Here is a 70,973-nt window from a genome sequence, read left to right on the forward strand (position 1 = left end):
TTGAAAATATATAAAAATAATATTTTTTTTATTTTTTAAAAATTATTTTTGACATCAGTATATTAAAATGGTTTAAAAACACAAAAAAAATATTAATTTAAAGCAAAGAAAAAAATAAAAATTTTAAATTTTTTTAAAAATACTTTTAAAATATAAAAACAAACTGGATTACAGGTGGTACAAATATTGATCTAGCACTACCGGTCAGCAATTTAATCTTGATTTTTTTGGTTCATTTTAAGCTTGGTCGTGAGAGAGATATATGATGAGGGGTCGCTTGTCATTGGCCACCACATCTCTCTATCTATATAAATGTCGGCCTAGCTTATTTTCGTTGTTTATTTAATTATTCAGAATTTTTTGCCGACCAAATTATTATAGAGTAATTAAAAAAGTAGAATATTTTAATTACTCTTAACAATTGAAACATGGTTGTGAAACCATCCAGTGATTCTAATTTTTTTTATATAAAAAAAATTAAAATAATATGTTTTGTCTAAATAAAATTAAAATTAACAAGGTAAGAATTATGTTTTGATTGACACAAATCTAGATCGATCAAGTCAATCCGAGTTTATATCCGGATTATCCGAGTTTATATCCGAGTTCAGATTACAGATCGACTCGTCAAACCAATTCAAGTTTTACAACTATGATTGAAATATTGTTTTGTTATTACAAAAATAATTTAGCTATAGTTTTACCAAATTGGTTTATAGCTATGGCTTTATGACTAAATAAAAACACCGTAATTTATATATAAAACCTTAAGTATTTTTTTTAAATCCATTATTGGTTATTTTTATTTAATAATTCAAATGTTTTTTATTGGATTGCATAGAAAAGTTGATTGCATGGCATTGATAAATAGAGCCAAAGCATTTAATTGAAATTAAGTTTTTTCTTTGTACGTTGGATGCATTGACATACTATATATTGATGATGTCTTTTTCATCAAATCTAAACTTTTGGTTGGTATTCTGTAATTTTCTTCAGATGAAAAAAAGTACTTAGTCGTCCATTAGACGAACCCGGTTCAATAGCTTTTAGAAGACATGGTTGTATATATCATCATCTCAGGAAAAAAAGAAAAGAAGGAGGAACAGAGCATATACATACATACATACATACAAACATATATATATATATATATATAGATAGAGAGAGAGAGAGAGAGAGAGAGAGAGAGAGAGTAAAAGACATGGATGATGAGCACTTGCACAGAAAAGAAATTAAGCATGTGCAAGGATGACGAGTTTGAAGCATTCTGATTAATCAACAGGTAGTTTGAAATCTGAAGAGGCATCAATTGAAATGTCCTTGAACAAAGAAGAGGTAGCCTCAGACTTCATTATCTTCAATCCATCTCTTTCCAAAAAGGATGACAAGAAAGATCAACTATCCCTTTGGGATAATGGGATTAGACGTTATGCTAATTAGTTCTCGTTAAATTGGCAAATTATTTCGTATCTGCAACTGGACAGCTTTCTATCACTAAGGCTGCTTGTTATTGTAACTTTGATGATAGCTAGCGGCCCAGAATCAATCCACCCGATGACCCACTCTCTTTTGTAGCGGCATGCCACGTTCCTTCTGGAGTGCTGAAAGGCCTAAGCACTGAGAGTTAGAGAAGGAGTGTCTATTCAAGATATGACCCTAATGTATCCCTCGTCGATAGGCCCATAAACATTGGAGGCAGGCAACATGAGCACATGCATCTGTATCGTGTATTTTTCTTAAGCCCTCCCATTACTGCCTTCAATCATGCTAATAGGAGGAAACAAATCCGACGTCTCTTTCGTTAAGAGACAGTGTTTATGTTCAAACCACAATAATTAAGTGAAACACTTTTGATGATCTTTTGAGTCGGTCGATTATGTGGAGTAGAGTGTACCTGCTCAATCCAATAAAGCACAGCTGCCGAAGATAAAATTAAAGATCAGAATTATAATAGCAATTTGACTTTAATGAGAACGAAGACAGCAATTACAGGGAGGATTGAACACCATTAAACCCCTCGATTATCCAAAAGATTTATCAAATAAAGCTTGGTTTGCCCCCCCCCCCCCCCCCCCCCCCCCCCCCTGGCTTCGAGTATATGCAACTCCCCTTTTACTCATAGTGGGGAATGATGGTCGATTTCCATTAATTGCCCGTAGCATCATTGACCTCGATTAAGGGGATAATTAGTCCTTAATTAACGAAGCATAATTACAAAGTCTCTCTTTTGTACACTGTGAGATTTGATCCGGCTAATGAGTTGGGTCTAATCAATCCAGTATTCGCTCTTTAATACTTCAAGATATTATTGGAGGGTGTTTAACAGATCTCCTAATCAACCAGTTATAAATCTACATAATTCGTGTACCTACAAAATAATTGATTTTCGACAGAATAATCTGAAACAGACTTCACTTTAAGATTATCTTAATCTGGCTTTTGCTTTTGAATGGAAAGGAATAAAAATACGTTGTTAGAGTAAATTGTAATTTAAACCAAATGGTACCTTGCGATTTTGGTCGAAATCTTGCTCTTAATTTATTGATTGGGAATTATACAAACTTGATTATTCAAAGAAACATACTTAAATTATTTTTGTCATGAATTATTTATAAATATGACTCAATAGTTTTATATATATATATATATATATAGCTCTTGTCAAATGCAATTTAAATATAGGCGATATATATCCATTGATTATGTGGAATTTTTTTTCATTGACTTTTTTTCTTTTATTTTTTTTTCGTATTTGATTGATTTTTAATTACTCTTCATGATATATTTCAATTTGATTTTTGTAGAATTATTGCGATCTTATATGAATAGTCTTTTATTGGTGCTCAATTTTTTTATCATTTATATCTGTTGTAATATAATTAAATAAAAAACATTATTTATAAAAAAATTATTAGATCCAATGAGATTTATGGCACAGATTGATGGTTTTGGCCCTTTTTTATTAATGTAATATCTTTTTCAATTTCATTTCTCAACATCGGGTTAGAGGAATTAACCTTCACAATTTTTTTATTTGCTTTATACAATGTTATCACGGTCTTATGATCTAGATCACAAGCTAGGTAGGTTACCTCGACTGATATATATAATGTGTTTTCATCTTAATATTTTTTTAAAACTATCATCTAATATGTAACATTCTCGATAGTTAAAAAAGATGTCGTTAATATGCATCAATTTTTAATTCATGTTTTCAATTTTTGTTCTTTTTATAAAACATGTTAGCAATAGCTATATATTTTTTTATGTTGAAAGAAGAATTTGATCTAACCCGTTGCGTAATGCAGACAAGCGATCTAGTTTAATTTTAAACTTGTTGCTAGTTAGAACTAGTTGTAGTAGTTCAAAATAGTATTGTTAAGCTTGACTGATAACTTATCGACCTGACTCCTGACTGCGATCAGGTTTCAAATTAAATCGATTGGGAGTTGACTTGATATAACTTAGTTAAAAGCATAATTTGACTCTTTTTTTCAAAACAATATCATTTTAATTTAAAAAAAAAATCTTGAAATAATATATGTTTGGTTTGATCCAAGTTAACTCATCTTCCTTATAGATGAGATTATGTACTTTACTAAGTTTAATAAAAAAAAATTAAAAAAAAAATGTTGTGATTTCAACTCAAATCTTTTAATGTTTTTTTTTAGTAATGTGATTAATGATTATCATATAAAAAAGAAAATGCAGGATGGAAAATTGAGATAATAACGTATAATGCTACCTTTTCTAAATAATTGTTTTACGCGAATTACTAATGTTCGTGAATATTTTTTGCTCTACAAGCCGGGGAGAATGTGCATTTCGTGTACAACAGGAGTACATGAATAGAAGGGCTCGCGAAGCTGCCTGAAAATAAGAAGATAAAGAAAAAATCATCCAATCAACTCGAAAGCTAAGCAATAGGCTAAACACCACATCAAGATCATTTCAGTCAGATTAGGAATTGTTACCATATATTATATGAAAGCAATTTTAAATGGCAGTGGCAGTGGCAGGAGATAACGACGTCTGTTAGGAGACAGTTCAAGATTCGAAAATGAGATTTCATTAGTCCACCACGCCCACCGATTCATAAAATTAAATCTATCCACTTCTCGAGTCCTAGCCAGTTCGATTCTTGGTGCAAGTACATGGAGCATATTGACAACAACACTCGAATCATTATGGCTTGATATTTTAGCTTCAGGTGCTAGTTCAACCCTGGCTGGCACAATTTTCATTGTCCCTGGTCAGTCAGATGTGAAGCCTCTGGTCCCTTTTCCTCGTGTAACTCTTGAATTTCTACAAGGCCATTTCCATTAAAAAAAGGTGTGTCCTTGTTGACTTCAATATTGAACCTTCATAATCTTACTACAATGGACCGTTGTTCTTGACACATGTCTTTTCGAAATAGCCTTTTCTATTTTTATTTTTTTTTAACTTGTCAAACCATGACGATTCTATAACAAACCGTTTAAATCAGGATTGATATGGTTGCATCAGTCCAGAAACTCTATATAAACATGAAAATGGTCCAAGTTAATAAATTGGAGGTGGTCTCTCTTGACCAGCAAAAAAGAACGTCTTGCACTCCTCTATGATTTCATCCATGTTCAACTTGGGACTATCTTCGCTGCCAGTAGATTGTAAGGATTCAACCATTAAACCAAGAACATCATATCCATAACAATCTTTTGAACTTATTTCAACTTGGGATTTCGTTCTACTTTCTATGACCTGCCTTAGCGTATTCTTCACTTTCCTGTCTCGCTTCCACACCTGAATGTTTGACGGGGTAGGAAGATATCTGAAAGGAACAAAGAAGAGATAGAGTATGATTAAATAAACAATGAAAAAAACAGACTAATCACTTGTCTCAAGGAAGTGGCAAAATTTAACAAAATGAGCATCTGGGATAAGAGAATTATTATTTGAGAAGGGAAATTACAGGCTGCCAGGGATAAAAATGTGTGTCCTTAAAGCAACACAACATTTTTGAAGTTCTTTTTGTGCTCTAGAGGCTCATTTCCCTTGAACACAGCTACTGCCAAAGGCAGTATGGGCTATTATATCAGCAGTAAGCGTTTGAAATTGCTCATTCATGTCTATCTTTATATATTCATCCTTGGTGATTACACTCCGGTTTTTCCACTTGTCGGTCTACACGCTGCCATTCTCCCTATCATAACCAGCCAGGTCCAGAAACAAAAGGCATGAAAACTAATTATATTTAGTAGTTTATGAGAATTTAAGAAAAAAGGGCATGGCATGGCCGAGTTTATAAAACCTTTCCTTTTTTCCAGAATGACACTGAAAATCAAATTCATCAAACTCAGTTCAAAGAAGAAGAAGAAGAAGAAAAGCAATACCTTGAGCTTGTCCATGGAAAAGCCGTTATTAAGGATTGTTCTGTGTCTAGCCCAGTCCAGTGCATTAAGTAGAACCAATCCTTTACCCAGGAGTGTGTCTATTGGGTATCTCATACTGGGCTTGATGTAGAGACCTAATTTATTTGATAGTACTTGCCTGGCTAGCTCGGGGTCTGCAATGGTGATAATCGGAAACGGCCCATACCAAAACAAAAGCGTCTCTCCTGTAGTGTGAAAGAGTTAACAACTAAAAATGGTACGAATTAAACTGAATATAACCCCTTTTTTTAGGAAAAAAAGAAGAAGAAAAACACAAACTTGTTGTTCAGAGCTAGCCATGATCTTGATGCAAATCAAGATTTTGAAAACTACCACTCGATGGATCCCAAAAGACTCCGTAGCTAGAACTAAAACCAACGGGAGGAAAAGCGAAAAAATGATTAACTAGCCGTATTGAGATGACCATTTGTGATAGTGTGGGAGAACTTTCTGGGTTCATGTCATTAGATTTTGTATCTAAAGACAATATCATCCGCCACTTTCTTCAGCTTCTTTATTTTCCCAAGAAACACGAAAAGGACCGAGCAGGGTGGTGGTCCTTTAATCCCCTGTTTTTTTAAAGCTTTTGGTCAAGGAATATGGCCTCCACAAGACGAACCTACATATTTGCAAAATCTTTGTAAATAGAACAACTCCCAAAGCAACCACAGCAACGCCTAGATAACCCATCTGAGAAGTTGGCTAGGGAGTGTTAAATGAGTTCAGGGTATTATATACAAAACCTTTCTCTCTTTTTCTAATTTTGTGGTTAAAAATGTATAGGATGAATCTTCAGCTGATGCATCATGCACGAGTTCTGAATGCATCATATCAATATAAAAAATATGTCCTTAACAATACCGAAGAAAGGATTTAATTTTCATTAATATACAATTTACTGTTAAATAAAAAAACCTTTTATTACATAATTACAAATAAAATACTAGTCTCGCTAAAACTTTATAAACGGGGTGATTTTCTATTAACATTTTATGAGTCGAGATTCTTTTATATTCTTCTCTTTTACATAACATATTAGTTTACATTTCAGTGTTATATTACCAGTCGAATCAAGTTTCTTTTTAACATAATAAAAAAATATTTAGGTTATTAAATATTATTTGATATTATTATTAAACTTGATTTACCGAATTAACATTGAAATTTCCTGTATTTAGTTCAAATTTAAAATTATATTGTGTAAGAGTTGTTCAGACATGACTCAGTTAATTTAGTCAATCTAAAAGCAACCCGACCTATAAAAACAAGTTTGAGAATGAAATTTAAAAAAAATTAAATTAACTGAAAAAACATCTTGTCCTGACTCCTTATTTAATCCACATTTAAAATTAAATTATGTAAAAATTATTCTGATATGATTCAATTGATTTTATCGTTTCAAAAACAATCTGGATGATTATTAAAAAAGTCTAATTATAAAATTAAGAAAAAAAAGGATAGAATTAAAAAAAAAAGAGAGAGAGAATGAAAAAAAAGAAAAAGAAAAAGAAATGGGTGAAATAAATAAATAAATAAACCGCCAAGAAATCCTAATTTATTTAGCATAAAAGGTAATTTATTAAATCCAAAATTGAAATTACGAAGTGGAGGCGGTTGCATCAAACGGCGTCGTTTTCTTTAAAATCCTTTTAGCCGCGGTCCAACTTAGGCAGAAAATTACCGTTCACCACATCATCCAGACCAGACCCGGAGTTTTGATATTTCGGATCCTCGCCCACCTTTAAAATTCCAATTCTCTCCCTCAAAACCAAACCCACAAACAATTTCACTGGGAGAAGTGGGAATTGAATTGAGTAGAAACAGATTCAGTGTCATCAGTGAAGGAATTCTTAAGAAAAGAAGTCCCCGATTAGGACGACGAAATAATGGCAACAGCCCGATACAAGGCATTTAGTGGGCAAAGATCAGACTGGGAACCCAAATTCTTGTTCTGGAGAGATTTAATCATCAAAATAACAATATCCCTTATTGCCCAATAAAAAAAAAAATACAAAAAAGTCTTAACGCATCACCACAGAATATCTGCACGCGACTTTTGGGTGTCGATTGCGGGCTTTTCTGGCAGACAAACACTACAATCTACGGTGGCGTTGGGAGCCTCTCACCAAGATTTTTATGATGGATGGACGTGTGTCGGCGGAAAACATGAGGTGTGGCTCCGGATGTGTTTTTTTTTATCTCTCCTTTTACTTTCATAAAATATAAAAATATCTTTTTATATTTAATTTAGTTTTGATTCTTTTGATTTTTTTTATTTTTTTATTAATTTTTTTTAATTTAGGTCCTCATAATTTTATTTTATTTTTATATCAATTTTAGTTTTTATATTTTAATTATTATTTATGTATATTTTTTTAAAAAATTCATCTTCAATTTCATCTTTATTCTTTTGATTGTTATTTGATTTTATTTTTATCTTTTTTTTTATTTTTTCTTCAATTTAGTCCCTCATTATTTAGTTTCATTTTATTTTTGTAACAAATTGAGTCTACGGCTTTTAATTGTTATTTATCCTTTTTTTCTAATTGAGTTGTGTTTTCAATTCCATCCCTTAATGTTGGATTTTGATTTATTTTTGTTGGATTTTTTTATTTTTTTAATTGCTATTTATTTTATTTTAGATCCTTTTTTATTGTTTCTTTCTTCTAATTTCATCCTTTGGTATTTCTCTTTACTTCATTATTTTTTAGGGTTTCTTTTCTATAGCGTTAGTCTTGAGCTCATGACAAAAGTCGTGAGTTTCAGTAATTAACATGGGTTGATTTTATTTTTTTAGATTCTTTTTTATTGTTTCTTTCTTCTAATTTCATCCTTTGGTATTTCTCTTTACTTCATTATTTTTTAGGGTTTCTTTTCTATAGCGTTAGTCTTGAGCTCATGACAAAAGTCGTGAGTTTCAGTAATTAACATGGGTTGATTTTATTTTTTTAGATTCTTTTCAAAAAAAAAAATTTCAATCTTATATTTCAATGTTTGATTCACTTAGAATTGATTTTCGTACTTTTTTTTCTTTCCTATCTACGAGCTTATCCTAATCATTATGCCCATGGTCATAGGATTAATAGGTTAACCTGAGATAATTTAGACAAATTTTTTTCTGTTGCTTTTTTTAATATATTATTTTAATTTTTTCTTTCGACATTGAATTGTTTGATAATTGAGTTTCATTGTTTTATTTAATTTGCTTTCAACAGGGTTGCCCTGGTATTACAATTGCATCATAAATTTAGCATGCTAACCTGGTTGGGCTCTAATTTTTTTTTAATCTTTTTTTTTTCAATTTTTTTATCGGTTTGTTTTATTATCATTTCATTTTTTATTAATCAAATCATATAATCTTATTAAATCTAGTCAAGTCGATGACTTGAATATCGGTTTTTTCTTTTGGAATCATTTACATTGCCTTAACATCTTTTTTTGTAGTGAAAAAAATTCAGGCTAGCCCGCAACGTAACACAAATCACTTATCTAGTAAGAACTAATTGATGAGAGAAAATCATTGCTCCCCTCCTCACATCTAATGAACGTACAATAACCATTTTTCTTTTTTCTCTTTTTCTTTTTTTCTTTTTTCTTCCATATTTAAACATTGAGTATATTGAGAATTGAACTTTTTTATTTATTTTGGTTTTTTTTATATGGGATTATCATAGTTTTGGAAAAACATTCCGGCATTGGGTTGGTGCTCAGTTTTACGATCATCAATTTTTTCTATCATATTATTAAATAAAAAAAAAGATCTATCTATCATGTTGTTAAATAAAAAATGGTTTTGAAAAAAATATAATTATTATGAATTGAGTTTTATGATTTATTTAGAATTACCTTTTATGAGATTATCATAATCTTAAAAAAATGTACTGATTTGGGTTGAAGCTCGGTTTTCAAGCATCTATTTTTTTATCATATTATTAAATAAAAACTGATCCCATAAAAAAATATAATTTATTGAGAATTAAACTTCATGATTTATTTTGATTTATTTTTTTTTGGATTATCGTGGTCTCAGAAAAACATCATAGTATTGAGTTGGTGCTTAGTTTAACAAGTATCTATTTTTTTATCATATAATTAAATAAAAATAGTTTAAAAAAAAAATATTAAACTCAATGGAGTTCATGATCCAGGTTGCGGGTTTGGTAGGTTGACCCGGGTTGATTCAACGTGTCGTCATCTTAATAATTTTTTTAAAAAAAATATCATCTTAAAAATATTTTTTAAAGTCAAACCATGTTTTTACCGGTTGTCCGAGTTTGCTTTAATCGGTCAAGTTTATTACGTCACGCCAGGGTAACTCCTATACAATTTAATTTGAGACTTGAGTTAGGTAAAGATTATAGTTGAGAGGTTTCAAGTTTAATTTGTTGAGTTAGGTTTAATGACATTGTCAAAGAGTTTTTTATGGTTTGGGCATTTATTTTTTACATGTAATGAAATTTTAATCTCACTGCAACATAGCGCAGGGAATCATCTAATCTCTATTTAAGCATGCTAAACTATGCAAGTTTATATATAAAACCACACTGGATTCTTATTGAATTGGTTAAAAACCATCATGATAACATGACATAGCAAGGCTAGTGGAAATTAAATGTTTTGCGCATTCAGATGGAGATATGTCATAAGCAAATTATGTGAATGACATAGCAAATGCTTTTGTAGACTAGCAAAACAAGTTTAAATCCAAAAGAAGATGTTTGGTTGCGTTAGATCAGAGTAGTGACTAAAAAAGACCATAACATAATATTCAACTATTGGATCAGGATGAATTTTTTACAAGAGATTCTTGAGACCCAGTTCATAGGTGACCAATATTTTTTGTTATCTACTATCTAAATATTTTGAAATTAGATTCAAAAGATCCTATTTGAGCTAATTTTGTTGTTTTTCTTTGACATTTTAAGATTTATTATTTTATTTTGGATATTATATGATTTTTCTTTATGCTTTCAAATTTTGATTTTGTTTCCTAGAAGAGATAGATTTTTTGGTCTATTTAAAAGACCCGTAAATCTTTTTATGATGTGAACTACTAAATTTATTTTCAGAGAATAAAAATATAAATTTAGAATTTATACTTGCAACTTTTTTACTTATTAAAATTTTATTTTTCTATGATTATTTATTTGTCTTTTTAGCTTTTTCTCGCATCACAACAATCATCCGAATAACAACAATAATGTGATTACATGAGCAACCATGCATTTAATTATATAAGAGCATTAAATTAAGAAATTCAATTTCATTAGAAAATTAAAATCAATTGAGATTATCATTTTTCATTAAATAAAAAAAAACATTTTAAGTTCAAAATTAATATTTAAGCCATCTATTTGATTAAAATAACCTTATTCGGAGGTGGCATGAAGGATAATCTTGACCGAGGTTAACAAGACAATAATAATACAAATGCCATTAATAAAAGGATATAATATATATATAAAAAGGCAATTTGGAACTATAAAGATGTATATGTTAATCCACAGTTGATGCCATTAATTCATTTCCTCCAATAATGAAACTGAAAGCACGTCAAGCCTGAACTCGATGCTTGTACAATCCAAACTAGCTAGAAGCTAGGCCTCCATTGCTTATCATTTGCGAGCTGATGTATTGGAGTGAATAATATCCTTTGAACTTGGAAAGACAGCTGAGCGCATAAATTCCAGAGGAGTACTGGCCACTCCAGACATGGCCGGCATCGGAACAGATGAGTGTGTGGAATGCCCTCCGATATTCAAAGGAAAGAATGGCGCTTGTGATACCGACATGGGTAGCATCTGACCAGCTGGTAGCCCAAACATGCCTGAAGCTGGGAATGTTGCTGGACTGCATCCAACACCCATTTGCATTAATCTCGTATCCATCCCCACACCCATAGGAGAAAATTGAGCTAATAGTGGTGCATGTATATGTTGCATTCCTGTTGGTAACATCATTAGAGGCATACAAAGCCTAGTTCCCATCGACATCATCTGCCCCAAGACACACAGTTAGGATTACAACTACATATATGTGTAAGATTGTTAAGATCATGTGCATGTCTCATGTGTGTGTCAAAAACTGAAAGTAAGGAAATATATACCTGTACTTGAAGCTGAAGGGATTTTAGGTAGTCTATTGCCTCACCAAGCATAGAAGCTTTATCCACCTGACAACCACAGGTAGAAGAGCAAAACCAAAAAAAAAAAAAAATTTCAGAAAAAGATTATGAAAGAGAACATATATATTTATTAAGTTTCGGATGAAAATAGTGCCAACCTTATTTGAATTGGGTATTAGATCTTGTAATGCACGCATCTTCTTGTTGATCCTATCTCTTCTCTTCTGCACGTACGCACACATAAATGCATAACAGCTAATTAGATTTGTCAAAGGATATCAGCTTATTGATTTAATTATCAAATCAATGACATCACTAACCCTTTCAGACAGATTATGGATTTCTGTTGCTCGCCTTCTCTTGGAACCTGCACTCCCTCGAGCAGGTACTTGTTCTTCTTCCTCAAGATCCTGGGTCATTTGTCAAACATGAATTTTGTAAGAATAAGAAGGAAATGAAACACGGAAAGGTAGACAAGTTTTACTAATTCGTACATCGCTTGAATACGCTGTCCCCTCTGTGTCTTCATATTGCCTTTCTAGAGAAGATGTTGGATCATTTGAAGCTCCTCGTGAGCATATTGAACTAGTTGCAGTCAGTTGATCTATAGACTTTCCTCTATCAGGCTTCCCCTTTATTTTTTTTTCTGCGGAGCCTGAGGTTGAACCGAAAACCCGATCGCAGCACCTCTTACTGGTAGTGGCATAGTTATGGAGAACAGCTTCAGATTGCTCATCTGGGGGTGACGCTTCTGCAGACCTGTCAATTGGTCCAATAGGAACTATCTGGCTTGCCATTAGATATTGTTGGTCATTGAAATATTTAAAAACTTTTGAAGCATAAGTCGGCACCATCTGTCCCGACTCAACAAGATTTCTACAACCTGCTGGAGGCTCGTCAGTGTTGCTTTTCAGTTGCTGGAGTCTTGATGATCCAGGACCGCTTGTCGGTCTTGTTGCATTACTGCCATGACTAGGTTTAGGAAGAGCTGGCCTTAAAATGCGGGACAAGTTCTGCAACCTCGAGTGGTTGTCAGATCCAGAATCCACCTGCTGCAGCTTTGAAGTGGGCAATCCATGGAATAGTGGAGCTGAAGCTTTGTGTTGCTCCAAGAAAGACTGATATAGCTGACCATTACTAGCTGTTGTAAGCTGAGGAACTTCAGCTGCAAACTCGGACGCCTTCCCCGGTCGCCAATTTGCATCTTTATACCCCGGAACAACATGGGCGTCCGTGATATTCTTCTCATAAATGTTATTTTCATTATTTTCCAAGAGCATATTGAGATTAGTTTCACATAATTCAGAGAATAACTCTGGATGGTGATCGTCTTGCGAAGATTTGTCACGCTTGGCGAGTTCTCTATCATCTATCAAAGGAAAGTCGCCCAAGATAGAATCCCCAGTTCCTAACCTTGGCCTCTTTGTAGTGTAGCCATCACTATTATTCTCGACTTCACTAACATTTTTTTTAGGATGAGGAGTGTAACTGGTGCATGAGCTACTAGTACTGGGCAATACTCGCATAAGAACCTGACCATTTTCCCACACCAATTCCATATGCCCGCGATCATCCCTGCATTTAAATTAAAATAACCTGTCAAACAACGCATCCAAGAAAAAATGTCTCCAAGAAACAGGATGTACCAAGTTGGTTTAAAGAATAGCATACATGGAAGCTAAACTAGCCAAGCGGGTCGTCCAGAACAGGATTGATTCTGGTCAGGTGTCTCTTATGATACTGGCTGAAGGTAAAACTTTATGGAGAGGACAGACTCAACAACGAGGACATCAAAGCAGTATTACTTTTATAGAGTTATTCGTTCTTTCTCTCTTTCTTTTTTATATTTTTGAAGAGAGTATCAAGAAAAAAACAACAACGACGGTGGACAAGAAGATCTCGAGCAGACTCTGTGATGGGATATCTTGAGATTAATCAACCGAAAGGATAACTCCACATGGTCCAATTTCAATTTATACACTGGACTGCGTTATCCCTGGTAGCAGCTGGTCCATCTTCAACCACTTGAATCATGAAAGTCGATCGAGAGTTACTGTGAAGGGGAAAAAAAAACATCAAAATCATGGTCTCAATTTAAAACAGAAACTACGACAACACCCATCTTGATGGAAGATTCTTTGGTGGCCAAGTGAGATTCTAGCATTCACAGAAAACATGTGTACATAATCTAACCACGTCTCCAATGGACTATGGTGTGGAAGGTCAGCGTCCACGACCAGAAGCTGGACCCACTTGCTGCTCTAAATACAAAGTACCTCCTAATTTGTTAGCTCGTGTGAGCCAAGAAGTTAACTGGGGCTGTGGGATTTGGAGCCATATTTTTTTTTTTATCTGTTCACATGATCAGGACTCGAGACTTTCTAACTGTACCAGCTCTAAAATATCAGGACCAGTTTCCTTCTCACCTCATGAAGATATTCGCACCGAGGTTTTCTAGATGAATTAGGGGGTGTTGGGCTGGGAGATGAGGGTGGTTTTTTTATAAATTCATAAAAAAAAATACTATATAAATATTATATATAGTATTTATTTAATTACTATATTTATTTAATTTCTAAAACTAGTTTTTATTTAATTAAAATAAATATTCAAAAGAATTTCAACGATTAAAATTATAAATAAAAAGTATTTATTTAGTCAAAAAAAATTTTAGTTTTGGACGAAACATTTTCTTTATTAAGAACATGTTTTTTGGATCTCTAAAACCTAAATTTCAACTTATTTTAACCAAAACAAATCCTAAAAATACCATATAAATCTCAATAATTCCATCTTCAACCACAAAACAATCTTTAATCAATTTAAAAGTAAAAAATCAAAAAAAAATAATAATAATAAATTTATGGACCCTAATCTACTTTTTCAACATGGTCAAAGGGCAAATTCATCATTATTGAACCCCCCCATCTCTTAACGAACCTTCATTGACACCAATATGTATTTTTTGTGATTGGAATGTGGTGAACCCATTCTCTCTCTCTCTCATCTCTTTTTTCAATGACTTTATCTTTCTACGCTCAATAATCAAGTACTAAAATGTGAAGGAAATGAAGTTTTAGAATCAAAATGTAAAAATCTATAACTACTGGGACTGAAAATGTAAAAATAGAAACTTTAAGGGTGAAATTGAACTTTTGCGAAAACTTCAAGGACTAAATTGAACTTTTTCTCAACATTTATGGACATGGAGAGAAAAATTAAGTTTTATGGCTAAAATAAACATATTAAACTATAGGGGATGGAAATAAAATTTTTTTGAAGATTTAGGGATGTGATTGAACTTTTTATCATTGTATGTATTTTCAAAAAAGAGTCATTGCTCTCATTTAATGAAAAATATAGAAATACCACCATTCATTGTTATTTAAAGAAGGATACCTATATTTTAGCTACAATCCCAAATCTTAAGAAGCAATAAAGAACACAATTTCACCACACTTTCGGCCAAAGTTTCAAGAGTCAGAATACACAAGATTTAACAATATGTTTAAGACAAATGTCTAGAAATTAAAAAATAAACCCATAATTTTCACCATAATTTTAGCATTCAAACCTGTCAAACCACACTACCCAAATTCCACCCAACAACATTACCTAATCACCAAGACAACAAAAATCATAGCCAACACACTATCAAATTTGACCAATAAACACTCACTAACAACATTAACATTTCATCATCTACATCAACTACTATTACACTTTCACCTTGGTTCTAGCTCTCTATAGTAGTATTAAAGGTTAGTTTAATACCAAACTTATCTTTAAAAATGGTATCGAGTTCTTTAATTGATATATTTAGATCAACACTCATTCTGGTTAGTTAAAGGTTGGTTTCTATCTTTTTTATATTATTTTTATATGTTTCAGTTAGTATTAAAGTTCAATAATTTCCAGTTGTTAGTTATTGTATGTTATTAAATAATAATGGTTGGAAGAGATGGTCACAAAACAAGATGTGTTTAGGTAGGAGGGGATGGGGAGGTCCCCCTTCAAAGAAAAAACATTTTAGAAATTCATGAAAGATGACATGAAGAGACAAATCACAGAATTGACCTGATAGTTGGTGGAGAAAATGAGCCTAAAAAATTGTGATGAGAGTGATTACTGATATATGGCTAACTTTGAAAACCCATTTTAGAGGTGAGAGCATAGAAGGCATCCTCTTGATCGAGATGAGTATCATAAAGATTTATGATTTTGTATAAAGATTTATGAGTTCACGGATTCCTTACAAACAGAGAAGTTTATCAATTAATTGAATGAAATTGAGAAGATTTTTGAGTACATGGAAGTTCTAGGATAGATAAGGTTAAAGCTAATTACCATTAGATTAAAAAAGCAAGATTTTGTTTGGTGAGAGAGATTGAAAAGGTCTCGAGAGAAATAGAAAAAACAAAATATTAATGATTGAGAGAAGATGAATAAGCACTTTTTTTTTTCCATTTGGATAAACTCAAACTTTGTAATGACCCCATACTTTAAGACAATGTAGAAGAAATTTTAATGAATGCATTGATAAATTCTACTAGAATGATTGTTAGAAATGAAAGAATTGTTGTTACTAAGCACCTATATGGATTGCAGCGGTCCATCAAAGATGTATTGTATTTGCGATTCTTATCGATATTTTTAGAAGTCTATCAAAAGACTTTGAGTATAGAGAAATAATATTTTACTAAGATAACTAATAGAGGTTTTTTTTAGTTTAACCAGAATAATAAAGAAGTATGTGTCAGTGAATAAAAATCATACGTTCAACCTGAATCGGTAGGTAAACAAACTGCAAAGTTAGGATTCAAGTTTTAGATTTAAAGAGAAACATATAATAATGGCACTTAAAAAAGATGGGGTGGTTGTTGAAATTAAGAATAAAAATATATTGTTTTTAAAAAAAAGGAAGAAGAGTGTATATAAACACCCCTTAAATTATATATAAGCTACCTCCATTCACACGTCTTGAATAATTTTTTTTCCAACCCAAAAACTGTACCGTGATGTATTTGGCAATAAAACATGAGTTGCATATTTTTTTATAAAATGTTAAGAAATCATAAAAAAACTGATGAAAATATCATTCTCCATTAATATTACAATAAAAATATATTTTGCAATTTGATTGTAATATAAAAAAACTATTTATTTATTTTGCAATCCGATCAAAATATCATTTTTTTTTTGTTTAAAAATATTTGTAGCGTCTTGACGTGAATGACTTGTGTGGTTTTTTTTTTTTTTAAGAAGTGAAAAGTGTCAGCATATAATTGAAGAACACCTACTTCAATTTTCATTTTCTAAATGAAAGCCGAGGAGGAGACTTCGCCAAAGTCTTTATATTGGTTGTTCGAACAGTCACTTTCATCATCCCTTGCTTGAATTGGAGGAAGCGCAATGTTTGCAAGGAAACTTCGATAATGAAAACGACACCACTAGAACCACGACATGTGCCCACTCCAGGAATTTAAGATGTCCTCGTGGAGCAAGGGTCCTCTTACGAGAATAGGCATTTTCACGAGCGACCCCATAGGGCCCATACCCAACATCCACTTCAAGTGGGACCTACTACCCCTCATTCTCGATCAACGTTCTTTCAAGTTTGACAAAAGAGAAAAAAAGAAGGCAGATTAAAATTAAAAAAAGTTTGCACTTCACGTGCACCCGCGTGCCCATTCACGTGCATCGTTGTTTTTCTGTCTGGGGTCCGTACCTTTTCCCCTCCCTAAGCACCGACTGATTGGCGACGAAACAAAATCAGAGCCAATCCAATCCAACAATCAGATAAGGATTGCTTGCCAATAAAAACACAGATTACATGCAATAATAATGAGAGCATGCAGCAGCCCCCACCATCAAAGCATTGAGCGGTGCACATAGCAACACCACCCATTTCTCTCTCTTTCATTCTTCGATCGCCAAATCTCAAAAATATCCTTAATTAAATCCATGTCTTTTGTTTTGTTTTGTTTTTGTGAAAACTATATCCATCTCTTTACTGGGTTCTAAAATGTCAAAATGACAATCCTCATCCTCCACGTTCTGTCATATCAGACACCTTATAGCCATGGAATTTCATGGCTGCTAGAATGGCTATGCGTGAAATACCTATAGAATTGTGGTTCATCCCAGCAAGGCATGTCAATTCTGTCTTGAAGCTCATTTTGCACAAGACATGGCTTGCTGGTCAGTTGAATGTTGGATAATTGAGGGTGTCTCCCAGAAGCCAATCCATTGAATCTCTTGTAACGGACCGCCGATCTTTCACAAGTTTTTTAATTTCTTTTTCTTTTTTTCCCTTTCTAGAAGGCACTGTGGAAAGATAAAGAGGCTATTATGAACTCTGCTTGTAATAAGTGCATATGTAAGCAAATTGACAAGAAAGACTAGCAGGGGCCTCCTAGAGCAACTTATAGCAACATTGTCATGTTCATTTCTAGTGAAACATGTTCTATGCATGCAGTGACATAGACTGTAAACTTGGACTCGCCTTGATTCGTTCCCATGCACTACTATGCTCTATCTTCTCAGGAATGAAAATACTGGAACAGTGAAACATGCTTTTACCATGATGGACTGCTTTAACTCATCAGAAGGCAGCTCAAGGAAGAAAGGCATATCAAACTATCTAATCTGTTGTTGGCTATTAAATGAATAATCTCACTATTGTTTACTATAAAGCCAAACTGCAACACCGTGGACACGTGACTCAAAATTACATGCCACAAGGAGTTGGCTGTAACGACATTTAAGGCATGATCCCAGCGCAGTTATGAAATGAATGACTGATTCCACAGAATGATGTGCAGTTTTGTAACCTGGGAAAAGGTAACGAGCTCAACCTCTAGGAGACTCTATCATAAAAGTCCTCAGCCTCTTCATAACACTGGTCTCCGTGCAAAGTCTCCATCTCTTTAGCCATCATGAACGTCAACTTAGACCACCCTCATTCAAGCCCTTGCCTACAACATACTTCAACTGGAGCATTTTTTCCCTTGCTGACTGCAATGAATGAATGACAGGAAATGTTCAAATTAGCTTCATAAGCTTTCTTTTCAATTATTGACTACAACAAACTGTTTTTTTTTTTTTTTTTTGCCTTTTTAACGGGCATAACCCTAGATGCATAAAGGCATAACCTTCAATAGGCCAAAACTTGAGAAATCTCTAGTTGTAATTATGAACTTTAAAGGTTCAAGCACTAATAGATTAATGGTGCATGACAAACACTAGTTCATAAGCTTTTGGATGGGCTGGACGGGCAAGCGCACCCAAGAATGTGAATTCTCTTGCCACCATCTCAAAATTAAATGCCATACCAACAGATGCGACAGAACAGCCATATCTACACGGGCAAAGGCCGCTGAGCATGCAATACAGTTATCATGAAAAATAAACCCAGAATCCAGATGGTAGGAAATGCTGGCAATCATATTTCCTTAAATAGAAGCAGACTTGCCTTGTGCACAGCTGTGATTCTTCTTTGTGCATCATCTAGCTGTGTCTTCACTGTTTCTTCCGCTTGCATCAGAAGCTTCTGGTGTGATGCTTCTGCAATATATGGACATATTCAATGAATAAAAAACTGAGTATTTCAGAGTTTGCATACACGATAGTTGATACATCTTAATCCAACTCTGTTTCCGTTGTTACCAGACTGGGATCCATTAGTGTATCATAGAAAGACTTAGATCAAGCTAAATGGCATTTAGATACTTCCATGTTGTGTCAAAACTAAAGTCATACAGCCACAACAAATAAAAGCGTTGCAGATAAAGTAGCTTTATCAATTCAAAATGATAAATCGATATTGTGGGCACTTATTTACTTTCCTGTCGAGGTCTAAAGCGCAAAAGAGATAGTGCATATGACTGTCGTTAATCTTCCACTTACATACCACTACCTAGATGGTCGAGCACGTCAATCAAATTAATTGCCCTGAGATGTTTCTATCCCCAAATCATTTACACCAAATGAAAACTATGCAAGCCAACAATTAATTTATGTCGGATATACAAGTAACCAATTAAAAACTTTTATGTAATGTTAAAGACGTCAGTTAAAAAAGTTTTGAAGTTGTGATCAACTTGAAACTTATCAGAGACCCAGTACAAGCATCATGACGTCCAAACTCGCATGCTTGTATATGTACCTCAGAAGTTAAAAGTATTAATAAAAACGAAGGAATAGTGTGAAAGCAATCAAACACATTCAATACCGTATTTATTAATAAATTTACTCGCTATAACATATGCTGCCATACTTTGCTTTTTCACGGTTCCTTTGAAGTCAATCTGGTGCAATTCTAGTCCTTCAAGAGTGATTTTACACTCCTGGAGATGCTGGTAAATATCTTGTTTGAATTTATCGTGTATCAATTTTAGCTGCTCTTGTTGTTCTGCGCACAGAAAAAAAAATTGTAATTAGAACACCAGCTATTCAAGCTTCAGCAAGAAGAAAAATCTAAGACAAGGAATTGATCCAACATAACAGCTTGACGACCCTTGAAAAGTTAAGGCACAGTGAGACTGGTTAGAATTTATCAAATCCACAGAACCTTTATTTAAAGAAACATGCATGCCTGGTATGGATCTGCATGTGTTGCCAAAACCTATATTTATAAACTACCAATTCATAAACAGTGATAAGGGGAACTGAGATACAAAAGATTTCATGAGAAACAATACAAAGTCATTAATACAGAAATGAAGAAACGGGTGGTGCTAAGCAAGGTTTGAATACTATTAAAAGGGATTATTGGATATTATAAAATGCGTATTTACACTGCAGAATAGATGGCTAATGGCAGTTCAAAAATGTGTTAGGTCAACCATAAAGAAGAAAAAAATACACCATCATATTCAATAATCAAAAGGGAAAGATATGCTTGACTGCAATGACATTTTGATAAATTAAAATAGCAGTAGATAGTCAAGAAAGTTCATGGAGCCATTCGGTAGCGATAAAATTCATTACCTTCAAATCTAGACTCCAGCCGTTTTCTTTTTGATTTACTAACACTTGACAGCTTCCCCCTGAAATATTATCAAGATTAGACCTAATAACTGACTTTCACAATTAGAAAACCAATTAATTTCAAAAAACGCACAGATCTGTTTGGATTTGTGACTCAATATTCTGCAACTGTAGATGCATCTTCTCTGAGACAGACACCAAAATATCAGAGGATTTCTTTCCAGTCTCCAACTTCATTTTCTTTCGGAAGTTTTCTAAAGCCATGACAAATAGCAAGATGACCCTGAAACATGATTAAGTCCAAAATCAAGCAAATATTATAACGTAACGGTATTTAATAGTTCGGATCCAAACTAGAAATTTCTCATTTCTGTCTTAAGTATAGAAAGGAATACCTTTCTAGTTCATCCCCTTGGTTTTGTTCTGAAATCTCAGGAGTCAACTCAGTTTCAACAATGCCTAAGAATTTATTTTACAGAGAGAAAACGAATTAAAAAGGCAGATGATGGCAGTAACTCTGTGGACATGAAACAGCAAGTGTTACTAAGTTATAGGCAGTGCCTGTTGGAGAGGGCGAGGTGGGACTAAATACTCTCACTTTTTCACCTTTGTGGTTGCAGAACCTTTTAGTTGGATGAAGCATGAACTTTGATTTTTCAGCTGTTGCAGTTTCTGTAGAGCAGTTTTCTTCTTCCCTACGACCTGCGCATCATGATTAAGGGGGTGATAAAAAAAGGAAAAATAAAGAAAATAATGTGTGGGAACAACACAGAATGATAGTACTTGTTGAACATTCTATGACAAGTATAGAAGAGCAATAAAATAGTCGTTACCCTTAACAAGAGGTGAACCATCTTCGGAGCTCTCAGAGTATCCACATTCAGGAGATGATTCAGAAAGACCACCTTCCACATCTCTTTTCCCCTTAACAGGTAATGTTTTGTTGGGTGGGGAATCCATAAGTTCTGCTGCAATATCCTGAAGTCCAATAAGGAAATGCAAAGGCAAAATGAAACAAAACTTGACTAGGCATCAGGAACCTGATAGTAAGCTACCGTATTGAAGTGCTCAAAATACTTAAGGATACAGGTGATTCTGTTTGACTATTTGAGGCAAAACAACCTGCATTTGAATTCCTGAGAGTCCAGAAGCTATGGATTTTTCCCACAGTAAAGCTTCTCATTGCTTGTTCAGGGCTGGCAAAAACCTGCTTTCTCTGATCAGATTTTGGCATTGAGCTTGGGAAGGAACTTAAGGTAGGGGAATTGATTTTGAATGTTGGACTCTGGAAATCATCCTGTGGGTTGACAGTACTATTTGAGGAGGGAGTATCAAAGTTTTCTTGTTGATCCCCATGTTCAGGTGCTGCTGGGCTGTTAAAATCCTTCTGTTGATCAGTCATGTGTGTCCACGGGGACTGATGGGAATCTTCCCTTCCAGATTGATGGGAATATCGTTCTTGGTTTCTATTCTTCAGTTCGAGGTGCTCTCTCTTGTTCCTAGGAGAATCATGAAAATTTCCCATTTTATTGCTAAGTGAAAATGTTTTCTCAGCGGAGAACGATGCTTCCCTTGCAGATTGATTGGAATCTCTTTCTTTGTTTCCGTTCTTTGGTTCACGGCACTCTCTCTTATTCTGAAGAGAACAGTGAATACTTCCCTTTTTATTGCTAAGAGAAGATGTTTTCTCAGCAGGGAGTGATCTTTCACTCTTGTGAATTCCTTCCTGAATCTTATCTGCATTGTAGTCTTCACTGACGTGAGTCTTACATGGTTCGATGCCGCAACTCTTTATCTGGCCCTTCTTCATTGTAGACATTGAGGAGCCACCATTGACAGCAACATTTTGTTTTCCAGGCAATCGTTCTTCAAAGGAGAAGACATTCTTCTCTTTAAGTTTTTGTCTGTAACTGGAGGATGGACCAACTTTATTTTTCTCTGGTTTCTGTTTGGTTGAAGCTCTCTTTCGGGTCAAAGAACGAGTCACTGGTCTCTTCATAGTATGATTGGGACTTTCAGAATCAGTTTCTATGGTATCTGGGCTCTGTCTAGGCTTGACAACCACATCATCTGCTTGGTTAAGAATTTGCTCCGGATTTAAATTATTGGCACCAATCTGATGAGCCTGAGAATTAGATGGCTGAATTTTTTGTGAAGAAACGTTTCCCAATATCTCCCATAGTTTCATTTTCAAAGTTTCAGTTCTCTCTTCCGTTTTATCATCTGTTGCCACTTTATCCAGCATAGAGCCTTCTTGTGCAGTTGCAAATGTAAATTCCTCTCCTGGCTGTGAGTTTCTATCCTCTCCTCCCTTCCTTTTGTATGTGAATCCACCAAACTTCTCCTTTCCATCACCAGAATGTGAATTTGATGTATGTTTGGCAAAAAACTCTACTGAATGTGTTACAGGCACATTCTTTGCTGTGCTAATCCTGTTCCTCCTCCCAGTAGAGCGTGGTAAGCTGGAAGTTCCTACAGCGTGAAGAACACCCTCAGAAATTGGTGATTTTTGGTGAAAGGATCTTGTAGTAGTCCAAGGGGAAGGGACCCGCCCAGGAGTTTCAGTTTGTTTCCCTTTAGTGGTAGCATCAATGGCACCTTTTCCCTTTTTTTTGCTTTCAACTGAACTTTCTTTCTTAGAATTTACCCTTTCTATGTTTGGTACTGCAGCTTCATCTTCCTTCGTGCCTCCGGATCTTTTCTTTGGCAATGAGTCAATCAGAATTCCAATCGAAATCTTTCTAGATTGGCTAGATGGATGATAATTGCTGCCAAAACTGCGACAGTCGCTCATTTGATCCTGAAATGTGCATTTATAAGACGTCAAATATCTAATTTTCACGAGACTTCATCAAGTTGCAATGGGTGACATCAACTAATTCGAATTCCATCCCCTGAATATCATTTATGGAGTTAAATATAATTCAAGGGTAATCCATGACCTAATAAAATTTCACCAAGGTGCACGCCACAGAGATCCAAATGAAATCTAGCCATGACCAGCGACATGCAGCTGAAAATGCCAAATAATGCAAAATTAAAATATTCATCTTATAAGACTTTATGATCAGATAACTCCATCGGTGTCATAAAACAATCACTCAGCTATCACTCCAACAAATAATAAAGTGCACTATAAACATAGACAAAAGGCTTTAGCTAATTAGCAGAAATCATGTTGAAACCCTTTCCATTAGCAGTATATCCTAAGAATCACGTATTCAGCACTTACATCTTGTAATTTATGTCCCGTATCAACCTCCATCATGTTGCTTCAGCCAAGCAGGTATGAAATGTATACCACAAGAAATCTGCAGCCAAAATAACAAGAAAATCATTCAAACAGAGAAATAACTTCAGGACCATGAAAAGAAAATTCATAAAGCTAAGTTTAATCTGTGAAACCCGAAAAAATAAATAAGAACTGGAGCAGTAAAATTTATGCAAAATCCACATAATCCTCCACTCAGATCAGCATTTTATTTGATATGAAAAATAAATACATTACTCCGCACAAGATTGTAAGCTCCGGTTTCCTCGTCAACAAAAGAGGGTGAAAATCAAAAGTGAAAAGAAAACAGTTCAGGAAATTTTCGAAGTGACAAATTCACTTCACTGTTGATACAAGCAGATCTAAAACCAACACAAATTTCGGGGAATGAGCACTTAAGATCAAATATCACTAAACCCTAATAATCTACTATTCAAATTCACTTTAAAATGTAATAAATTACATAATTCAATTTCAAGCGCACGAAACCTCGAAAGAATTAATCACTAAATGTAAACAGATTAAGACAGTGAAATTCGAGAAAAAAAGAAAACAGGTATAATTAATCGTATATTTAGAACTCCGTACAGTAAAAGCAGATCATCAAGTTGATATAATTAAAAGAGAAACTAAGAAAGATTGAACAGGACGGGAGAGCTGGATTTAAGCTTTTGAATTGAAATTTTACTAGAGTAATAAGAGGAATCGCTTACAGATTATTTGGCGGTGATGATCTCTGGGCTCAATTTTATTTTATTTTAAAAAAAACAGGAGAATCGCGGAGAAGTGAGATACAGTGAAGAGACAGTTTGAGAGAAAATTTTAAATTTTGGTGATTTCGAAATAACTATGTTGCTTGTACGAGGCGGGAAATGAAAAGGTGTCTTGATGAATCTTAAACGGCCTGCTCATTCTAAATTGTTTGGGATGCGTATCGCGCACATATGTTGGTCAATAGACAATAATGCCCCTATATAGTATTATTATCAAAACAAAGCTACACTCGTAAAATATTATTTGTTTTTTCTGTGTTTTTTCTTCAATATTATATTATTTTTAGAATTATGAATTATAATTTTTTTTATTTTTTTATTAAATTATATATCCATCTCATTAGATTTAGTTTTTTCTTCTCGATTTTAACTTGCAATATTAAATTTATTAGAAGTGAAACTTCATGATTTTTTTATTTGTTTTTTTATGAATTTATCCTGATCTTATAATCTTGGTTACAAATTTAACAGTTAACTTATAGATTTAGTTTTTTTTTTCAATTTTAACTTGCAATATTTGATTTGTTGACTCAAATCGTTTTGTTTTTTTTTTTTTGCTTTTTCTAGTTGATTTTTTTTTATTTTATCCTTTAATATAGAGTTGATTGTAATTTTTTATTTGTTTTATATGAGAGTATCTCGATCTTATGACTCGAGTACCTTTCAACAACTTTTTTTTTCTAGCTTCATTTTTCAATATTAAGTTACTTTAGGAATTGTGTTTTGTAATTTCTTTATTTTCTTTTTTAATGATAAAATTGAAAAAAAATAGAAAAAAATAATGAAATTGAAAAAAAAACAATTAACAAAATTGACAAAAAAATAACTCAAGTCAACATTTCAAACTCGCAACTTGAGTCATGAGATTAAGATAACCTAATAGAAAGCAAATTATAAAACCTAATTTTCAATCAATCCAGTGTTGAAATATTAAATTGAAAAAAAGAAGATCCAATTAAAAAAATGACATAAAAACCAATTCAAGTCAACTCGGGTTAACCAACCAAACTCGTAACCCGAGTCATGAGATGGAAATAACTTCATAAAAAGCAAACTGAAACAAATCACGGAGTCTAATTCCCAATCAACTTGATGTTGAATGATGAATTCCAGAAAAAGGATTAATAAGGAAAAGGAAAAAAATTAAGTCAACTTATTAAACCCGTGATCTAGATCATGAGATTGAGATAATCTCATAAAAAATAAATTAAAAAAAATATAAAGTATAATCTTCAATAAATCTGATGTTAAAGGATACAATTAAAATTAGAAAAAAATAAAAATATTATTCTAATGAATTAGATAATTGACTTGTACCATGCTGCAAGTCAGATTAATTTTTTTTTAATGTAAAAAATTGTCTTAGCATTGCTAATGCCTTTACTAATAGGAAAAAAAAACAATGTGGCAATTGATTCGATGTGACTCGGTCTCCCTGGTGGGTTTAAAGACAATTTGAATAACTGATAAAAACATAGTTTGACTAAAAAATATTTAATATGAGATTTTTTTTAATAAATATGGAGACAACAACTTATTTGATTGGCTAGGGTCAACTTAGGTTAACCTGTCAATCCACATATCAAGTTAGTACATCACGACAACTTTATAAAAAACAAATAAAAAATAGTTACAAAACTCAATTCCAATAAACCTAATATTGAAAAATAAAATTTTAAAAAAAATAAATTAAAAAAAACAAAAAAAGATGACCTAAATTATCCTGTTAAACTTGTGATCCGGATCATAAAACCAGGACAACTCAATAGAAAGTAGATCGCAACAAATTATAAAGCCTAATACTCAATCAACTCAGTGTTAAAAAATAAAATTAAAAAAATTCAATTAGAAAAAGGACACAAAAAAATAACTCAAGTCAACGAAGGTCAATCCGCTTAAAGGATGAAATTAAATTTTTTTTTATTAGAAAACGAAGAAAAAAACTCAAGCCAGCCTATTAGATCTACAATTCGGGTCATGAATATGAGATAACTTTATAAAAAGTAAATTAAAAATTATGTAACATAATTGTTAATAAATTTAATATTAAAGAATAAAATTAAAATTGAAAAAATAATATAAATTAAGAAAAAAAACCAAAAGAAATTAAAAAATATTATTTAAGTTAATGGTATTATGTGAAGAGAGTTACAGGAAAACATGTTTATTTATCTTTGTTAATGGTGTTTTGTGAGGAGTATAATAATTGTTTTTTAATGTTAATATTGAGTTGTTGTTTGCATCTGGGTGGTTTTCCTTGGTAATTTTTAAAGATGACAGTAAAACAGAGCTCAGTGGCAAGAATCAAGGGATTAATAAACCCATCATCATCACAGGTCACAATGGATTGAGGCCAAACAAAACGTTTCCATCCAAGATAACATCCTTGCAAGGCAGCGGTTCCTTTGCTTGTCAAACAGAGAGTGAACCCGCAATGACTTCTACCTTCACTGACCTCTCTCTTCTCCGGCCAACAATACCCTCTCTCATTCCCTCCTCTTTCTCAAAATTCACCACTCACAGACCCTTAAAACTCCGTTGCTCCCTAACCGAAGATTCAACGACATTTATTCCCTTCAAGCTCAACGGCGAAGCCCAATCCAGCGCCGGACATTCTGCCACAGCGGATTGTGTCATTGTTGGAGGCGGAATTAGTGGGCTCTGTATCGCACAAGCTCTTGCAACCAAACACTGGGATGTTGCTCCCAATGTGATTGTCACGGAAGCCAGAGATCGCGTTGGTGGCAACATCACCACCCTTGAAAGAGATGGTTATCTCTGGGAAGAGGGCCCCAACAGTTTCCAGCCTTCCGATCCTATGCTCACCATGGTGGTACGTTCTTCAATTAACCTCAGTTTTTATTTTATTTTAATCCAGTTGCAGATGATATCTTTCTATAATTTAATGTTTTCTATAATTTGAATTTCAAGAGTTCATTTATTAGTGACTTGGTTGAATTTGTGAGCAGGTGGATAGTGGATTGAAGGAGGATTTGGTATTAGGGGATCCAAATGCGCCGCGTTTTGTATTGTGGGATGGGACATTAAGACCAGTACCAGGCAAGCCGACTGACTTGCCGTTTTTTGATTTGATGAGTATTGGTGGCAAGCTCAGAGCTGGCTTTGGTGCTCTTGGACTTCGGCCTCCGCCACCAGTTTGTTCTCCTTTTAATTTTAAGTAATTGCTATTATATGCACTTGATAAGAATATCAAACGCTAGTGCTATGTTGCATATTTATGTTTTCTTGTCAATGAATCTTCTCGTAATTTTACACTTTGACAAAGGTGACAGGGACACGAGGAATCAGTTGAAGAGTTTGTGCGGCGTAACCTTGGCGATGAGGTTTTCGAGCGATTGATAGAGCCTTTTTGTTCAGGTGATAATTTGCAGCTTATGTTGTTAACCAATTTGTTATAGCTTCTACTGTAGTGGGCATTACTGTCCTTTATAACAATACCATGCTCAAACCGGGCACTTTGCTTCAGTGTATAATGTAGTTGACGTTAAACTTATGCAGCATTTTGTATGCCTGTTATTACTAAGTTTTGCAATAGTTTTTTCTTTTATTTTGTTGTCATCATGTATTTCTTGTATCTGTTTACTTCTATCTCAAATGACAATGAAAAATGACACTCTAACATTTTGTCTAATTGGCTAAACTCGATTTTGTAAAATCTCTGATGGCTGTGTCTTTATTCTTAATAGGCCATGTAAGACAATCTTTTGTTCGTTCTCGTAAATATTGCGTGAAATACTATGGGGTCATCCATCTAACACCAATGAATATACGTGTTGGTAACCTCCAGCCAGTACTTCGTCACATAATAGATGAACTGGATCCATTATGCTCTGACTTCCTCTAATCTGCATTTTTGCAAAGATCATCCATGCTACATTTTGTTTATATTAGATGGAGAGTGGTTTCTAGGTTTACCTAAAACTTTTGCAGTACACAGGTGTTTATGCGGGTGATCCTTCCAAACTAAGCATGAAAGCGGCATTTGGAAAAGTTTGGAACCTGGAGCAAACTGGCGGTAGTATCTTTGGTGGGACTTTCAAAACAATCCAGGAGAGAAGTAAAAACCCCAAGCCACCTCGAGACCCGTAATAATATATACTTGGACTGAAGCATTATTTTATTATCTTGTATTTGTTAGTTTATCCTCGGTTTCTTAAACTCTTAGTAACTTTGCAGGCATCTTCCAACGCCAAAGGGCCAAACTGTTGGATCTTTTAGAAAAGGACTTGCTATGTTACCTGATGCAATAGCAACAAGGTGCACCCCACTACTAAATCCTTCTTCTGAAAAGCAGATGCGTGTTTGAATGATGCTTATGGTTCTTCACAATGACCAAAGTTCCTTCACCATTATTTGATTCACTTGATGCCCTTGTGTTATTGTTTGGAAGTGTTTATCTTTTTCCTTCTTTCATTTATTTATTTTGCTTTTTGAAGATTTTCAGGTCCAAACTAGCTGTGTGTTGATTTTGGCAGGTTGGGTAGCAATGTAAAATTATCTTGGAAGCTTTCAAGCATCATTAAATTAGAGAATGGAGGGTATAGTTTGACATATGAAACACCAGAAGGATTAGTTTCTCTACTGAGCAAAAGCGTGGTCTTCACTGTTCCATCCCACATTGCAAGCACTCTACTGCATCCCCTTTCTGTATGTTACATTCTTAAAGACTTAAAACCTATTTCAAATTGGTCCCTTTTACTGGTTTTTATTACTGATTTTTCACAAGTGGATTGTGGCCAAGCTCATTTCTTGTTTTTAGTGTTTGATTCCATTTACCTCTTATAATTAGTGAAAGTTGCAACCACTTCTTGAAGCGAACAAACTAACTGGGTTGGATTATACAGATTGCTAAGCTCGTTTTAATCTGTATTGAACATGGGTTGCATCATCAATGAATCTGACTTTCTTTAAAACACGTGTTCTAAAATTATTAATAGATGCTAATGACCTGTTATGCTCTTGCGACAATGTTATTCCTAGTATGGGTTTCTACTAGCATATCTCCCCGCAAGATTCATTTTTGGAATTTTGAATCATCTTATTTCAGCCCAAATGTTTTGTATTGTTGTAAAGTAGCATATAATCTGCTCTATGATGCCTAATTCAAATCTGAGTAAATTTCTTAGTAATTTCTAGAAAACAGTCTTGGCGGTACCTAACCAAAATCTCAATGAAAAGGCGCACCAAAATAATTGTTGTCTAGTTGGTTTTTTTACTTACTAATGAGGCTTTATTTGCTGTTACTTTATATTTTTGTTTGAAGTAGAAATTTCCAAAATACTTGGTTAATCTTTTCCATATGCACTCTTGTTTACAGCCTACAGCTGCAGATGCACTATCAAAATTATATTACCCACCAGTTGCGGCAGTGTCCATTTCATACCCAAAAGAAGCAATTAGACCAGAACGCTTAATAGATGGTGAACTCAAGGGGTTTGGTCAGCTGCATCCACGAAGCCAAGGGGTGGAAACCTTAGGTAAATATGTTTTAGTGTGAATCAACTCATTTGCCATTGCTGTATCTCGATCTTAAACTTTGTCTTGCTCCTGGAGTTCAGCATCCAAATTTGAAAATAAGAACAAAATACTCCACAGTTTTACCAAAAAGTCAATGTTTTTTTTTTGTGGGTTCTGCAGGAACCATATATAGCTCATCTCTTTTTCCTAATCGAGCACCTGCTGGAAGGATTTTGCTCTTGAACTACATTGGAGGAGCTACTAACCCTGGAATTGTGTCTAAGGTAAGAAAGTTGAAAAAACATTAGATTTCTGTTGTCAATGATCCGCGACACAAATCTAAGGGCAATAATGGTGGTGGGGTTGGTGATAAATTATTCGTATGCCTACAGAAGTTTTAGCTTGTTTTTCCATAAGAATGTTTAGTTGGCTCCTGATAGATGCCTGCTGCAATGCTGAATTCCCATGTCCATTTGTCGGTTTCATTTTTTTAACAAAAGAAAATGTGTTCAAATAAAGTAGATCAGAGCTCATGTTCACAGGATGGAGGATGAGTCTTCCTCCCAAGCAGGAAATAAAAGGAAAAGGACAAAAAATGAGACGTTGAAACAGGAGGGCTCTCCAATTTTTATTTTATTATTTTTTTTTATCAGAAAGAGAGGTCCCAACAAATCCCTGGAAGTTGAACGCCACATAAATGCTTGTAGAACATTTCTATCCCATAACAGATGATTAGAGAGGATTGACTTTCAAATTTTTTGGAATTCCTGGGTTCCACAAGCACCAATGGTTGAGAAACCTGTGCCATACCATAATAGCTTGCAATCCATTTCTTCCTCGGAACCAACCTATTGGCCAATGGGGTGTTAAACACCTCATCCAACTTTCTCAGATGGGTTTCAATTTCAACGAAGCAACTTCAGTGTGAATTTTGTATCTGGTTCCCCTGTTTAATTGTGGTTGTCATGCTTTGACTTGTGTAAAGGTTTTTCTTTGCCTATACTAGTTGATACATGTTTTATGTGTAAGCCAATTATATATTAATGAGGTGCTGCATAATGTCTATTTTTTCCCTCTTTTTTTTTTGACAGAGTGACAGATAACCACTTCCTCTCTGGTTAATTTTCTTATCATCACTTTATTTTTCTTTGCAGACAGAGAGCGAACTTGTAGAAGCAGTTGATCGTGATTTGAGAAAGATTCTCATAAATCCTAATGCGACAGATCCACTTGTATTAGGGGTGAGAGTGTGGCCACAAGCAATCCCCCAGTTCTTGATTGGTCATTTTGATATCCTAGATGCTGCAAGAGATGCTCTCAAGGAAAAAGGGTTGCAGGGGCTGTTTCTTGGGGGAAACTTTGTATCTGGTGTCGCATTGGGCCGATGTGTAGAAGGGGCTTATGAGGTTGCTTCTGAGGTAACTGATTTCCTCTCCCAATACGCCTACAAATAGTGCTAGATGCGGGATGATCATTGAGGATTTTAGTCAAGTGTTCAAGTATCCTGTAGGTATGAGCAGACAGATGAGTGATTTCTCTGCGGCTGTTGAATGAGGTTGAGTGGCTGGAGAGTTATTCTTTGTTTTAGGCCTTCTGTATGACTCTGTAGTTACTCAATCCATATTAGGTTTATCATTAGTAACAGTAGCAATGAAATGTATTTTTTGTTACGCAATGATCAGAAGTGGAGTTAGCACCAATGATAAGGATTTGGGAACCGAACTTGTTGTAGCATCAGCTCAAACGGATAACGACAGCAGTCACGCGGAGTTAAACTTTAAACAGGCATATCAGCATGGAGGACCGGAAATTGTTAGCTTCTGACCCCGATTGACGTGGTTTCACTCGGACCTAAGTCGATCGTTGGCGAAGCCCAAGAGATTTTAAACTCCGATGAGTTAAATAAAAGAACTCTTATTAATACCTTAAATTATTTTAGTATTAATTAAATAAAACTTCGGGGTTTAAAAACTCTCTTTACTAGAAGATGAAGGGTAGGCCCGTGAGAGATGAAAGGTTGGGTTTTTTTTTTTTTTTGAGCGGGAGAGGTGGCGGCGGCTAAAGCTTTGGTATTTTAGAAAAAAATTAAAAAATATATAATTAATTAAGAAAAATATTTATTTAAAAAAAAAACAAAAAAGTGCTAGTCTTTTGGAAAGAAGAAATTAAAAAATATAACTAAATGAATTCTCACCAAAAGCAGCGATTACCCATAAAGACCAAGGTGGTAGGCAAAGCTATTATCAGGCATCTTTATCAACTAAAGCAACAGGTATAGGAACTTGAACACAGTCTGATTATTGATTCTACGAGTGTCACGTGCAGTGAAAAAACAATTGCTGCGTATTGGTTTTGGAATTGTCGAGCGCATACATTCGAGTTTTTTTTTTTTTAAGAAAAAGAAAAGGTAAGGCACTCGACGTTGATGAAGAGGGAACTTGGGCATGTGCCTGGAACACTATAGGAGCACAATGTCCATCCTAAAATGGTGTAGGGTGCCGAGTGTCTAGCCTTGGTAAACTACCCGGCGGCTATGTTTCTCCAAATGTATCGTATTTCAAAACAAATCTAGTGAAAAAGTCATGCTATTTAATTTGATTGGAGAAAAAGATGTGTAAAGCAGAGCTTAAAGAGGGGATCCTGCCCCACTTAGGGCCTCTTCCTGGAGACATGCCTAAATGGAGAATTAAAGGCAATCCTAAGTTTGACTGAACAAATCAACATTCCAAAGGCGAAGACATCATGATGGGAATGCCTTGAAGCACACAGCTAGGAGGGGAGGGGGGGGAGGATGATGATAGGGTTTGATGTACGACACTCCTCAGACACTGAGTCTTCTGGAAAGGTTCGTAGGTAAGGCCTTTGAGTTCAAACACTAACAGTAGTGTGTTAGAGACCAGAAAGTCGTTGGAGCAAGGGAAAGGTCTTATTGGGTCCAATCGAAGCAACATTGTGGTAGGGGTGGTGGGGGACATTTGCTTTTTCTTTTTCTCCCCGTTTGTTTTTGTTTTAAATCCTAAGTTTGTTCTTTCTGGCATTTGTCGTTTCTTTAGGTCCAAGCGAAGATTTCTTGTTCCCCTCCATGTTAAAGAAGATGATGGAGTGTGATTTTGAATTAGAAATGAGCATTTGACACTTGGAATTACACGTGAGGCAGAGAATTAGAGGGGAGATGAAGAGTTTAATCACTGCTTTGTGTCTTTTCCACCCTTCCCTTGTGTTCCCAAATGGAGTTGATTTCATGTCTCCGGTTTAGGATGGCTGGATTTCCTGTTCTTGTTTTATTAATCAGCATGGAATCCGTGATAATTATAATTAGGTGCCCACTCTCGTCTGCCTTCTCACCATTGAGAATTTCAGGGGCCACGACTGTGAGATAATTGGTGATTGGAAATAGTAATACAACTCTGCTTATGAATTATGATTCACATATCTGTTTATTCATTGGATGTATCTCATCTCTCCATGCATCACAATTTTAATTCCTTGAAAACGTGCCACGGCAGATTAAAAAAAAAAAACACTATGAAAGAATTCCAGGCCCAGGTAATTAATTAGTTGTGGGATGAAAATCTTGATAAATTCTTTGATTTGATTGGTTGGGAATTAATATGTGTGATTTGTTTTGGTTTTGATATTTAATTTTATCATATTTTTATAGGATTATTTCAGTCTTATGATCAAATTCGTAGATTTAAATAGTTAAATTAAGTAATTTTTTTATTTTATTTTTATGAGGTTATCTCGGTCTAATGACTCGGGTCATGAGTTTGACGAATTGATTCGGGTCGTTTTTTATGTTCTTTTTTTAATTGATTTCTTTTTTTAATCACATCTTTTAATATTAGGTTGTTTAGGATTGTAATTCATAATTTGTTTCTATTTGCTTTTCATGGGGTTATCTCGGTCTTATGACCCAAGTCATTTTTTTTAATTGATTTTTTTTTTAATTTTATCGTTCAATATTAGGTCAATTGTGTATTACGATTCATAATTTATTTTGATTTGTTTTTTATGGGGTTATCATAATATCATAAATAAAATCATAAAATTAACATGTTAACCCGAGTTGACCCAAGTCAATTTAATATATATTTTTTTTAATATTAAAAAAAGATATAATCTTGATATTTTTTTTAAGTTAAACTATGTTTTTAAAGTCAACCTGATAATATATGGTCGACCCTAACATGATTTAATTTTTTTTATTAGAAAAATAATATATAATACCTAAATAACTTTTTTATATTAATAAAAAATTGAACTCGATCATCCACAATATAACGTAAATAAAGAATAAAGAATGAAACTATCTCGTTGAGGTGTAGTTTCTTGTCATTGTATAGAACAACATATAGTCTTACCACGACCAAAACCCTTAATTATGTAACTGTACCCAAGACCTTCATGCGCAGCTCGATAATCTAATCCATTGAACTTTAATTAATATTTCTTTATTTCCTACGAGATCGTGTGTTAACTTCAATGTGTTTTTTTGTTTTTTTTTTTTTTGTTGCGGAGAAGGGCCTCGAATTCCAATGCCTTTGTATCCTCTCTACCTGAAAATCTCCAACTTGTCTACATTCACCTCTTCGACTATCCACGAGAGTCAGTCGTCATCAACGACGCATGATCGTCTTTCCAGTGTCCAATATATTTTAACCTAGTCATCAAGGAGCACTGCGACACAAATTGATTTCAATTGTCTCGAGCCTCGGACATGATCATTTTCATGACTTCTGCTTGTTTAGTGTACATTTAATTCACGCACTTGTACTATTTACATTTTCTCAAAAATATAGATTGCAAGACTCTTCCGGCCTCTCTCGTGCCTACGCAATTGGCTCTTCTGGACAGGCATAGCCTTGTGTGTTTTTTTTTTATTTAATATTGAATCAATAAAAATTAATTTTCATACTTCTTTTCTTATAGTATAATATAATAAAATAAAATAAATTTGATTTAGTTGAGTCCATAACCTGGATTGCGGATTTGATAACCGGACTAAATATTAATTAAAGAACCGAATTATAATTTTTTTCTCTTTTTTATTTTTTTCAATTACATCGTTTAGTATGGATTTTTTTTATTGATTTTTATCCTTCATTTTCATATTTCTTATCATATAATAAAATAAAATAAATAATTCAAACTATTAGAGTCTATAACTTGGATTACGAGTTTGGTGGGTTGATTAACTATTAATTAAAGAGTTAAGTTGGGATATCTTAATAAAATAAAAAAATTAATTCGATCTAGTGGAGTCATGAGTTTGGTGGGCTGACTAAATATTAATTAGATAGTCGGTTTGAGAGTTTTTAGCTATTTTTTAATTTTTTTTAATTTCATCATTTAATATATAAGTTTTTTTTATTGAATTTTATATATTAATATTGACTCGATAGTAATTAATTTTTATATTTTTTTATCATTTAATAAAATAAAAAACATAATTCAACCTAATAAAGTTTATAATCTTGATAGTAAGTTTAATGTATTAACTAAATATTAATTAAAAAGTGAAGCTATGATTTTTGAAGTTTGAAAAAATGCCAAATTCTTTTAATAATCCAGATATAATTTATTTTTTATTAAAAAATTAAATCCAACCACCAACGAAATTGCAGGCAATAAACTAAACGCCGTATTAATGAGTTGTCTGAAAATGTGAGCAAAGAGAGTACCACCAAAGGTGTAAAGAAAATAAAATAATGTGTGAATACACTACACTACCTATATATTTTGATTTTTTGCTCGCACATGAACCACATTGAATTTAAGCTGAAGAAAAAATCATGACTCCTTATGAGCGGGCTAGGGCTCGACACGTGTAGATGTCGGTTAACTTGACAACTTATCAAGGCCGTGAGTTGCATGAGAAAATGCCTTTCCCCATTTAATTAATTAATATTCATAAATATTTAATGCTCTCTATACTATATATTAGAACCTAAGGTGGCGGCTTCTTTGGCTTCACACCTCCAAAATGGGCAGAGGAGCTACCTCTAGTTCTTCATCTTCTTTTGAAAGCAGCAACTACCCATCTGTATCAAGCAAGTCTTCTCTCTCTCAGCTAAAGAAAGACCTAAGCACAGATCTCAGGCTTGGACTTAGCATCTCAACCTCTCAACAGGAGAACCCTTCTACACCAAGGTACATGCGCGTCTAATTAGTAATTCAATAAACCAATACCTTCCATTTGAAGAAATTTGTTGGCAGCTCAATTAAAGTACTGTTTTTTTCGTGATCTCATATGAATCAATTCAGTGATCAGCAACTTTCGGACTGGCCACCAATCAAGCCATTTCTAAGGAAGGCATTAGTGTCAGAAGAAAATGAGTGCAGTAGTGCCACCTTCTTCGTCAAGGTTTACATGGAAGGCATTCCGATTGGAAGGAAGCTCAACCTCTTAGCCCATGATGGTTACCATGACTTAATACAGACTCTTGACCAAATGTTCAACACTAGCATTCTCTGTTAAGTATCTTCTTAATTTTTTGTTTTTGTTCCATTTTCATTAGCAGCTGCAGTTTCAACTTCTTCTTCTTCTTCTTTTTCTTTTTTTTAAACTAAAGTATGTAAAAATAATTAAGTTGAAAATGATTAAGCAGGGCCTGAAATGGATATTGAACATTCTGGGCAATGTCATGTGTTGACATATGAAGACAAAGAGGGGGATTGGTTGATTGTTGGGGATGTTCCCTGGGAGTAAGTTCCATCTTCCTTCTTTTTATCATACATTTATCATTCTCGATCTGTTAACATCAAGTAGCAACAAAACTAAACATGTTTAAGCATATCTATATTTATTGATTTGTTTTCTTTAATCTGTAGGATGTTCTTACCTTCTGTGCGGAGATTGAAGATCACTAGGGCAGACAGCCTATGATTTTGGTTCATGATGCTGATGATCACTAGGGCAGACAGCCTATATGATTTTGGTTCATGATCGATGCTTATGCGGTCTCCTTTTCTCCTTGACACATATATAATATGGCGAGTCGAAAATAAATAGGTAGTGGATAGCTAGGTAACTCTATATGAAGTGTTGAGAATCACGTTTGCACTTGTACATCATCCTTGGGATAAATGATAGAACAAAAGTTGTCTTTTGATTGTAAATTAACGATTTTCTCAGATTCATTGTTTTTTTTCCTTTCGGTCAAATCTATTCCAAATTTCCAACACCAGCAAGCTGTTAAGGCCCTAACTAGCACCGGGAATAATTTTAATAATTTTATGATAATTATATATGGTCTTGGCAGTTGATATGGTACCAGCTACTTGCAAATTACTACTACTAAATTTTTACTTTATTTTCTGACAATGAATTACTATTTTTTTTTTATCGCCCATCATCAATTGTTACCTCAACGAGTTAAAGGGCGAGTAAATAATTCAATCTTACTACTGGCAATATTGTTTAATACTAAGAAATCTCTGGGGAAACTGGGAAATTTCACACCAAACTATGCACTCAACTGAACTCAATTTATTTTGGTAAAGTGGATTTTTGGTTGATCCGATCAATTCCCATCCATTCCTGCTGGGTCCATTGACGTATGATTGTTTTTTCTTGGCCTTTTTGAGTCCACTAACCACCCATGCCATTAGTGCTAGCGGCCAGGCTATTCGTTTGATCTTAGTGTCCCTTTTAGTGCATAAACGATTTAGCCCAAGAAGATAAAATATAATACATAAATTGGTTAATTTGGGTAACTAAATCTAAGATCTACCAAAGTGAGTTGAAAAATAAAATCTAGATAGTTTTTCAAAAAGTCTATCATTACCGTAAGCTGTTTGTTTTTGCATTTTTTTTTTAAAAATAATTTTTTTTTCTTTGCTTGGATGTGTTGATATAAAAATATAAATTTTAAAAAATAAAAAAATTATTATTTCAATATATTTCCTAATAAAAAAACACCGCTACTTATCTTATCCTCTGGGGATTTTAAAAGCATCCATGTTTATCCACTTGGGCTCAAAGCCCAACCTTTCATTTAAAACAGAATTCTACTACGTAAGCCAGGTCGAGGAAAAAAAGTAGGCTTAGCCCATATTTTATTTTCTTAGTACAACTACGCTCGAGTTGAGGGAAGCCGGGATTCATGTGATAGGGGCTGGCTATGATTATTTTAAAGTATTATAATTATCGTGTTCTCAGTGTAAATACTTAGTAGTTCATAGTTAATTAATAAATATTTATTTATCACTTAAATAATATTCTCTCTCTTCTCTAAAGTAACAATTACTTTTTTTTATTGAGATTATACTTAATTGATCGCAACTGTCATAATTAAAGAGCAATTAGCTAAATTATGATAAAAAGATAATCTTTTATGGTCTATTAGGTGGATTTATTTAATAAATTAATAACCGTTTATTTATTATAAAATAAATAAAATTTATTCTTCTTTCAAAGATAATGACATACCTTTTTAATAATTACTAACTAATAAGATAAATTATTCAGATACAATCAATAAAAATATTCAATAATTTATAACATAGTTATAAAAACTTGGAATAACTCATAACTCAACCTAAATCATGAAACTAAATCATGAGACGAGTAAATCAACCTTAATTGATCTGAATTAATTTAAAATGATACTGTTTTATAGTTTTTTAAAAATAAAAATGATATAATTTTAGAATTTAAAAAAAAAATTAAATTATATCCCATTAAGTTTTGATGGGATTAATTTACTAGGTCAACTCTTAAACCAGTTCAACAAAAAACCTCAGCCCAAACTAGATTTTAGATTAGTGAGTTATGATCCATCTCATCTCAGTTTAATAACATTGGTTTGCAACTAGATTATAATTATAATGTTTTGAAGTAATTAAAAAAAATGATTGAAAATTAATCAAACATCGTGCATGACAAAACCTTCTCCTAACCAGCCGGACATGTCGAAAATTCAATATCAGCGCATTCATGCATCATATAAAAGATAATGGGAGCTGATGAAACGTTCTTTGTCGCTTCCTTTTAGCCACTCCTTCTTGATCATTTTTTAATGTACGCTCAAAGCAGCTCAGTAAATTAACGATATTATTCATAGAGTCTTCAGAAGTCAAATGGATCTCTTAACAAGTATCATTTGCATAATCACTCATTACAAAAACTAACCACGACAGCATTCCACAACCCCAAATGAAAGTAGAACAGGACGCAGAACTAAATATTTAGTTAAAAGGATTTCTGATCTTCACAATCCAAGTTAGACCCGGTGCTAACATTGAATAATGTAGCATATCTCTGAAAATATCCGATCCGATCATTGACTCGTCCATCATTAGGTATTCCACATTCAAGACCACCATTGATAATGTTAGTCACCAACCCGTAGCCGGCCGTCCGATTAGCTATTACATCAGCCGCTGTTGGCTTATATTTCCCGATCATGACGTTGTGGCAAGATGGTTTTGGGTTCTGCTCAGTCATCCAAAACCAAAGAGCTGTCTTGAAGGCAATTAAGGAATTGTTAGACACTATGTCTGGGTTGTTAAGCCCATCAAATCCCAGGGCCTTGCCTGCTGGTCCATAATTGTAATTCCTGCCACAATATTGTAAGTTTAATTAAATATTGAAATCAGCATGAATTCTGAATGCAATGCTTGTGCTAAATGAGTAAATAAATATTACCATGATAGTTGAATAGGTCCTCTTCCTTTGTAGGATTTGCCCGGAGAGCATGGCCATTGAGTGTTGCTTGAGTCACAGTAATTACTCTGTGGACTCACTTCTTCCTTGAAGCATAACCCCCATGCAAATGGTCCATCGGGTGCGGTAGCCCACCCACCTGTGGTCTCATGGGATATTTGAGCAAGAAAAGCTGCAACTTCTCGCTTCCTCGTAATGGAACTACCTGTCCTGCCAAATTGAGGAAAACATCTAGATGCTTGAATGAAGGAGTTGTACGTGTAAAAACCTTTAGCAGGGCATGCGTTGTTGTCCTTGTGTAGGAATATGGAATCAAAGAGGCCTTTACTAACAAGAGAAGAGATGTCATTGAATCTCCTAGCTTCAGCTTTATATGATCCAAACGAGAGGAAGATGGTGTAAAAAACGAATGACAAGAAAGTATGAGCAGAAGATGCCATTTCGTCTTTGCTAAAATGGGTTGTATTTGATGCTTAAAGAGGCGAACGAGACCTTATTATATATATAGGTCTTAAGCATGGTTGTGTTTAGGTATTTTACTCGTTAAAATCTGATCAAGTCAGAGATGGAGATGTTGACTTGCTATGCATGTATTATTTATAAATGTCAAGAACTCGTCAATAGGTCCCTTTATTGACTGGTTCAAATGGTATTCGCAGTTGACTAGGTAGATGTCCCATTATTTTCAGCCATTAACGATCTCTACTTCAAAGTCTATAGCCTTTATACCAAGGTGGAAAATGTCGACACCAAGCACAATAGGTTATGGAGTTTTTGCTGAATATACTCTCTCTATTTTTATTGGCCATCGAAACCCTTAGTCGTTAATTTCAATATGGCATCCAATTACAGCGAATTCGCTTATACTTTAATAACACACGTTGAATTCTGACCAAGCAATTTCTTCCCACGTACAGGCCACAGCCTACACAGCCTACAACTCTTCAGAGGTCAAACAAAGAACATGTGAGATATTGCAAATGACTTAAAGAAAATCTCCAATTCAAGATGAGCTATTTTAAAGTGTAAAAATGTTAATATATATGGTATTGGAGAGGGAGAAGGAAATATGCTTTTCTTTTTTTTCCCAAGAAGTTTAAATTCATTTTCTTTCCGTGTAGCTTTTAATTTTTATTAGCTCCACTTTATCGGTTTCGGCCATTTCTTTTAAGATATGTAAGAATAATTTTTATAGGAGAGAAGAGTCATTTTGGCTACCCTTTCACCATTCCTGCTGGAGCTACTAATTGAGGAGAAAAAAGGCTTAAAGGATAGTTTTTTTGGCTTCGGCTTCTATTTTACCACCTGCATTGGAGATGCCCTAATGAACCTTATTGGGGGCATTAGCAACAAGCTCTCTGGGTCAACGTGATATGGGCGGCAGAGTCAACACATTTGAATTCAGAAATGACATTTCACTTGTGTGAATTACAAAACCTAAACAAGTGGAGAAACCACTTTATATTATTCTTCATTTATTATGGATTAAAATAGTTAAAATAGTTAACTAACTGAATTGCTCTTAAAAAAAAAAAGACAATACTCTCTTTCAGGGGTAAAATAGTCCTTTTGCTAGGTTCATTTATAATTTTAGAATTATTTGGGGTATCCCAGTCTTTCTATAATTTTTTTCACAGAGAAATTACTTACTTACCCTTAAAATTAAAAACATAACTATGATTTATAGGTTTTTTTTGAAATTTTCTTTTGACATGCACAATGTAACTATTTTATTTCCCTTGGAATAAAAAAGTCTTAGGCTTTGCTTTAGGGGTATGTTGGTATTTTTATATATTTTTTTTTGTAATTATCAGATTTAGGAATAATTTGATAGTTTGATTAATAAACAAATAATTAAAAAATAAAAAATTATAGGCGTCAGGGAGTGAGTCATTCTGCCATCTTTAGACGACGCACGCGTGTGGTGGCTTGTGACGGGTAAAAATCAGCTTCTTTAGTGTTTTTCGACTCGCAACGGCAAGGGCTAACTCTCCACGCATCGCACGTGACTTAATTCCAGGTGGTTTGGCTGTGATTGATTTTTTTTTCTTTTCTTGTTTTTTCTTTCTTCATCAGTTTTCGTGTTTTCTTTTGCAACATTTCACATCAACCCTTTAAGTTTTTCTGATAGAGAATTTGGTCTTCCTCTTTTATTTGAATTAGTTTAATGAATTGTTTTTTTTTTCAATTTTATTCTCTATCAATTTTTATTTTTCATTTTAGCTTTGGTTATCATTTTTTTTATTGCAATTTATTTTATTTTGGATGGTTTTTGGAAATGAATTTTTTTTTTTATAATTTCATCCTCCATTATATTTACATATCATATTTTATTTTCATTCTTTTTATTACTATTGTTTTAACTTTGACAAGTTTTTTAAATTGATTTTTTTTATTTCATACTTCAATATTAGATTGAGTTTCTTGACTGACCCCGAATTTAGGATTTAATAGATTGCAAATTTTAGGAATTAACCTGAGTTTGAGAGATTCGCCAAGTTCATCCGATGTTGTTTTTTTAAAAAAAAATTCATGTTTTTTAATTTTATTATTTGAGATTTGATTTAATGGGATATATATATAGTATTTTTCATTCATTTTGAAAAGATCATGGGTCTTTTTATATTTAATTCTTCATTGGATTTAGCTTCCTTAGAAAAAAAAATATTTTTTAGTTAAATTAAGTTAATTACTCAATATTTATTTTAAAAAATATATTGTTAAGAATGTCATTATCTCTATTTATTTATTAGCCAAAAACTCATGTGTTTTGAGTATTTTTTAAACTTTTAAAAAAGTTTTGGAGTGACCCACAGCAGACGAATAAATTAGTCCTGCACTAGACAAAGACAACGAATTTCTTAGAGCTTGGAGATTTTAGCAAATCTAATTGATATTAATCATGAACGCATGCACATCTAAAGCATGGAAAATACAATTGGAACTTATTTTCCGAGCTAAAATCATTTTAATTGGAAACGTTCCAGATTGAATAATGATCTCTTCTATAAAATAGAAAAAAAACAAATAAATAAATTATAAAATAATGATCATACAGTAGAGAAAATGACATTTTAACCTCTGTTTATTCTTAATTGAACTTGGGTTGGATTGAATTTAAAACTAAATTGAAGAGTTATAAAAGAAATAAAGATAAAATTTAAAATTTAAGAACTATGTTATATTGTATTGATCCTGGTTAATTTGAGTTAACCCACAAAATTCTCAACCCGAGTCATTTCTCAACCCGAGTCAAAGAACTCTTCAAGAATGTTCCATCATCAGCTTTGGCTGGTACCGTGGATATGGTCCTGCAATTGTAATTTAATTACCCTAGGGTTTCTTTTTTTCTAATATAAAGAAGTCGTCTCTGTCTCGATGCATGGTTCCTAAGGCAACTCTTAATTCTCTAATGGGTGTTAGCTGTTAATAATTCATACAGTAAGCGCATCCCCAGAAAGCTTGTCCGCTCCAGGCCTTTCAAGAAATGAGTTAATTTTAATTACCAATTAAATGAACAGGCCATGCATATGCCGTAATGTTCCCCTGTTTCTGATTTGAACTCTACTTTTTTCTGATTCCAGTTCTCAGAAAAGAACAAAAAACTAAAAAAAGGGTCAAGGCATTTGAATACCTGCCCTCGTTTCGGTTGCTTGGGTCAGAATAAACAACTTTTAATGCTCGACAATTTCATCGATTTCCATGGCCGAGGATTAATTAATGCCTTGGGGAATTTTCTTAATATTAATCCAGCCATTGACAAGAAAGAGAAGCGTCTCGGTTTCTTAATATTATTTTCTGGACTCTGCTGTCTGTATTCGAATTCCCCCCCAGCAAAACTGCCCAACAGTTGAATTCGGAAGAAAAATTCGACAAAAGGCTTTTACCCAGACAATTATGGGGCAACTAGCCCATATTTCATAATGGGCTCAGACTTAGCAGGAAAGTTAACGGGATAGAGGGAGATGTCCATGATTTTAAACCAAATAAAGGTAAAGTGTAATTTTTCTTTTTTGTTATTGTGTGTCTACATGAAAAGTCTACTATATTTTGATACGATATCTCCATTGAAAGTTGCTTGAAAATTGCATTAGTACCAATATATTTGTTTTAGCCTAGCCCATTACTTGAATTTTGGCAAAAGAGCTTATCTCACGATTCCTGCCGCCGGAATGATAACAAAAATGTCAGAATATTTGTAGAAAAAAAAAAGGCAATAAAAAACAAGTTATGAATAGCACCATAAAGCTTTTTTTAAAAAAAATTATAAAATATTATTTTGATGTATTTTTAAATGAAAAACACTTTGAAAAAGATTGTTAATTTCGTTCCGTTTCGTCCGGAATGGCCGAAACATTTCACACCAATTCAAAAAACGGAACAATTTTCATCTCATTTCAAATCTCGATCCGTTCCGGATTTTTCGGATAAATTTCTGCCGGAATGTTTCGGTTTCATTTCACATGTTCCGTTCCGGACTTGAAAAGCCATTAAATCAAATTGGTATTATATTTAAGTTGAATTACTTTAAGTTAAAGTTCTATTTAATCTTGACTATTTAGGAATATTTTAAATTTTAAAATCATATTTGTTTGACATTGTGTTTGCATTGCATAATTTATAATTAATTTATTTTGAATTTGAATTATGTTTGTTGAATTATATATATATATATATATATATATATATATATATATATATTAACAGTACGACCCCGAAATAACACGCTGAAACGCTCCAAAACTGAAATATTTCATTTAAATTAAAAGAACAAAACACCTAACAAAATAAAATTGATAACCTTATAAAAACTAACCGCTACCACACTTTTAAATCTCTCGAATACTTGCATGTCATTGATGGTTCCATAGATCCTTAGGAGGGGGAGAGATAGAGGGAGGAGAAAGAGGTCGTCTCGTGGTGGCCCTCTTCGGAAAGAAATGGTAAAAACTAGAAGACAAAGTGAAGAGCCTATGTTGACAAAATGGGAAATTAGAAAGGCCCTCTGTTTTCTATATATGATCGATCCCATCAGGGAACCCCACTTCTTCGATCGAATTGGATTAGAATAAAAGGAGTAACGTGGGAGTTACAATGCCTTATAGGGAGGGGGTCCTTCCGTCCCCATCCAACACCATTCTTCAACATTTTTTCTACGCCAAAACAACTCGCCTGTCTGTGTTTATTGCCTAAGTTAATCAGTTTTCATTTTCCACAACCAAACTCTACGCCTTCGCGCTAGTTGCATTGCATCTCATGCAAAACTCGAGCAAGGTCACTCGCTCAACGAACTCACTAAAGAAATATATAAAGTAACGAATGCTTCTAGAAACCCTTACCTTTGGAACAGAGGCGACGGATCCCGCAAGGCCAGAAAAAAATCAATGCCGACTTGCCTTGCATTTTCGGTAATATGCGTGGCGCCTTTACATTCATGTATTAAATAAGGTTACAAGAACCTAACACTTCCATTAATTAATTATCAGCTCTATGGCGGCCCTCTGGTTTATCCCGGAGGGGTTTTCGTGATTGGCAGAGACATAGAATTGAACAATCTTCATTCCATTTTGTAACCCAAACTAGATATTCCGGTCATTCTAATTCACAATTTTATGTGTAGTTTAGCTAACCAAAATTGTAAGCCCTTTTTCATTAAAAAAAAATGATTTTGTTGAAATCTCAAACATAAAATTTTAAGTTACTAGCTATTTGAATCGCGCTGCGTTACGGGTCAACAACTTTTTTATTAAAAAAACCTGAGTATACAAGCTATTTCAATAACTTTCTTTTCATAAAAAAAAATCAAAATACAAATTGAAAAACTTATCCAGACATCTATAAAATAAATCTATAATTATCTATGTAAATACACGGAAACATTCATTAACAATAACTAAAAGAGAAACTAAAAAAATTGGAAAATGAATATAGATCAAGATATTTGATCTCGCAAAATGAGATATTTACCCGTTTGTGTCAACTGAATTTGTTTATTAAAATCAATAAAAGATAACAGAAATAGAAACATATGAAACTGAGTGAATAAAATAAAATAAAAAAATATTATGCATGCCAAATATATTAGAAATATTATTTCAAAATAATTATTTTGTTTTCTTATAAAACAAAGCTTATCTGTATAAAATAAAAAACAATCTTAAAAAATTAAATACAAAACAAAACATTTTTTTTCAAAATCCTTTGTCCAAAAAAACCTCACAAAATCCGTGGCTTAGGTCATGAGACCGAGATAAACTGATAGAAAATAAATTGAAGATAACCACAAAACTAATTTTTTTATATAAAAAAATAATGTAGAATGATAAAATCATAAAAGAAAATGAGAGAAAAAGGATCTCTAATCGTATTAACTCTTAAAACTCGTGACTTGTGTCATTAGATCGGAAGCATGACAAATGAGAAAACTATGAAATCCAATTCCGAATAAATCAAATGCTAAAGGATGAAACCGGAAAAAAAAATCAATCACACAAAAAATTATAATTAAAAGAATAAGGGTGAAAACTAAAATAAAAAATAAATTAGACGTGTACTTTCTTCGAAAGAGAGAGAAAAAAAAGAAAGAAAACGACTACCAGAGACAGACCACACATCATCTGCCTTTATGTACCACACTAGAAGGAAGAGGTTCCAGCGACACTTCTAAAAACACGATGAAAAATTAGGTGTGACCACAAGGTGGCATCACAATGCCATTCAAAGAGGGTGGACACCAAGCACTCGTTGACGCGTAATAAGAATGTACTAACAACTTTTCGGAATGAAAAACTAAAAAATCAACATAAAAATGCAAAATACCCCTCGTAACTTTGAAAATTACAAATAAACTCTAGATTATTTTTTATCTTGAGAAAAAATAAGTATTTTAATTTTTTTAAAATTTATTAAAAAAAATTATTAATTAACAACTCTAAATTTTATTGGTTTTAGAGGTAATAACATAATTTTATTGTGTACAATTTTTTTTTAAAATAATTAAATATTTCTAATTAATTATTTAATAACAAATAAACCATTAAAAAACATCAAATCACTCCCACAACCGAGACTCGTATTTTTTCAACTCAATTATAAAATAGTAATTTCACACAGTAAACCATATCTAATGTCACAGTAAAAAGGACAGACGCTATATATTTTGTTTAATGGGAAGGGGTCCTAGAAGTCAACCTCAGCCTAACATCCCTTTCCACGCGCATAAATTAACTATAGAAACGACAAAATAGCCGACAAAGTAGCCCCATTGAAACTCAATCAAACAACCAAGACATTTAAGAGACCTATGTATAAAGTCTACAGCCTTGAAAATGAGATTACCCCTCCTCCTCCCTCTCCAATTTATTTATTTTTATTTTAAATATCCAAACCACTTATATATATCTTAATTAATATTATCAAACTCTAAAATTAATAATAATATAAGTTCCAGAAATTTTTAAATTTATAATATATAAATTAATAATTTTCAAAAAATAAACTCAAGATCTGACTAATTAAACTATATTCATTAATTAAGATTTCCTCTCTTGGAATGACCTTTTACTATAAATTGAACGTTACTTTGTAGGGAGGGTTCACCTTCCAAATCCCTATTGGGCATCGGCAAGTGGAGGAAAAAATATATAAAAATAAATAAAACATGCGAAGCTAAAATTGAAGGGATAAAGGAAAAGCATCTCTTTGGCAGTTTCCATCACAAAGGATGAGTCCCACACGCAATTGGATATCGCAGAACCCTTCTTGTGGTATTTCCTTTTGTCTTCCCTCTTCCTATTATCTGCCTTATAGAGAAGTAATTAATGGCATGTTTCTATATATTTAAAGAGGCAACGTATCTCTAGCATTTTCCTCAGATCAACGGAACTTATTTTCTATATTATTGACTTTTAGGCATTGATTTTAAGTTAATCATGCTTGCCGACATATGAGTGAGCCCAGAAAAAATTATACTTTAAATATATTCAGTATTGTGAATAGATTTTCAAGATAGTTTAGAAAAAAAAATTAAATTTTAATAATCCTATAATCTTATTCGAAGATATTGAAGGTTGATTATGCTAGCAGGTTCTAATACGAGTTACTTTATTCAACCTAACTTTTTTTCTTTTTTTAAATCAAACACAGACATCAATTTAAGTATGCAAGCAGGGAAGCCTCGAGTACGACGTGGGAGAAATTCTGTAGATTCTTACATCACTTCAACAGTTCAACTCCTTTTCACCATTGAATTGCTCGAACTCCGTATATGATACTCCGTTGGTTTGCTTAATTGGTATATCAATATTATATAAAAAAATATGTTGAAATAATTTCGAGAAACATACGTCACGTTCGCTCTGCAGTTGCCTCGACCTAGCCCCTACCCCTGAAAGGAAACCAAAAGGCATGTAGTGTTAATTTGGGTCAACTTGTGTGATGCAACTTTTAAGTCTCTCAACTCCTTTTTTTCCTCCTCCAAAATCTTGGGTTACCAATAGAAGGAAGGTTAAAATTTCTTGTTCCAAGTATAGTTTTAAATCTTGGGGTTCAACTTGGAGCAAGGTACAAGTTATGAGCCGAGAGGATCGATTCAGGTTTATGTACATAATTTTTTAAAAAGAAAAAAAAAATATTATTTTGACCAAAAAAATCTTTTTTAAAAATAAAAATCAGGTTAGCGGAGTTTTTATTTTATTTTTTTCAACCCGAACCGATCCAGGTCCTGGATCGACCAATTCCCGGGTTAAAAGATTAAAATGTTTATAGAGTGATTTATTTGATATGGAATTAAAAATTTATTTAGATATCAACTTACTTTAATTATGATACTAAATAATTGTTGAATTAAAAAATTAAAACATTTTTAAAGGGAGTGCATGTTTTTTTAAAAATTTACAACCCCAAAATAAAATTAATCTAAAAAGAAACTGAGAAGCACACAAAGAGAAGGATCTAGAACCTACGAGTTAGGTTATCTTAAACCATTGATATTTCAGAATAAATTCTGGCCATTGATTAAAGCTACAGACAAATGCTTGTCTAGCTCTGAAGCTGGCAAATGAAGGATACAAGACTGTATTTACAGATGGAGCAATGTTAGGTAGCGTTTTTGAAAGAGAATATACAAGTGTTTTTAATGTAATAAGAGCTAGAATTTTAACTTAGAGTGAAGTACAAGTACCAGGGTATAAGTTTGGCATAAGATTTGTGTGGTGTCGTGAATAGGTAAGGGAGAAATTAGGGCTGAAAGGTTTGAACATTTTTTTTCTTTTGTTTTGGTGGGAAGAAGAAAATGAATAATGAAATTATAGTCCTTTTTAATTTGGTCCCTAGACCCTTCAAACTTTAAAATAAAGCCTTTAATAAGTTATAATCTTTCAGATTCTTTGCAATTTCACCCCTAGCTTTCTTCAATTGAACCCTTAAATTTCATGTGTTTTTTACAAAGTAATCTTTGGTCTTGAAATTCTTTAATTTGACTTTCGACCAGTCTTCAATCTTTAAATTTCTTTCAATTGAACTCTCTGATTGCACCGATTTATCATTTTAAAGTTTCAAATGTATCCATAATCCTCCAATCTTTGCGAATTGATGTGAATTAGACCTCCAAACTTGATTTTTCTTCAATTGAATCCTGATTGAATCCAAAAAAACATATTAGAAGTTTAATTAAGTCCTTAAACTTAATTAGTTCTTCCAATTTTTACCCACCTGATTTTCAAAATTAATTTTTATTCAATTAAATCCTTAAATAAGTCAATTAAACTTGTTATAAGTTTAATTAAGTCCTTAAACTTAAATAATTCTTTCGATTTTGGTATCAAGTTTTGATTTCAGCCTTAGTTTTTTTCATTTCTTCATCCCAACTTGTAAAAATATTTCAACCTGTCTATTATTCTAGTATTTTGATCTTTTGCAGCTCAAAAGCTTATCCTTGTGTCCCGAACTATTTTTAAATTTTAAATTTTAAATTTCTTTGGATTTTAAAAAAATGTATTTCTTTTATAAAAACAACTTTGGAGGAGGATATATATAGAATATGAGTCATGACAGTCAGAGTGATTGTATACCTACCACAATAAAATTAAATAGCCTCGTCAGATATTAAAGAAAGGTGCAATCAAAGTAATACTGCAGCACAAACATTAAAATCTCCCTTAAGAACCAAGTCCAAAGCCATGTACACATGCAAACATACTTGGGGTTTGGTTATGTCTATATGTATCCAGCAGTACTGGAGCTTGTAAATGAGTTATCCTCTTTTTATTTATTTTTAAGTCGTGTAAGCTGTGAGATATAAATTAATTTAAGGATTAAATATATATATACATCCAACTTATTATCTGATTTACAATGTTATCGAGTAGGCAACTTTATCCTCAAGGTTACCAAGTGTTAAATATTTTTAATGTTCCTTTCTATCAAGGCTTAATTAATTAAGCCGTTGATGATACACGGGAAAGTTGAGTCTTGACTTCTTTGAGGCTGAACGTGCGGGCAAAGGCGGATGCCCTGATGGCTGGGTCATTGTTTATATATATATATATATATATTGATCGATAGCCATAATTTTCTGAACTGAGGTGGATTTGTAGCTGTTGCTCTTCAGCTCCCAGCCAGCTTCAAGAGTCGCCGCATTCTTTTTACTAATTGCCTCACCATTCCATCTCTTTGTGAGTTTGTGTGTCGTTATGTGTTGACTCAAAGGCAAACGTTGCATGTGACATGCCCACGAACCTTCATTAGTTCCCACCCCATTAACATCCCTTCCATCTTTTAGAATCTTCTCCCAACCTGGATCACCTTCTCTATTCTCCGACCACACAAAATCACATTCTTATCTGGATATACCCATACAACTCAGGAATCTCCTTTTTTTTTTTTGTTGGAGGTAAAATTTTCATCATGAGGACCGGGAGCATCGAGCCTCGTTCAATCTCTAATTAAATGATGTTTGCATAGTGATAGAAAATAATATAAATTATATCTTGAAATCTCATTAAATAATTTAAGTTTTTGAATTGAATTCGTTATTTGATATGATATCAGAACCTTGATGATTAAGCGGTCACGAGTTTGAATATTATCATCTCTATTTAATTATTTGATAAAAATTAAACACAAGACAGTGTGAGTCTGTACAAGTTTTAAGATTAAAGAGGTTTCACTTGAGATGATATATTAGAGAATAATATAAATTATATCTTGATATTTTATCTAATAATTTAAGTTTTTGAATGGAATTGATTAAATGAGATATAGCTTCTGAATTATTTTCTCCATTTCCTCTTTTCTTTTCTCCTAAACAGAGGACGAATCTTAGTGTGTGTTTGGTATTGCGGTAGCTTTTGTGGTTGTGGTTTGAAAAAAGTTGTTTTATAAAAAGTACTTTTAGTTAAAGTTGGTTTGAAAAAATAGGTGTTTGGTTAAAACTGTGGTTGAAATTGAGGTTGAAGAAAAAGTAGTTTAATGTGTTTGGTTAAAAAAATACTTTTCAAATTGAGGTTATAAAATAATTAAAATATACATATTAAAATTGGTGATTTTTAATTTAAATATTGTAGATTTAACTATTACTATTACTTCATAAAATAAATAATACTTTATATAAAATATTTTTTATTATGCCTTTAAATCATCTACAATTCCATTACGTACAAAATTCATTCGACAAGAACTACAGTTTCTATAATTTTTTGAGCGTGCAATAAAATTAGATAAAATATTATCATGAATAAAATTAATTTGATATTACAGTGCGAGTGAATTTAATTCTTTCTATACTAGTTTTTCAGGAAAGAAAATATTGTTTACATGACAATGTAAAACTAGTTTTTTTTTAAAAAAAAAATACAAAAACTATACACACTATAAAAAAAAAAAACATCCGTAAATTGCACTGTTCAAAATATACAAAAACTATACACACACTAAAAAAAAAAAAAAAAAAAAAAAAAAAAAAAAACCGAACAGTGCAAGTGAATTGCACTGTTCACGGGAACAGTGCAATTTACTTGCACTGTTCGCGACAGTGCAAGTGAATTTGCACTGTTTGCGTGCACAGTGCAAATGAATTGCACTGTGCACGCGAATGCAAAATTTAAAAAAGCAGCCAGGAGCTGCTTCGTGAATGTAGCGTTTTGAACGTGAATTGTCATGGGTCCCACCAGTCAATTTTAGCGTTTTTGATATTACCAAACACTTGACTCCTGCGTTTTAATTGAAACGCAATCTCTACCGCGTAAACAAACGGAGCCTTAATCTACACCGCCCATGTTTCTCACGGAATTAATAGATTATTCTAATATCCCCCCTAGTACAAGTTGTTTGAGTTATCAGACCTTGCGTAGCGATGTAACTTTCCAGTCCTATAGCGGACCCATTCAACATATATAATTTAGGCTATGCTGAGATAAACAAGCTTCTTAATTTTAGACGATTGCCAAAAACTTTCTAAAAAGAAAAGAAAAAAAAAGGAATTAAGTCAGTGGAATATCATGTGGTGAAAAGTTAGACTAGGAGGCCTCCTTTTCAAAATTATAGATAAAGAAAGAAGAAGAGGACGGAGATGTTTAAATCTAACTTAATAAATTAACTAAGCATCATTGACTTGTGGATGTCTTCACGTGGAAAATAAAGATCTGGCCTAGTTTTCTTGTGCAGAGCCCGAGACAACTGATCATTCTCAATGCCGTATATTTTACTAGCTAACGAGAAGGACCTTCCAGCTGTGCAGGGTTTCAGTATCAACTAGAGCATCTTCCACGATTGACCAAAATTTTCCACATCTTGGCCAATTAAACTGGGATTTTTTTTAATAAACTATGTGTTGATGATTAGCATGATGTGTGTTGCCTCTGAGAACTTTTCAATTTTATTTTTTATATATATACACTTAAGCTAAATAATCGGTCTAAAGTGGTCATTGTTAACTAATAGTGTGTGTTGAGTTTATAATCTCTTTTTTCTTACCTTAATTTATATAAAATTCTTCGTGCGGGTGTGCTATCTGTATACAGAGAGAAAGGGTGTGCTATCTGTTAAATAATATTTATATAGTCTTAATAAAAAGGTAGAATAGTATTTTTAATTGAATCTATATATACTTTATTTGTATTTAAGATAAGACTAAGCACTCACAATATATATATTATTCAAAATTCTAGTCTTCTTTGTGTGTTTGATCTTAATTATTTTAACACTATCTATGATTAGTTAGCACATTATATATAGTTATGATATGTTCATGTTAATTTAGGAAATAATAAGATAAAGTTTATATTACATTACTTATATTAGTTCTCAATATTATTTTCATTAGTTTTATATTGTATCCTTATTTGGTAAATGCGCAAATTAACATCTCTGTCAAGAGTATTGAAATGAAATCTATCTGCTTTTTTTTTTTTTTATATAAGCAAAAGATTGCAAGAAAGCGTCAAGGAAGAGGCATGCAAGAAAACCAAAACTAATCTGTAGAAATAAAAGTTCCGTAAAAAACAAAGACAAGCAAGATTGATAAACAAGAAACCCCAAAGTTATAAGGAGTACGTACAATTTCCAAACCATGCAATCGATCATTCATTCTATGCAAAGAACACCACACTGGTAATAACTGGAAGGCAACAATAATAGCTTCCACAGATACATCAATGACACAGTACTCAAGATAGGATGGAGAGCACCTAAAATTAATTCCAGCAATAAAATATCCTTGTCTTGATCATCCATACTCATGGTTTGGTTAGTATCAGAAGAAAGATGGTGTCATAATCACGCTGCCAATGACTGACAACTAAAGAAGAAGCCAGGAAAATCATGACAAATAAACCAAGCCTTGTTTGAAATTTTCCATGGACAAGTGATTTTCATTGCTTGAATAGGGCTGAAATTTCCCTGCTGTTTCAGTCCCTTTAATATTTTATTGGGCACCCGAAGATCTTTGAACATTTCAAGCAACTTGTGAAAAATGCCATTGACAAAACAATTAGTTCATATTATGATGCCGATACATTGATGAATTAGAGATTTTCAACCAACCATTTTTTTAGCACAGCTGTTGTAATCACTGAGATGTCGTCTTTCTATATCAAACGAAAAACTTATTTCTTTCAAAAAAAAAAACGAAAAACTTATTGCGATATCTTTCTGTCAGTATATATATAAAATACCGAGATCTTGGCATTGCGATATGAAATACAAAAATAGTACATTAATGAATTGTTTAAATTAGATATTAAATACAAGGGACCGTGTATTATTGCTCGGCCTTTAGAGTGCAGTACAGTCAACAATATTAACTCATAGATGTACAAAAACCTAATTCTTAATTCCCAAAGTTGGAATTTCAGTATGTATATCACCTAACCACAGCTAAGTATGACGTGTGTATTACCTGAGGCTCATTTTTCTTCCAAATTAATCCGGCGATCTGTTAGTTAGTGTGTGAAATAAATAATTAAAGGTTACCGCCCGTAATTCTAAAACAAGGGGCAATCATACCACGTTAGGAAAGTACTTACAGTCACCACCTTTGATCCTCGCTTAGTTACTTCAATTAATAATTTCTTGGCTTTGTAATTACTATATATTACTTATGAATATATAGTTTTGACATACACCTGGGCCAAATAAGTCCCTCTTGTAGAGGCTTTTTAAGCATTCTATTCACCCATCATAACCGGCACACTCATAATTTTATTTTATTTTACTTTTTTCTAGTTTCTTACGAATATATATTCGTATTCTAGATGATAAGATAAAGGACAGATTTATTTACCAGAAATTAACTTCGATTGATCTTTAAAATGGTTATTAATTAGGGCACATATGATTCACTTCTTTCAAAAGAAAAAAATGTCATTACAATTCCAAAATAACTTAATCTGAAAAAAAAAACTCCCCAAAAAATCCCACATAAATATTCCTCGGAAGAAAAGCTTCGAATTTTAAAAAGACATTATTAGAAAACGTAGGAGAGAAACCAGTGCAATTATTCTATAAGATTTTGACAAAATGTATAACGTTGACAAAAACTAAGATTCTGAAACCATAAGGTTATAATCCTAAATAGTAGGTGCATAGGTAAAAAAAACTCTTATATATTTTAAAAAGATCTACAAATAATAATTTGATGAAATTAATTAACACACCGACATGTAAAAAATCAACTTAACTAAAACATTAAAAAACTAAATAGAAAAAATAATTAAAATTTAAAATTAACTAGAAAAATAATTACAATAAAAAAATAGCATCTTCTAGGCCTAATTTGAGGATATTTTAAATCCCAACTCATTGTAAATAGTCAATCTTAACATTATTCAATTGTGTAGCAAAAAAATCGAACCATATATTTAAACGGTAGCTCTATACGTACATCATATATATATACTCAGTGTACACATGGTATTAATTATAAGAGGAAGTTTTAAGAAATTGACAAGTCACCATGGCTTGGTCTAGCTAGCTAGTCGCAAAGGTTTGTTGGCTGACTTCTTTGGTCTTAATTATGCACTTGCAAGGCAATTCCGTCGACTATAGCACTATTTTTCTTTGTACTACTTTGGCTTCTAACTAGAGAAAAGTACTATTGAGGGCTCCAAGGCCAATTAGAAAACCCTAGCATGTGTGAACAGCAGATGGTAGAATATTTCTGACCGAATGAGCTGAGAAACTTTGAATACCTGATGAACTAGCGGGCGTTTCTTTGCGTCTTTGAAAGTGGGAAGAGGACCAGAAGTTAACAGCCGTATCAACGGCTAGACTTTTAGAATCTGTAGAAGGAAGACAATATTGCAGCGAATTAATGGTCATAAGAATTGAAATCAGATTAATACAGCGGTCAAGAATTCCTGCAGAATTATGATTTTTTTTTAATGGGAATTTACATGTTAATAAAATGTAATATTGCAAGGAGTTTTTGTGATTTTTTTATTGGGATTTTTATAGGTGGTAGCACGGCAGCATCGAATGGGATATGTCCTTTTTGTAGGGGATCTCGTCCTGGACAATATGTTCGATATTAATGAACATAATTGCTTGTTGTTAGCATGATCGATGGAATTGAATATGCGTATGGAATTGAAGGCACAACTCAACCAAACTATGGACTGTCATCTCCCCATATTGCCATTAAAAATCTTTATGGAACTTTGTACAGAACTATGGACTGTTTCTTAGTGACAACTTACAGATATTTTATTAATTGTCTGTATATATATATACAGTGAGAAACACGAATTGTTTGTATATTTTAAAATCTCATATAATAAATTTTTAAATTAAAATAATTATTTAATAAAATATCATAACTTTGTTGATCACACCATCACTGAAATCTATACAAATTTAAACTTTAAAAAGTTTTCATCTAAGAAGGTACTTCTTTGAGACACTGTACCGAAAGTTTTTGATGAAAAAGTCTCAGGATGTTATGACAAGGAGGAAAACAAATATTGGGTAAAACGATTTAAGTTTAGAAAAATTAAGTTAAACAAAGAGTTGATTTTGGGTATATTTGGTGAATTAAAAATTAAATATTAAAAAGTTTAATCAAGTACCACGTCAGGCAAGAAGAAAAGTAATTTTATCCAAGCATATATTTCAACTATGGATTTATGATTAATCCACCACTCTAACTTTATCTTTCCGTATTAAAATTCTTGATTATTTTTTATTATTAAAAATTATTAAACACAAATAAAAATATCAACAGAAAAAAACTCATCAATAAATTAATTACAATGATATTCACTAATAGAATACTTTCTTGTTATTTCCCTTGTTTACATTGACATAAATGTTTTTTTTTTTTTTTTTATAGAAACTCATATGCAAATTAAAGACCATAAAAAATAAAAAATAGGTGCAGCAACTCATGGATAGTCGAGTTAAAAAGTTCATGGTATAGATTTCAACAAATTTTTTCTTAAGTTATTATTTTTAAAAATTTGATGATTAGTTTTTTTAAGGAAACATGTAATACCCGATTGCAGGAGAGATGTGGGGGCAATTCTTCAACCCATCCAGAACTCGATCCGGGTTTGTGGATAGAGGCTGGATCATCTGATGGACCCTATAGAAATTAGGTTCATGGTATCTCAAACACTACAACCGAGAACATGGTTGTAGTGTATCATCCATTAGCTCCTCGCAATCGAGTTTGAGCTCCTAATCTATGGTTGTCCAGACGATTGTATGAAAACAAGTTGAAGTTTAAACAACCTAGTTTAATGTTGAGACGACCTAATTTATGTCTGGGATGACCAAACTTAATTGATTGTATGAGGAGCTATTGTCAAACCTCGATACTACATCTAGTTTACCTCGTTGCCCACCTAGTCTAGATGAAAATCCGTCTTCTCCTCCTCCTTTTCATTTAGCTTATGTCTCTAAATAAATTGCATTCAAACAAATATTTTTTAAATTAGTAATAAATATTTAATTTTTTATTTTAGTTTTATTTCTTTTAATTTTTTTCTATTTTGTTTATCTTAATCTTTTTTAAAAAATATTAAATACAATACTGATGGAATTACCGACAGAAAATGTCTGTTGGAAAGTTTTAAAGAGTTGTAAAAAAATTACAAGACTTTTTAACTTATAATTATAGACAGAATTACAGACAGACTAAATCTCTAAGAAAGTTCCAGAGAATTCAAAAAAATTATAGGAATTGCCACTGACATTATTTGATTCATTGATGGGTTAATTTCATCGATAATATGAATTCAATCACTGATAGAATTACAAATGATCTTTTTTATCGGTGATATACCATAGTCACCAATGAAATTACCGATAGAATGATATATATTTTTTTAATGCCTTTTCTATCTATAAATTTATCGGTGATTATATTATTAATGGAATAACTGAAAAAATAGAAATTATCGATAATAAGTTTTCTAACGACGAATTATGCAAAATTCTGGTTGTGTCCAATCCAATGGTGAATTATACACACATACACCTTTGATATTCATATATGGTACTTTGTAATGCTACTATTTAAGGGTTAAAACATTTTATTGTTGATAACTTTATAGAAATATAAAAGTCACACATAAAAATCTTACTAATATTGAATGGGCTTACGTGTACAAGTGATTACTTACTATATAAATTACTTATAAAATTAATCACTGTATTAAATATTAATAAGAGTCGTACTCGTTGTTAATATATATTGGACATGTAATTTAGTTATAGTTTTTAAACCCAACTCGGCGGTCGACCCGGTACAATGACTGGGTCACGGGTCAGATGGGTTGACTCGGGCCAACCCGGGTCAACCCAAAAAAATCTGTTGTTTATGGGTATAGTTTAATTTTCTCTCAATTTGTTGTTAACATAAACAAAAACAGGGCAAGAAACAGAGCCCAGATTCAAGCAAAACGCTGGCAAGAAACATAAAAGGTGTTAAGCTCAGCTTAACAAGATTAGAAAGAATAGAAAGAAAAGAGAACAACAATTGAGAAAGAACAGAACAAGAGAGAGCAGAGGAGAATGAGCAGAGAATTGAGAAGAGAAAGGAGAACAAAGGGGTAAGCAGAGATCGAGAATAATATTCTGTATTTTTCTTCCCCCTCACACGTTTCCATACACCAGTTTATATACAAGCTTTTATTCTTCTACTGACTGTAACTATATTCAAGCCTTCAGTGCTATTGTTGCTTCTTGTTGCTCTCCTTCCAGCCTTCATCATGTCTCCTGGTTTGTAACAAAAGGATTGACATATAACTTACATCCATGAAGAGAAACGAAACCAGTGAATACAAAAAGGAAAACTCATTTTAAACAGGTATGGATCAACATCCAATAGTATGGTGGATCATCTTCTTAATTTTCAAATACAAAAAGGAAAACATGAATTACCCATGTAATTAAATACAACGAATTAAAAACCAGAAAACCCAGAAACCAGAAAAGCCAAAAAGCCACAATGGAGAAAAAAATGGTAAAGAAGAAAAGGATATATAATTTACCTGTAAAACGCGGTTCTCCAAGTGTATAGTTACTGGTTTGCTTCATCAATCATTAAAGAACAAAAATTTGAGAGAGAAGAAAACTGAAGAGAAACAACAAAAGTTAGAGTTTGTTGAGGGCCTCTTCTTGTTATTATAACCAAAAGAGAGACGGGAACTTACCAGCTATGGCTTGCCTTGAAGTTTTTTGTGGGTGGAGATTCCTCTGCAACTGATATGGCTTGAACTTTGAAGAGATTAGGTTTATGTGAATTGTGAATTTGTGATTCTATCTTCACATTGTAATGCAAATGGTTTGATAATTTGACAGTCAAATGATAAAATGGTGACGTTTTATTTATACATATATAAAAAAACATCCGGGTTTCATCCGGGTTTCATCCGGGTCGATCGGGTCCCGGGTTGACCTGCCGGGTCGACCGGGTTTTGCCGGGCCAAATTCTTGGATGGTTTTTTCATCAACCCGGCCTGGTTCCAACCCAGGATCAGCCGGGTCCCGGATCAACCCGCCGGGCCGGTTTTTAAAACACTGAATTTAGTACTTAATTATCGATGAAGATTGAGAATTGAAACACATCACGTAGACAAGGAAATTTGAAATTCTTAATTGAAAAATATTTATTTATATTTATTTGCATTTTGATGCGCAATGTATAGGAGATGGAGATCTAGTAAACTTTTCTTGCCCCTTTTACTTAAAGTTTTGGTTGCATTAATTAGTCTTTGATCTTCACGTTCACAAATTAATACATGATATTAGTTGACCATTATGAAATAGCAAAAGATTTTAATTATATCATTTTAAGATAAATTCGAATTTTTTAATTAAAGCATCTATAATAAAAACCGAAAATATTTAGTATTTCAAGAATATCCACAGCTCAATATAACATCCATTTAACTGAAATATTACAGTACTAAAATTTAAATGTTCTAAAATTCTTCCGGTGACTGGGTCATATATAAGTCTTATTAAAAGAAATAAAATAAAAAGCTAGCAAGAAGATGATATATAAAACAAAACAAAACAAAAACAACCACAAAAAATGCTAAAAATAAGATACGTTTTAATTTATTTTTTTAAAAAAATATTAAATTAGTCCATACTAAAATTGATTTTATTATAATTAAAAAAACAAGATAATATATAAAAATATATTGATAAGTTTTTATATAAAAATCATAACAATTTAACAACTAGTCTCAATTTAAGGGGGCGTTGTATCATATTTACTCTTCAAAATTGAAGCTTTTTCAAAGTAAAAAAACATGGCTAGTTTACTTGGTTTTTAATTTTATTTTTGTTAGCTGTGTCAGGATATTCAAACCGTGTAGGTTGTCGAATCGATTAAGTGTCTATTTGAAAATATAGTTATAATTATTTTTTAAAATATTTTTCATGTTAAAATACATTAAAGCAAGATAATTAATTTTTAATAAAAAAATTAAATTTTTATAAAACATCATTTGCCTTGTTACCTACAATTTTTCTAGAGAGAGAGAGAGAGCATTGCATAGAGGTCTTCCTATAATAGCTTTGGTTGACATGGACAGATCCAAAATAATGACGTGAGGACGTTCCCCTTTTTTTTTAAAAAAAAAAATGGCTTTAGAAGTCAGTGGGATTAGGTATTTTCTCTCTCTCTCTCTCTCTAGGACCATCACCCTTTTATTCTAACCACCGTTAGATAGAGCCGTGCCGTCAACTGCGTTGACCTGTAGAGACGCGGTCCCCACCCCACGTGGGAGACCTTCCCACAAGGCCACACTTAATCTTAATCTCCGTCAAATGAAATCCCATTCCGTTATCATTAACAGCAACTTAACAACTTGGTATTCGGTGAAAATATTTTTGGATTAAAATTTAGATTTTTTTTATTTAAAATTTAAAATTTATTGTATTTTTAGATTTTTTAATATTTTAATATTAAAAATAAATTTTAAAAAATAAAAAAATATATTACTTTAATATATTTATAAAAAAATCATTTTAAAACACAAACCTCTACCCCAATTCCAAATAGAAACTATATAATTATTTTTTTTATTTAAATATTTAACTTGATTTTTTTATTAAACTATCCCAACTAATTTTTTTTAATCAAAATAACTATATTCTTACTATTATGTTTGGGAATCAATGGCATCTCCGATAAATATTTTTTATATAAAATTAATTAAAATTTTGATGTGTTTTTTTACTTAAGAAATTATTATATATTTTTTAGATTTTTTGTTTTTAATATCTACATTTCAAAATTATAAAAGATATTAAAAAAAACTAATTTTTTAAAATGAAATACTTCCGTGAAAATAAAGTTATCACACTTTCAGATATTCGTTAGCAGATAGAATGCTTAATCCAGGCACTCCAGTTGAAAATAATAATAATATTTCGCAAATCTAGTTACCCTACTTATCCATCACACTGCCAAGTAGTTACTGTGTCATGTTACAAGCTGCACGGCTGCAGCATGCTCCCCCTCTCATATGGTGCCACGTGACCCTGACACAACAGAGACGTCACCAATCCCGCGAAAATAACGGCTGGGTCTTCTCTCAGGTACTTGTAATTATATTCTGGATCCGTCCCATCTCTAGTCTCCTAGTCTTTTTTATTTATTTATTTATTTATTTATTTTCTATCAAAACAATACAAATACCTCTCGTTGAAAAGCCTATTCAACTACTACGCTCACAATATCTATTTTGTTTCTCCCTCTCTGTCGTTTTACTCATGGATAAACAAGGCCGTGAATTGGTGTTCTTCCACTCCGGTGACTTTCTCCGGCAAAACCCAGGTGTTTCCGATCACACAAATGACAGTTCGGGTGATCATACCAGGTCCATAACCAAAGAAGTTGACTTCTTCTCTACTGATAGGACTAGCGAATTGCCAGGTACTGATCAAGAGAAGAGGATTAGTACTATTGGATCATCAAGTCTAGTTGATTCTAGCATAAACGTAAGGTTTTCTTTATTATGTTTATCTAGCTCTTGATTTGATTCTTTCCTCCTACTTTTTTCACTCGCTTTTAATATGTCACTTGCCAAAGGTTAGGTTTTGAAGGCCATGACCATGACCATGATGCTTTATTTACTATTTACCACCAATATGTGTATGTAGGAGGTATTTCATACTTGTGTTTACTTGTTATTGACTTAATTTAATGTGTTACAGACCGGATTGAATCTGTTAACTTCAAATTCCGGGATTTCAATAATAGCAAATGTCAAGAACCCCGATAATAATGAAGTGAGTTTTCACTTTAATACTTACAGAGTCTTTTGTGTTTCCGATGCCATTAATTCAAAGGATTTTGGATTTCTTAAGTAAGGGGATTTGGCTTTGCAGCTGAGTGGACTACAAGGAGAGTTAGAGAGACTGCATGATGAGAATAAGAAGCTGAGAAGCTTGTTGGATCAGATTACCAAAAGTTACAGGGACCTGCAAGCCCAATTAATCATGGCAACGCAAAAACAGACACAAGGGAATCGGATAGAGCAGGTGATTGATTAATTTGCTTAAATCAGTTACGTGTGTGTGTGTGTGTGTGTACACGAACTCCTAGAATGGTGAGATATATAATTAATCAATTTGCAATTAATTAAGGGCCCGTTTTATCTATAAAAAATGAGTAACGTACGTGCTTCCCTTAAATTGGAAATCAAGTGCGATTACTTGATCCAGTATCACCTTTTCAATATCTCAATAGACATGTTCTAGCCCATTTCTGTTCCAAAACCACCTAGCTGGATAGGTTGATAACGAGACAGTTCCAAGTTTCTTCACACATCTTAAATAGGTAATTTCTATTTGCCAATCATCGAACTTGCTTCCATATGATCACGTGTTTGCAGGGGTGATACACCTTAAAGATTTGTCCCAGATCTCTTTGATACTGGGATCACCAGCCTCAGCCTGTAATCTGCCTCGCGGTGATTGCAGTTGATTATATATATAAGATGTTCCATTGCGGATACCTTTAAAGAGAATACTACTGCCTTTTCTTTTCTTTTTCTTTTTTTCACTTGGGCAACTCCCCCCACGCTAGTTAAGAAGCATGGCATTCATTGGATGCAACCAGATGGTCCAAAACTTGAATCTCTCGTTAATTTAGATATCCAATTTATCTTCAATTAACGGGATATGAGCAAAATATGAGGATCAGTTTTTTTTTCGTAAATGGTTGGCGGAACTCTTTGATATCTTTTTCATTGCATTGAATCATTTTAATGATTGATGCAGAAAGGGGAGCTAAATGACACACCAGGTTCCATAATGTCAGCTCAACATTTAATGGACCCACGGCCACGGCCATCTGTCACTTTAGATGTCAATGATCCTTCGGTATCCGACGACAAGACGCAAGAAGTGTTGGTCTCTTCAACAAATACAGTGGGAACGAAGTCTCAAATGCTAGGGAAACGAGCTTCGATGGAGGATGGCCTTGATCAAACATCCCAGAGCTGGGGATCCTCTAAAAGTCCAAAACTAGAACATGAGAAGCCTGATGAGCAAACACCAGAGGTGCCTTTCAGGAAGGCTAGAGTGTCCGTACGAGCAAGATCGGATGCTCCTTTGGTGAGCATTAATTTACATTTATTTAAAAAAAATCACAATTTAAATGAATTAATCGGATCAGTGAATTATTTGGGTTTAAATATTTAGATAAGCGATGGGTGCCAGTGGAGGAAGTATGGTCAAAAGATGGCCAAAGGAAACCCTTGTCCCCGCGCCTACTATCGTTGCACCATGGCTGTTGGATGCCCAGTCCGCAAGCAGGTAAATAAGTGTCAACAACAAATTAATTAATTAATACAACGACTTTCAACTTTCAATAATTAATTAATGTTATGACGGTGCGGGTTACTTCATCGTGTTCACTTATTGGTCAATAAATACTGATAGACTTGGTAAGCTGTATTTTCTTTTAGTATAAGATAAATTAATTACATTTCTTGTGGGCTTAATAACTAATGGAGGACCATCTAAATGGATTTTTTTTTTAATTTTCCCATTTCCTTCTAAATTAAACAGACCATAAATTAAATATTGGTCAACCGTTTACTGATATTTTTCATGTTTTTATTTTAACAGGTGCAAAGATGTGCAGAAGACAAGACCATTCTCATTACGACATATGAAGGGAACCACAACCACCCTCTTCCCCCAGCAGCTACAGCTATGGCAAGTACTACCTCAGCTGCAGCAGCGATGCTCCTATCAGGTTCAACCACTAGCAAAGAAGGCCTGTCCTCAAGTAGTAGCTTCTACCCTTCTTTTCCCTACGCGTCAACAATGGCTACCCTATCTGCTTCTGCACCATTTCCCACTATAACCCTGGACTTGACACAAGGCCCAAACACTACAATGCCATTTCACCGCACCTCTCCTTCTCCAGCCACGTTCCCCCTTCCTCTACATGGCTTCCCACAACTCCTAGGGCACCCGATGTATGCCTCTCCTAAGTTACCTGCAATTCCATCCGTGCAATTAGGGCAGCGGCATGCTTCAATGGTTGAGACAGTTACCGCAGCCATTGCTTCTGACCCAAACTTCACAGCAGCCTTAGCAGCAGCTATCTCAACATTTATGGGTACACCAAGGAGCAGTGATGGAGCTAACAACCATAATGCACCTAGTGGAATACCTGGATCTCCACAGCTTCCTCAATCTTGCACAACCTTTTCCACCAACTAGGGCTACCACCGTCTGTGGCCATGGCCTTCAGTAAGGTGCATGCCCTAGTCTGTTATTTCACTTTTTCCCAAAATCTTATGAGTTATGCTCGGCTTTTGAGAGGATTGAGGAAACAGTGAGATGTTAAAAGAAGCTTGAAGTCATGGGTTGTCCAACAAATTACTAAGAATGATGTTTTCCAGCAACCTTGGATGTGCATTTTGAGAAGCTTCTAGCTTTGGTTTTAAGGTATCGCTGATTCAGCTTGTTTGGAGTGTTGTTATGATCAATTAGTACTTTATTGTGACTACAAGTTGGGCTTATAGATAAATTTTGACATATACAGATAAGCTGAAAAAGGAGATAAATTAAAATAGGATATATATAAATAAATAAAAAAAAAATATATATATATATATATATATATATATATATATATATATATATATATATATATATTATTTGTGTAAAGTAATCTATACCTTGATTAATCTATTAATTGTCGGTGGAGATAAATTTTTAGAGTGTTGTTACTTGGAGTTGTGAGCTTTGAAAAGCTTAGAGTGGGGTGTAAGAATGAATTTGTGTACATGATGTGAATGTGATGTATTTGAAGATTAGGATAAAATATATTTATGATTATGTACAAAAACAAAGCTCAATGAAGATTAAAATACAGCTTATGATGGAGAGATTTTGCATGCTTGAATTTCTGCAGGCTAAGTTCTTAATTAGCATGTATAGCTTTTTCCAAATATACCATTCTTTCATAAGGTAAGGAATTCATGGTTCCCACTCATTTGAGCTGATCAAGGTGTCTCTTTCCTCTGATTAATTGATGGAAGTTTGAGGTTTAATTAAAGAGAAGCCTGCTAAATTAATCTCCTGTGTACTTCGTCTTCTGGAAGGCGCGCACTTTACAGACCGCCGTGTTCAAGCTTATAGGTATGGGTATGGACCAGCTCCCAGCCGAGAGCCATCCCAAATTTCATCTTACTTTAATCAAGTAGTCTCCTAAAAACAGCTCAGTAGTTAGAATTAGGTCTTTATATTATCTAAAATATTAGGTTCTGTAATCTTAAGATAAGTATATATAAACAGCAACTTAAAGAAATGGGAGTGAGGGTTAATTAAAAAAACATGGCAGAAGATTATCCTCTGTACGTATTAGTGTCCTAACATGAAACTTTCCATTGACACACACGACAAAAATTAAAATAAAAGAAAATAAATCATAACCTTAATTGAACCTTATTGTTCTTTTGAAAGACAATTGATTTATAGCGTCTTTTGAGGAAAGGAAAGTTATGGACAACGTTGCACCACTGGCAGGGCAACACGGTAGAGAGCAAAATCAAAACAGACCTATAGTCATTCTGAAGAAAAACTATTTATAGAAAAGCAGAAAACAAAGGCCAATGCTTGCGAAGGAATAAAATTGAAGAGAATCATCATTGGAGAAGCTGCAGCCGCGAGATCTAGCAACAAAATGTGGCATGGTAAAAGTAGAGCCCTTGGAAGCAAAACTGACAGAGACCAATATCCACATGAAGAAAGCTCTTGTAGCTACAAGAGGAACTAGTAGCAAGGATTCATGATAAGACACTGGCGAAGAAACTAATAGCAGTCATGCAAATGCAGCGGCCTGTAGATCAGGAAGTTGCAGCATAGGAAAACACCACCCAACGCGAAGAACCAAGACCTGCCAACTGAGAATAACCATGAGCATACCCTCATCATGGACCTGCAAATACTAAGGACTACAGCAGCATGCATAAACAAGTTGTCTATGATTTGAACTAACTACTAGCAAAGACCAAGGAGGAACTTAAATGAACCCTCCTGAGACGAGCAACGCAAACAGAATTAATCTTATATTCCACGTTCATGAATGGTTTTCTAATTGGACTTGTTTTAGGCCTCTACTTAAAAATGAGAGCGAAAAAAATAATGAACTATAAAAACATCAAATAATCAGGACAATATAGGAGTTCGGCTTGGTTGACATGCATTCATTTTTCTTTTAATAAATTTTAGTGTAAAGAATTTTACGGGCTGGGGTTGTAAATGATCGATCGTAGTGTAACTGATTTTATTTTATTTCATTTTTAGCAGATAGTCTAACTGAATTAATTCTGTCTCTTTGGGGAAGGTGCCAATATTTTTTATAAGACAAATTCTCCTTGTAGTATGGTGAAATACAATCGCGTTCCTTAGTAAAGTTACTCAAGTCCCTTGTTAATGTTTGTTTCCCATGGAATTTAACAAGACCTCAAAGTAACAAAAATCCAAAAGTATGATAATGGATACGATAAATTATCAATTGTGTTAAGTTTTTCTTAAATTGTACTTCAAAGTGAGAAAAGTAAAGCTCTTGTATTTAATTTATATAAAAACATAAACTTGTCATATTTTAGAGTAACATTTATTTATAAATGCTTTCATTCTCTACACTTTAAAGGTCACAAAAAGAAGATAAAAAATGAGTTTGTGATTACTTTGAGATTTTAGATGAGAGAGTAATTTTATATTACATCTTATAATGTCTTATATTTTTATCATGAATCTCTCTGATCGTCTCGTCAGTAAAGTAGATCTAAGTTACCGAAACACATTAATTCTGATCGAGTTTTAAAAATTTAATTGTATTACTACTCAGTTTTGAAAGATGTTGCACACACAGATTGCAAGTGTTTGTATAGAAAATAAATAAACATATACAAAGGCTATTTTAAGTAAGCATCCTAGAATTAAGGTTATCAATTACATAGTAAAAACATAAAATACAATAGTTGTTACACCCTTGAATTAAGGCTAAGGATTTGCAATGTCTTTAGTTGCGTGATTTGAGGATCCTTTTGTTATACACCTCTGCAAGATTGAGCTGCCATCGGATAAGCCAATCTTGTCTCTTAGAATTTTTGTCCTTTGTCGTGAAAGAGCTTTTGCTAGTAGATCAACTAGCTGGTCATGTGTGTTAACATGATGGACATTGATGATTCCATATTGTACCATGTCCCGAACAAAGTGTAGGTCAATATGAATATGTTTCATTCAAGAGTGTTATTTAAGATTAAAACTTAGATATGTCGCCCCTAAGTTATCACATAGCAACTTGGGTTGTCCAGATAATGACAAGTCAAGCTTTTTGAATAATAAAAGAAGTCAGGATGTCTTTGAAGCTGCATTAACAAGTGCTCTATATTCTACTTTAGTGGATGAATATGTTACTGCCATTTGCTTATTTGAATACCAGGAGATAGGATTGACACAAAGAAAGCTGATATATGCTTATGTAGATGTCCGGTCATCATAGTTACTCACCCAATCTGCATTAGAGTATGTAATGAGTTCAAATCTGGATTTTTTCTTGATGTGAATTCCATAAAAGATAGTTTGCTTTAAATAACAAAGAAGTCTTTTAGCAGTTGTCCAATGTGTCACTGTACGCTTGTGTATAAATTGTGAAAGTTTATATACTAAGAAAAAGATATCAGGATGTGTGAGTGACATGTATTGAGGGGCACCAATAAAACTTATAAAATTTGTACTATTTGTGGGTGACCATCAACCAATTTGAGGGATGTGCTAGTTGACAATGGCATAGAGACATTTTTTGCACTAATCATATTGGTTTTAAGTAGGACATCTTGAATGTACTTATGCCAAGACAAAAACAAATCCTAGATTTTGTTGAAATAACCTTAATTCCCAAGAAAAAAAAGAGTTGCCTCATATCTTTTAAAGAAAATCGATTGCCAAGTTGAGTAATAATCTCAAACATGAAAGCAAATGTTATTACTAGTGATAACCAAATCATCCACATATACTAATAAATAGCATGTAACATAATTATGACTATATATGAAAATAGATAAGTTGGATATGGAGTTATGAAAGCCAAGACCTATAATTGCAAGTTTAAGAGCTCAATACCAAGCTTTTGGGGCTTGTTTAAGGCCATAGATGACTTTACATAACCTGTAAACATGATTTAGCTTGGTGAAATCTTTGAATCATAATGGTTGTACTAGTCAAATATTTGTCATGCAAAAAGGCATTGTTGACATCTAATTATCTTAAGAACCACACCATGCATTACCGCTATTATAAAGACAGTTCTAATTGTAGCAGGTTTCACAATTAAGCTAAAAGTTTCTTTGTAATCTAGCCATTTGTGTTAGTGAAAGCCTTTAGCGACAAGCCTCACTTTAAAATAACCAACTGACCTATCTAATTTTTGTTTCACATGAAATACTCATTTTCTCTTAACAGGATTGCAATTTATAGGTAGGGAAACAAGGCTCCATGTACAATAATACATGGGGGCAATGAGTTCATCTGATATAGCTTGTCTCTAGTGAGGATTGCAGAGTGTTTGGGTTATACATATTGGTTTAATAGTTGGTAAGAGTGGGTGTTTGGTCACAGAATTTTACTGTTTGGGTTTATGAATGTTATTCATTGACTGATTGGTCATTGTGTGGGTTCAGTGAGAATCATATAGAGGTGGATCAATGTGTGATATGCATCTTGAGCTATCATGTTTTCTAAGGCTTGAGTGGTGTGTGAGGGTAAAAGAGAAGGAAAATGTTGACGTGGCTAAAAGGAATTATAGCATGAATTTAGGGATTATATATCTTGAAAATTAAAAGAATGGGAGGTGAAGCGCGGCTACCTGAAGATGATGTGGAAATGGTGTTACCTCTTTATGTCAGTGATGGTGGTTTTGACAAAGATTACATAATGATGAGTGGCATAACTGTTATGGATGAAGGAGATAAAGTTGGTTCATGTTTTTCAATCCAATAAGAATGAGGATGTTTTTGGCTTTTTTTCTAATAGAACATACCTAGATAGATGGAGTTTTTGGGTCAAGGCATTTATATGCATTTTGAGTTGAGGAATAGCAATTGCCTTAGGTTGCAACTTATTTGTGTTATGAGGCCTGGTGAGGGGGAAATATAACCAGCCAAATATTTTTAGTTTAAGGTAGTTTGGTGGTTGATGAAATGATGCTTTAAAGGGTGATTTGTTATGTAGAAGGGGTACTAGTTATCTGTTTATAAGGTAGGCTGTTGTTGAAAAAGCATAAAGCCAATAGGAGAGAGTTAAAGATGCATAATGTGAAAGGGTAAGAATGAAAATGCTAGGATACATCATTTTGTTGTGGTGTGTGAGTAGCAGTAGTGTAATGATTTATACCATGCATGGAAAACTATTTATTTAAAGCAACAAATTCACCACCATTATCTGAGTAGATACTTTTTATTTTTTTATTGAAATTGATTTTCGACAAAATACTTAAATTGAGGAAATATTATGCTGACCCCAGATTTCATTTCCATTGGATAAAACCAAATACATTTTGTAAAATGATCAACCAAAATCAAATAATACCTTGAGCCATCAACGCTAATTGGATTTGAGGGACCCCAAACATTAGTGTAAATTAAATCAAGTGAGGCATGGCTTTGAAAACTATTGGTCTGAAATGGTTGTTTATGTGCCTTATTAATCAGACTAATCTTCGAACTAGTAACTCTAGTCATGAGACCAAGATTACCCTACAGAAGACAAAGAAAAAATCTTGAACAAAATTCTTAACATAAAAAAATAAAAAATAAAACAAATAGTAATTCAAATAATAAGAACCAAATTTGATATAAAACTAATAAAATAAAATAATAAGGGACTTAATCAAAAAATAAAATAAGTAAATGATAAACAAAAGCAACTAAAAGAATGAGAATGAAAATTGGATTAAAAAAAATGAAATAAAATATTGAGGGAGAAATTGAAAGAAAAAACAAGTTAAGAAAATGATATAAAAAGAAACAATTAAAAGAACGAGGACCAAAATTGGATAAAAAAACAATGAAACAAATTGTTGGGGACTAATTGAAAGAAAAAAATTAAGAAAATGATAAAAAAAAAAAGCAATTAAAAAAATAAGGATCAATCTGGAAAAAAAAATGAAATAAAATGTTGAGGAACAAAATTAGAAGAAAAAAACAAACCAAGAAAAGGATAAAAAAAAACAATCAAGAGAATGAGTATCATATCTGATATAAAAACAAAACAAAATCAAATGAAAAATGATGAAATTGAAAAAGAAAAAAAAAGCAATCTAAAAAGAATCCAAAACAAAGAAAGACCAATCAAAAGAAAAATGATCGTAGTTGAAAGACAAAATAAATAAGAGGACAACCTTGATTTTTGGTTAACCTAGCACAAATTTCAAGGAGTGAAGAGAGGAAATAAGAGTAGGAGAAAAAAAACAACTGTCATAATTTGAGCAACACGCACCACCCTATAAGTTTCGCCACCACTAGACGCTTCGGACATGACGGTTGAGAAATTTTGGTTGTGGCATGTGCCGCCTGAGGGGTGACAGTGGCGCCCACTTGTTAGTGTACCAACAACTTTTTTTATTATTATTATTTTTATTTATAAAAATAGTAATTTTCCCTTCATCCAAATAAAGTATAACAAAAAAAAAAATTCAAAAAATACTTAAATATCCTTGACTCATCCTTTAATTATCTTGACTTTCAACTGTACACAAAAGCCCTCGTAGCCT

At 33.1% G+C, this 70,973-nt stretch overlaps 6 protein-coding genes, 1 long non-coding RNA gene and 1 pseudogene across 10 annotated transcripts; 3 read left to right on the plus strand and 5 right to left on the minus strand.

Moving 5' to 3' along the window:
• Nucleotides 1–4,516: 4,516 nt before the first annotated feature.
• On the minus strand, nt 4,517–6,101 carry LOC7486836 (cytochrome P450 709B1-like; annotated as a pseudogene).
• Nucleotides 6,102–10,847: 4,746 nt separating this feature from the next.
• On the minus strand, nt 10,848–13,675 carry LOC7486837 (transcription factor PIF3). Its single transcript, XM_002320895.3, has 6 exons — nt 13,207–13,675; nt 12,030–13,110; nt 11,856–11,945; nt 11,694–11,759; nt 11,518–11,583; nt 10,848–11,407 (listed from the first exon to the last, which is right to left on the minus strand). Coding segments are annotated over exons 1-6 (1,686 nt in total). The 5' UTR covers nt 13,209–13,675; the 3' UTR covers nt 10,848–11,026.
• Nucleotides 13,676–17,960: 4,285 nt separating this feature from the next.
• LOC7486838 (meiosis-specific protein ASY3) lies at nt 17,961–24,649 on the minus strand. 3 transcript variants are annotated; one of them, XM_024584880.2, is made up of 11 exons: nt 24,511–24,649; nt 23,759–23,837; nt 21,614–23,326; nt 21,360–21,504; nt 21,133–21,228; nt 20,922–20,985; nt 20,660–20,809; nt 20,527–20,585; nt 19,814–19,948; nt 19,010–19,101; nt 17,961–18,552 (listed from the first exon to the last, which is right to left on the minus strand). In XM_024584880.2, exons 2-11 carry the CDS (start codon nt 23,792–23,794, stop codon nt 18,481–18,483), a joined length of 2,562 nt encoding a protein of 853 aa, XP_024440648.2. In that variant the 5' UTR covers nt 23,795–23,837; nt 24,511–24,649; the 3' UTR covers nt 17,961–18,480. The 3 variants fall into 3 exon arrangements, with proteins under 3 accessions (XP_024440648.2, XP_024440647.2, XP_052302895.1); XM_024584879.2 differs by having other exon boundaries at nt 21,088–21,228; XM_052446935.1 differs by having other exon boundaries at nt 17,961–18,548; nt 19,006–19,101; nt 21,088–21,228.
• Nucleotides 24,650–26,902: 2,253 nt separating this feature from the next.
• Nucleotides 26,903–31,748, plus strand: LOC7486839 (protoporphyrinogen oxidase 1, chloroplastic). 2 transcript variants are annotated; one of them, XM_052446936.1, is made up of 10 exons: nt 26,903–27,403; nt 27,540–27,725; nt 27,864–27,948; nt 28,278–28,367; nt 28,529–28,676; nt 28,768–28,848; nt 29,067–29,238; nt 29,909–30,068; nt 30,229–30,332; nt 31,203–31,748. In XM_052446936.1, exons 1-10 carry the CDS (start codon nt 27,005–27,007, stop codon nt 31,500–31,502), a joined length of 1,725 nt encoding a protein of 574 aa, XP_052302896.1. In that variant the 5' UTR covers nt 26,903–27,004; the 3' UTR covers nt 31,503–31,748. The 2 variants fall into 2 exon arrangements, with proteins under 2 accessions (XP_052302896.1, XP_024440253.2); XM_024584485.2 differs by lacking the exon at nt 28,278–28,367 and having other exon boundaries at nt 26,904–27,403.
• Nucleotides 31,749–35,989: 4,241 nt separating this feature from the next.
• Nucleotides 35,990–37,170, plus strand: LOC7455385 (auxin-responsive protein IAA4). Its single transcript, XM_002320217.3, has 4 exons — nt 35,990–36,201; nt 36,316–36,524; nt 36,660–36,756; nt 36,883–37,170. The coding sequence occupies exons 1-4, from the start codon at nt 36,035–36,037 to the stop codon at nt 36,935–36,937; spliced, it is 528 nt and encodes a 175-aa protein (XP_002320253.2). The 5' UTR covers nt 35,990–36,034; the 3' UTR covers nt 36,938–37,170.
• Nucleotides 37,171–39,086: 1,916 nt separating this feature from the next.
• On the minus strand, nt 39,087–40,207 carry LOC7455386 (chitinase 10). Its single transcript, XM_002320897.4, has 2 exons — nt 39,701–40,207; nt 39,087–39,611 (listed from the first exon to the last, which is right to left on the minus strand). The coding sequence occupies exons 1-2, from the start codon at nt 40,156–40,158 to the stop codon at nt 39,245–39,247; spliced, it is 825 nt and encodes a 274-aa protein (XP_002320933.2). The 5' UTR covers nt 40,159–40,207; the 3' UTR covers nt 39,087–39,244.
• An 18,060-nt stretch (nt 40,208–58,267) lies between these two features.
• LOC112324014 (uncharacterized) lies at nt 58,268–59,013 on the minus strand. The gene is made up of 3 exons (XR_008057265.1): nt 58,870–59,013; nt 58,708–58,790; nt 58,268–58,432 (listed from the first exon to the last, which is right to left on the minus strand). It is a non-coding gene; the product is annotated as an uncharacterized LOC112324014 (long non-coding RNA).
• A 2,345-nt stretch (nt 59,014–61,358) lies between these two features.
• On the plus strand, nt 61,359–65,091 carry LOC7486840 (probable WRKY transcription factor 47). The gene is made up of 6 exons (XM_024584301.2): nt 61,359–61,672; nt 61,889–61,963; nt 62,063–62,215; nt 62,957–63,292; nt 63,380–63,493; nt 63,809–65,091. Exons 1-6 carry the CDS (start codon nt 61,445–61,447, stop codon nt 64,409–64,411), a joined length of 1,509 nt encoding a protein of 502 aa, XP_024440069.1. The 5' UTR covers nt 61,359–61,444; the 3' UTR covers nt 64,412–65,091.
• The last annotated feature ends 5,882 nt before the right edge of the window (nt 65,092–70,973 follow it).

This window comes from Populus trichocarpa, chromosome 14, assembly GCF_000002775.5.
Source record: "Populus trichocarpa isolate Nisqually-1 chromosome 14, P.trichocarpa_v4.1, whole genome shotgun sequence".
Lineage (NCBI taxonomy): Eukaryota > Viridiplantae > Streptophyta > Magnoliopsida > Malpighiales > Salicaceae > Populus > Populus trichocarpa.

What these genes read in the sequence shown, in the direction of transcription:
- LOC7455386 (XM_002320897.4), bottom strand. Translation starts at nt 40,158, where the DNA reads ATGGCATCTTCTGCTCATACTTTCTTGTCATTCGTTTTTTACACCATC. An exon ending in GGACCTATTCAACTATCATG is followed by an intron (nt 39,612 to 39,700) that starts GTAATATTTATT and finishes ATATTGTGGCAG; the next exon opens with GAATTACAATTATGGACCAG.
- LOC7486840 (XM_024584301.2), top strand. Translation starts at nt 61,445, where the DNA reads ATGGATAAACAAGGCCGTGAATTGGTGTTCTTCCACTCCGGTGACTTT. An exon ending in AGAACCCCGATAATAATGAA is followed by an intron (nt 61,964 to 62,062) that starts GTGAGTTTTCAC and finishes TTGGCTTTGCAG; the next exon opens with CTGAGTGGACTACAAGGAGA. An exon ending in AAGGGAATCGGATAGAGCAG is followed by an intron (nt 62,216 to 62,956) that starts GTGATTGATTAA and finishes TGATTGATGCAG; the next exon opens with AAAGGGGAGCTAAATGACAC.
- LOC7455385 (XM_002320217.3), top strand. Translation starts at nt 36,035, where the DNA reads ATGGGCAGAGGAGCTACCTCTAGTTCTTCATCTTCTTTTGAAAGCAGC. An exon ending in GAGAACCCTTCTACACCAAG is followed by an intron (nt 36,202 to 36,315) that starts GTACATGCGCGT and finishes GAATCAATTCAG; the next exon opens with TGATCAGCAACTTTCGGACT. An exon ending in GTTCAACACTAGCATTCTCT is followed by an intron (nt 36,525 to 36,659) that starts GTTAAGTATCTT and finishes ATGATTAAGCAG; the next exon opens with GGCCTGAAATGGATATTGAA.
- LOC7486839 (XM_052446936.1), top strand. Translation starts at nt 27,005, where the DNA reads ATGACTTCTACCTTCACTGACCTCTCTCTTCTCCGGCCAACAATACCC. An exon ending in GACTTCGGCCTCCGCCACCA is followed by an intron (nt 27,726 to 27,863) that starts GTTTGTTCTCCT and finishes CAAAGGTGACAG; the next exon opens with GGACACGAGGAATCAGTTGA. An exon ending in CCTGATGCAATAGCAACAAG is followed by an intron (nt 28,849 to 29,066) that starts GTGCACCCCACT and finishes TGATTTTGGCAG; the next exon opens with GTTGGGTAGCAATGTAAAAT.
- LOC7486838 (XM_024584879.2), bottom strand. Translation starts at nt 23,794, where the DNA reads ATGATGGAGGTTGATACGGGACATAAATTACAAGAT. An exon ending in TGGTTCACCTCTTGTTAAGG is followed by an intron (nt 21,229 to 21,359) that starts GTAACGACTATT and finishes CATGATGCGCAG; the next exon opens with GTCGTAGGGAAGAAGAAAAC. An exon ending in AGGAACCGTGAAAAAGCAAA is followed by an intron (nt 19,102 to 19,813) that starts GTATGGCAGCAT and finishes CATATATTGCAG; the next exon opens with AAGCATCACACCAGAAGCTT.
- LOC7486837 (XM_002320895.3), bottom strand. An exon ending in GGACAGCGTATTCAAGCGAT is followed by an intron (nt 11,946 to 12,029) that starts GTACGAATTAGT and finishes CAAATGACCCAG; the next exon opens with GATCTTGAGGAAGAAGAACA. An exon ending in TAATACCCAATTCAAATAAG is followed by an intron (nt 11,584 to 11,693) that starts GTTGGCACTATT and finishes TGTGGTTGTCAG; the next exon opens with GTGGATAAAGCTTCTATGCT.